Source organism: Haemorhous mexicanus, chromosome 2 (genome assembly GCF_027477595.1).
Source record: "Haemorhous mexicanus isolate bHaeMex1 chromosome 2, bHaeMex1.pri, whole genome shotgun sequence".
NCBI classification, from domain to species: domain Eukaryota; kingdom Metazoa; phylum Chordata; class Aves; order Passeriformes; family Fringillidae; genus Haemorhous; species Haemorhous mexicanus.
Genome location: NC_082342.1, coordinates 94,728,436 through 94,800,524, shown reverse-complemented (window position 1 = coordinate 94,800,524; position 72,089 = coordinate 94,728,436).

Here is a 72,089-nt window from a genome sequence, read left to right as displayed (position 1 = left end):
AATGGTAGCTATAGATAACATTATTCAACTGCACATGGCTGATCTTTATCAGCAAAGTGCATAATTTACAGCCAAGTCTCTTTTGTGTTTATTGGGCTAGTACACAACTTATCACTCAGTCCTAGAGCTTCTACTTTTCCCCTTGTCTTTCCATTTTAAACTTTTAATTACAAAACAGTCCAGGCATGGTGACAAACAGAATGAAATCTGGGGATACTGGAGCAGGCAGAGTGGATAGCAACTGTTAGACACCACTCTTGGAGTTTGGCAATTATCAGTGGCTGTATCAGTGAGGTTTTATGAATATTAAGTTTGAGAAAGCATCAACAAACACCATACAGAAAAACTAGTTGAGGTTTTGTGCACACTTGAGTTAAGCAGAAATGAAATAGCTGAGCCCACGGGGAAACTAATGATTAGAAAATCTAGGAAGACACAGTATAAAAATTCAAATGCCAAGTACATATTTGCCATAATAAATAAACACTCTGATTTCCCAATGGTTTGGAAAGATGCCTTTTGCAGGTCATTTACCTTTATATTAACATCCTTCAGATTTGCTATAGTCATTGTTTGTTTTAAGATTTCCCTGAATGTTTTAGGCATGTTGATATCTCAGTTTAAAATGTTAGTCAGTACCTAATGCTAAGCAGAATATAGTATTTCTTACATAAACTCCAGTGAAAATAGCTTTTATAAAGCATTGGATTTAATAAGCTCTTCTGATTAATATTAAATTACAAGAACAATTAATGAGGGCTTCTCTGCAAAGCAAAATCATGGAATTCCAAATTCACAGCATCTGCCCAAGGCTCTCTCAAATTATACTGGCTTTTCAACCTTCTGTTCCTTTTCTGTTCTCAGTTTCAGACTGGACTCCTTAGGATGTGCTTCTTCATAAATCCCTTTTGAGAGTGGTCTCACAAAATAAAGCTGGAAAAATCATCCAAAGGAGCCATGTTTTCTGGGGAAAAATATCTGGTATCTTGGCTTTCCTTCTTCCTGTCTCATCCTGTCAAGGACTCCTAAAAAGGTTGAAAGGACACAGTGAGCATTTCTGCAAGGTCCATGAGTTCCCCTTTTTGTGACTACATTCTGTCCTGCACTCAGGGAATGGAGAGAACAGATACCTGCTCATTTCCTCCTTTTTTTTTCTTTTGATATATCTGTCTGACCACAGCTCTGTGTGTTCTGTAATAGTCCAAAATCAAGGGAAGAGCAGGTTTCATGAAGCAGCTACCTCATAAGGTCTAGAGATAAATTTGTGTTCCAGTGCAGTAAGAAGAGAACATTATGATTCAGGGATAATGATAAAAATTTCTCCATTTCTTCTGTTGAGGATGGCCAGACAAACGTAAAGTTGAAATAAAACTGGAACTACCATGTCCTTGTTGAAAAGCATTCATTTATGCATTTTATTTCTGCTTTATGTGTTCAACCAGTAAATTATGTGGGGGAGCTTTGTCTTCTCAAATGAAGACATGGGACAGAAGGTTCCCTTCTGTCTGCATGGCATGTTGCTTTCAGACCCATGGGGTCTACCTTTAACTGCTCTTTGCAGCTGGCCTGGTGTATGAGAGAAATTAAAATGGAGAAAGCAGGGCTTCAGAAGTTTTATACACCAGATCCAACCTGGAATATCTTCTCTGACATCATTGAAAGACTGTTTTTCAAGCAATAGAGATCAGAGTTTCCCTTGTCTGTGCTTACCAATGTATAAATGCACAAGAAATACATCTCTGTGGCTCATGTATGTCTGTATGAGAGGAAGATTAGGGGAAGGATGAATGAGGCTGCATTTGCAAACATCCGTGTAAAACAAAATAGCTTTTATTGTAGCCTTGATTTTATTATTTTAACTTCTATATTTATATTTCTATATTTTACTATTTTACTTACTATAAGACAGTGCTCTGTACTTGTGGTAGAGAAAATCTCAAGCTTTAGAAGGCAAATAGCACTGTTTAGGCTTATTTGTTAAAATGAGTCAATTCCTGTCTGAGACAAACCCTTTTTCCTGTGCTTGAACTTGTTAACATTTAGCAGGGAAGGGGAAAATGTCAGCTAGACACTAATAGCCTTCATTAGCAATTAATTATAAGTAATAGTTATGAATCCAAATCAGCATCAGAAACTAATGAATTCATCTGTGTCACAAATGAAAATGACTAATGAATATGGTCTGTACATAGCTAAACAATGCAAAGTAACTACAACTTTACAGCAAAAGAATGCATACTGTAAGATCCTGGGTCTGACCCTGCTCCCACTGAAGTTATTCAAGAGGTTCCTAATTCCCTTCAGGAAGATGAAGTGTGTCAGTGTCTTTTGTCGCTGAAGAAAGGGCCTTTTTTTTATGGCTTTGATACAGTTTTTTGTGGCAGATAAAAGACAAAGAGAGGAGTATTTATTGAGGGAATGCTGCCAAAATGCTGAGGTTAGACTATCAGAAATGTCTAAGAGGTTTAGATGCTGAACTCTAGACACTGCACTTTAGATACCATTAAAGCAGCATTGCAGGGACAAAGAGTGAAACATCCACATGATCAATAAGCTCTCAATGCCTAGGGTACCAATTAAGAGGTACCTGTAAAAGAATAATGCCCACTAGTTGGGAAAACAAGCATTAGTTTTTTACATGGATCTTTCTATAGCTGTATTAATTTGAATTTATTGTTTCCAAGTGACAAATTTTTAAAGAGATAGTATAATAATAGCACAGTCAGTTATTGATGTTTTGGTACTGTGGCACATCTCAGTATATAGAATCAGAAAGAACAAATTTTCTCCTTCTAACATTGTAGCAATTTGCAAGTTAGGTATCATCTTATTCCTGAAGGGATTTTGAGGGAAGCAATGTGGCCTAGGAATTAACATTCTCTTTCTACTTCTGAGGAGGTGAAAATGTCTTTTCTTTCATGTTTTTTCATTTGCCATTTTATGCTGTGCACGCGCAGTTCATAGGCATGCAAAGACTAGTGGCAAATCCCAGTTGTGGCTTAGCATCATATGCCTGGTCTGTTGTTGTGGAGATACCATATGAAAGATCAGTCCTTCTAGGGAACAGATGTACAGCTATCCTCAGTGCTGTCTAACTGCTATGTTTTCACAGGATCAATCTTAGAGACTGCCTTGAAGTTTTATCATGGAGCTGGAAGATGACACAGTGGGAGAAGTGACATTTAGTGCATTTTTAAAGTTGGACTATTCATCTGCCCTCCTCTCATTTAATTGCAAAAGTGCTCTCAGATCTCTGCTCCACCTTGCCCCAGGACCAACAGGAGCAAAGCAGAATAAGTCAGCTTCCATTCACTGATCAATAGTGATTTGCAGTGGCCCCAGAATAGGGCCTGAAGAGCCCATGTTTTTAGCTGAAAACACACAAGAAGCACAGCACTAACTACAGACTGAAATAGAGGTAGGAATGGCAGGTGCTGAGACAGTTTGGTACCTATTCAATCCTTTTTGCTCTGAGATAAATAGCTTTTTTTTTTTTTTTTTATATAATCACTTTTGGCTGACATTACATTTTCAATTCTATTTCAACTTCAGAAGCACTCACTCTGAGTTGGTGGAATTCTAGTCAGGTTCATCTTCATTCCTGCTTTTCCTTTTCTGTTCTCTGGCAGGAACCCCAACCTTGGAAGTCTTGTCTTCTGCAGAGGCAAAAGGGGTCTTCCAGGTATGCAGACTTCAGGCTAACTCCTTTCCCAGTTCTGCTCCTGGATTTTTGGGGTGCTCCCCTAGTCTTGATTTTCATTGGAAATAAAATGGCCCTGAGATGTCCCTATATTAAGGTCAGTCAAATATTAAGGGAAACCAAAAGAAAAGAATGTGGATTTGATTTTAAATAAAAACCCACTGCTGCAAAGAGACAATAAATGTGGAATGGTGGAAACTTTGCAGACAAACTCAGAAAGTTTGTACTGCTGACAAGAATGACATGAAAAAAACATGGCAGTGATAGTACACCCTCTGCTTTAACTGTACAAACACTATATACTTGAACTATGAATAGTGTGAAACTCCTCAGTCTCTTGTAACACAGAAACTCATCAACTCACAAAGTTTCAGTCTGGCCTACCTCCAGAAGTGGCTGATCCCCTGTTAAGCACCATGATGGAGCATCTCTTGTCTTGTCCAGTCAACCTCTCCACCCATTTCCATTTCTTTCCTGTCATCCTTGTATAAAGGGAAAAGCTGCTCTTGAATGTCATTGCAGTGTTACTACAGGATCTTGAGCTTCTACAGAGCAAGTCTCTGCCTCTTTGTCCCATCCTCCACAATTCTGACAGTTAATGCTTCCCAGAAGGTCTTCTGCCCTCTTGTTCTCACTCCTCCTGGTTTTTAGGAGACCTGATCCCCATTGCTCTTTCAAAAATAAACACCCAAACCTCCCCAAACAAACAAAAAAAACCCCAAAAAACAAAACCCCAAACAAAAATAAAAAACAAACAAAAACGTAAACAAAAAAATCCTTCAAAATTTCTTCTGAAGTAGTCATACTCTTTTCTCTTTTTTTGCTCTGCGCCATATTTTGAGTTAATGCTTTAAGGGGATTCTATTAAGCACAGCTGTTTTGTTTTGGTTGGTTGGTTTTTTCCAAAATACTTTCATTTCCATTATTTGTTTAGTTGGCATTTTAATAGCCAGCAATTATTTCTGAGGGAGTCCTAATGTTGAATTTATTGTAAAATGTGTGGTGGTAACAATTAAACACTTTAAGATTGCAAACATACATAATTTTCTATATATTTTACATATTTTATATATACTTTCTATATTTTTTCATTCATATCATATAAATTTATTATTATAACATAAATTCATTTTCTATATATTTTACATCAGGTAACTTCTGCAATTTTCCTTGGGAAAAAAAACAAACAGCATTTTCTGCATCAAGGACACTAATTCAGAATTTTGAAGCAGAAACATGTTTATGAAGGACACAAGACTCTTAAGTAGCCAACCCCTTTCCAAGGCAAATCAGCCTAGTGAAAGCCTAATGCTTACTTTATATATCAAGATAATCCACCAATCACTGTGGATTTTAATTCCATTCTATGTTAGAGATTGTGCATAAATTTCACTCAAATACGGATAAAAAACACCTGACATTGAGAAGAGTGTCTGCTCTTAAATCGGTATGGGAAGGACAGAAGGATCAGGTTCCTTTAAAGACACTGTGAACTCATATGACGTTCAACAAATCCAAGTGCCAGGTCCTTTATGTGGGTCACAACCACCCCACGCAGTGCTACAGGCTGGGGCAGAGCGCCCAGGAAGATGCCTGGTGGGAAAGGACCTGGGGGTGCTGGTGACAGTGGCTGAACATGAGCCAGCAGTGCCCAGGTGGCCAAGAAGGCCAATGGCATCCTGGCCTGGATCAGCAATAGTGTGGCCAGCAGGAGCAGGGCAGGGATTGTCCCCCTGTACTCAGCACCAATGAGGCCACACCTCAAATGTCCTGTGTCCACTTTTGGTCCCTCACTTCAAGAAGGACATTGTGGGACTGGAGCCTTTCCAGAGCAGGACAACAGAGCTGGGGAAGAGTCAGGAGCACAAATCTTAGGAGGAGTGGCTGAGGGAGCTGGGGTTGTTCATCCTGGAGAAAGGGGGGCTCAGAGGGGACATTATTGCTCTCTACAACTTCCTGAAGGGAGCTTTGTAGCCAGGTGGGGGTCGGCCTCTTCTTACAAATGTCAAGCATTAAGACAAGAGGAAATGGCCTCAAGTTACACCAGAGGAGCTTTAGATTGGATATCAGAAAACATTTATTCACTGGGAGGATAGTCAATCACTGGAACGGGCTGCCCAGGGAAGTGGTGCATTCACCACCCCAGGAGTTATTTAAAAGATGTGGATGTGGCACTTGGGGACACGGTGTAAGGCTGGGCTTGGCAGTGCTGGCTAAATGGTTGGATTTGATGATCTTGAAGGTCTTTTCCAACATAAAAAATTATATGATTCCATGGTGTTCTTGAAAGACTAAGTTCCTTTTTCTTGGGCATTCCAGTCACAGGGATTCTTTTACATTTCTCTGGGATCAGTAACATTTAAAAATCTTTAATGTGGCTTTTAGTATGCTGGAGGCATATTAATAACTCATAATATTTTCCTACCCGTCTGTAAGTTTTGAATTGAAGAGGCAGACCTAATTTCCTAAATGTACCAAGAATAGAAAGTTTGGAGGTTTCTTTTTGCCTTCACAAGCTCAACACCTTTTTGTTTCATACAAAATATGAGGAACTAATTTCACAGAATTAACTTGAAATCCTTTTCTGAATAATTCATTCTGGAACATCTGGCTGACTCACAGAGACTTTGTTGCTGCAAGAAACTTCCAAGTAGAAATTGCTCTGATCATATCTGCATTTCCTTTGATTATTAATATGATGGACAGGTTTCACACTGGTTTGTGCAAACATATAGTAGCTGTGCAAATGAAATTTACTCAGAATGTGCCTAATTTTGTGTGAACTACAATACTTCTTCTACTGAAAGTTTGATTTTTGCTGTCATTGAACTCAGAGAGGAAGGAATAATTTTGTTCTTACGACTAAGGCTGCTAGCTTGACTTTCCATTATCCATATTAGGTCATTTGCAAACCTCTTTTTAACATTTACTTGATTTAAAATATTTATTTCTGATCTGATACAGCACAAGTGTTTTGCAATTCCTGTGCAGAAGCAAAATAAATTTATAGTTCAAGTTAATTAGGCAGAGAAAAGTAAGAGATGCTAAAAATACTGTTTGATTCAATTTTATAAGCAAATCAATTTACCATATGAAGAGGTGTCTCCCCAGATCCACGATCTGAAGTTGTGTTATGTAATCTGTAAGGATGCCTACAGAGAAGCACCCAAATCAGCTTTACTACTGACTTTTGAAATCTCACTCATTTCTTGGTGTCATCTCCCAGCTGCAAATCAGTGCATTCTGCAGCAAGAGTGTTTGCTGCTCTCTGATTGACCCCTCTGCCCCAAGTCACACACAACATCCAGCTGTTCATGGCACTGCAGGAGTTACAGCTCCAATTAAAGTCCTATCATGTGACTTATGTGAAGTATGAAGGTGAGAGCTAATATATATCAACACTGTCTTTTTATTTCCTTCATGAATTGTTACTGGCTGCAGTATCAGCTCCTGAGTATCACAGGTTTGTTACAGACTCCATGGGCTAGAACATGGTGCACATAGAGACAGGACTTGTAAACTGGTTAAAGGTGCACTGGTTAAAAGAGCTTTTGTGTCCAGGCACTGGGCAGCTGATGGATGGACTCAAGTGCCCTGTGCAGTATGGGCTGGGCTGCACAAAGTTTTTGGGAACATGAGGGATGCCTAGCAGGAGCTTCTGGTTTCCTCTTACCTTAAGCAATCCACAGGCCAGGCAGCATGCAGGATCTTACACCAAACCTGGCTGTGTCCCACATACTCCTCCCTCCTGACCTCCAAGGCACTGCTAAGCAGAGTGTCCACTCTGCCTGCTCACCACCTTGTGCAAGGGCAGAGGGTGAGAGAGACTGAGCCTGGATATTTCTGCTTTTCACAGCAATCTCCATTACCAAGCTGCTGTAATTAACATCTAGGTTAGGTTTTGACCATTCAGTCAGGTCTAACCTCTGCAGATGCCTTTCCTGGAGTAAGCTCTGCCTGTCAGCCAGAGTGAACAAAGGGAATCTCATGAACAGGCCAGATGACAGGACTAAACTGAGTGCCTGTGGCACAGAGGGAGTGAATTAAATTGACTACAAGAGGGATTATGGAGGCTTGAAAATAAAGACTTTCATTAGAGCTATGACTGTTTCCTTTTTTGTAATTACAAAGTGCAGCAGCTCAATACTGATTCAAACTAAGCAGAACACTCCCACCTTGAAAAACCGAAGCCTTGAAAAGGCCAGACTCTGCCACAGGGATGCTGGGCAAGGTAGGGAGTGGGAGAAGTCTTTAGCAACTGGCCAGGAGGCTGAACAACACATTGGAGGCAGTAGCAGCTGCCTCTTGCTGCTTATTGAGGCAAAAAAAAATTGAATCCAGTCTGTAGCAAATAAATCCTGCCCTTCTGAGTGACTGTGTATTCTTCTGAAACACTAGCTGTAACACGAAAATTAAATTCTCAGCCTAGAAAATAGACACCAGCAAATGTTTTTGTTTGTGAGAAGTTGCATAAATGTTTATAAAAAGAAATAGGTCAGAGGAGATGCAGCCTATAAAACTTCAGAAGCCCTATTACCGAAGTCATTGTGCAAAGAAGCACTACCTAGACTTCAGAAAATGATCATAAAATTGCAAAAATCCTCATTAAACTGAAATACTGTCCCAGTAAAGAGCTTTTTTTATCAGACATGCTTTTAAGAGTGCTGATAAACACTGAAAGGAAGAAGCTGCAGGAAGAAGGGTTTGAAGTAAATGTGATTCAAGTGCTACCTATTACTGTTATAAAATTTGACAAGTTCGAGCAAGAAATGTAAAATGACCCAACTTCACAGCGGCTTGAAAGAGTTATCTTAGACTGAGGCTAACAAGAAATAGCCTCAGCACCATCGATAATACAAAAGGCATTGGGATTATGGAGATGAAATAGTTCTGTGTGATAGGATTTTTTACTAGAAAAAAGATTGTCACAATAGGGTATCATAGAAGGTCAGCACTGTGGCACAAAATCCACATGGGGTGTTGAATAGAGCAGAGCTCTCATTGTCTGCTGCTGGTGAGAAAGGAGCCTGAAGAGAAGCCTGTCCTGGCACAAGCAGTAATGCTGGAGACAACGTACCAAAGGGTGAAATCTATAGTACACTCAGGGAAAACATGTCAGAGAGCCAGCAGCTCCATGTTTAATTCCTGATTGCCCCAAGGCCATGATGGCACTGTCTGAATTAAAAAGACTTTGCATCTTGAATACTTGAATCCATGGAAAGGGAATCTAGCAACATGCTTTACATATTTTTTACCCTGAGATAATCGGTTTCAGAAGTGAGCAGGAGAAGAAAAAAACCTTTTAACTCTTGAGTTAAATAAATTAAAGGTAAGCAGACTGAAATCATGGCAGAAGAGCCCTATGCCAGGCAGAGAGAATAAAGGACATAAATGATGAACACTCATGTGCTAGAGAGAGTCTTGAATAATAAGACTCTCTTTTTTCTTTTTTTTTTTTTTTGGTAAAAACACTGTTGCATTGGCATTAAGGCTATTGTATGTCAGTTTCTTTTCTTTTTTCTTAATCTGATTTTTTGACATGGAAATATTTGCTCTGGTGTGAGACAATTTCTGTATCATTGTACCTATCCCTATTCTAGGGAAAAAAACCTGTTTCTGTTAATGCTGGTGCACACACACTGTCTGTTGCCAACCAAGTCCCTGATCACCACTGCAGATATTCATATTCTTCTTAATTAATTTTAAAGCCTCGAAATCCTATTTTTATCCTCCTTTTTAGTTATATTAGGCATTTTAGGTTGGGCAAACTCAAAGAGAATCCCTAATCAACTCCTGGTGAGGCACCACAGAATTTGTGAATTCTGCTTTGCAGCCAGAGTGGAAGTACAAGAATCCCTAATCACATTAATAAGGGGCTAGAGACAGAGAAAATATTTCTAAAAACAACGACAAAGTCCCTCCTCCAAAGATACTCATGTAAATGTCAGAAGTTTCAAGCAAGCTGTCACAATGATGGATAACACTGCTCAAGTAATTGGAAGTGCTTTCGGCACTACCTAAATAAACATTTTCCAGCACTGATATGTATTGGATAGGCAAAAGTTAAGCAGCTGTGTAAGACAGATCTGACAAGGATCTAGAGTGCAGAGCAGCCTGAATATGCAATCCTCATTATGTTTGATTCTAAGATTTCAGTATGTGATATATTTTGCCTACTGTTTCAATACTGTAGCTCAAAATGTCTCTTCTGCTTCCCCTCATCCTACCAAAAAAAAAAAATCTAATAAATAGGTAATTAGCATCTCTATTGTCATTAACACAAATATGAGTGTTTATTAGGAAGTTCCCCGAGTTTGTTGAAAATAACTTTTGGCATATCACTGCAGCTGTTCTTGTGGGGCAAGGTACACTCCAAGTGTAAATCAGTTTTGGAGAAAGCTGCCGTGGAGTAGAGAACAAGTCAGATCATTCAGTGTCACTTTATACATTGATTTTATATTAATTTTGTCACTTATATTAATTTTTTTTCACTTTATTATATTTATTTTATGTTTATTTTATAGTAATATTTGACAGTACTCAGACCATTACATTATTTTGACAGGTCTATTGAAAAAAATCCCACTTAATTTCAAATTAATTTCATTAGTTATCTTTTCTCCTTCAGTTTTGAAAATATATGGTATCTGAACTATTTTAAAGTGTTATAGAACTTCATTACATTTTTTTCTGATTACTGCCATCTCCTTTACTATTGGGCTGCCAGGAGCACATTGGCACCATTGTAACTCTAGTGGATTTCATTACAGAGTAAGTTCCAACTTTGTGCTACTGCTATGAAAAATACTTGAAAAAACATGCAAATATGAGGAAATGATAGATTTAGAAATCTCAATGAGCTTGCAAGTCAGATTACTTTATTCATTCTTATTCACTAGATCTGATTTATATTATTCACTTAAATGAAATAAACTTCCCTACATTCTTGGCTTCATTATCCCATTTATTCACATCCTCCCATTTGGCATTCTTTTTTGATAGGATAAATCTTTTGAGATTAACTGGATTTTCCAAATTGATGTCCATGTCTCTTACTCATGCAATGATACAAGTGTATAACCCAGCAGCCAGTCCCAGTGGCTCAGGTGTCAAGTGGTCACCTTCAGTGCCCCTTACCTGACATTTGAGAACAGCAATGTGTCATTCTTGTCATTCCCTCATTCCCCCCTTTCCCAAGGCCCTTCTAAAATTTTTCAAATCTGCTTCTAGTCTAGACGAATTAAAAATACTTAGTGTTCTCTGCAAATGTCATCACCTCAGGGTCCTGGTGCTTGGAGAAGAGTCAGCTTATACGTCTATGTTCTTTCGAAGCATCCACTCCTGGCCACTACTGAAACACCAGGTTAAAAATAATTCTTTCCAACAAATGCTGTTATTCTTACAGCCACCCATTGCCACCTCTATCCTTGGTCATCAGTTGTTTCACCAGGTGAAGTAGGTGAGACCCTGAGAGTGTGTACACAAAAGGCTGCTTGGTAATGTAAATGGGGAAGCTGTGCTTCAGCAGCAGCTCCTTGTGTGAGCAAATAGAAAACACAGGACCATCTCACCAAAACTCACAATGAGCTTAGGCCATGCTCAGGAAATCATATTTACTGAATTCAAACTCCAAAAAAACCTGAGAACATGCAAAGGAGTGTTTGAAAATAGGCAGACTACACCAACCATAAAAAAAATGTCAGTCTCACACAGTTCCAGTTTAGGCAATATTTTGGTTACAATATTACCAAGCAGTCTGACTGTTGGAGGAGTATATTCTTTGCAGAGTTGTTCAGATTGTATCTGGAAACAAATTAAGGGGCAAGAAATACTTTAATGATTTGATTTTGAGTGGAGAAACTACATCTGAACTATATGTTATCCATGCAGTTTGGTCTCTGCATTTCCGTCTGTACTATCTGCAGATGATCTTCAGAAAATCGAGGGGATTGCTATATTCTACTAGTTAGGAAGAGGAATTCTGAGATTTTTTAAATTAAAGTGTTCCTCACTCATATATAACTAATGTTAGTTATGTATGAGACCTTTACCCTTCATCGATCTATCATATTAATGACTATGAAAATGATTAACATTCTACAAAGAGCTCTCAACCACTTATTACTCAATTTATTTGTAAAACCTTATGCAATTCATTGCTTGCAATGTAATTGTTCTGTTGAGATTCCAGACCTGAATTATCTGCAGTTGTTACAATAAGGTGATGGAAATACAGTATTCCACACACTTGCCTTCCAGGAAGAGCTGAAAACACTTCATGCTAACAATAATCTTGGCTCACATTAATCATGATAGAAATCAGAAAGAGCACTGTGGTAATGGAAAATGAAGAAACACACTGGATAATTTCCTGCTTAGAGGGTTATTTCTCTAAACTAAGAGTGAGCTTTTTGATGATTTATTAAAAACATATCTTTGAATCTTGAAAAATGGTTAATCAGATTGTTCTGGTGCTAGGCATAAAATACTAATTAATACTTTAGCTAAAGCTGATGCATTTATTTTTTAAAACACTATTTGTGTTGTACATTGTTTTATTGCAGTTGTGATAAATGACATAAAGTTGTACCAATGGCAGCCTTACCTTGCAAACCAAATCTATTATCTGCAACAGTCACATTTTAATAAATCATGCCCTTTATTTTTTTTAAAGCTGCTCTACATATTTATAACTGTCGTTATTCACCTAAATTAGTAATTCTTTCTGACCTCCTGTGAAATGTATGTTTGTGTTTTCCCAGATTTTTTTGTCAGATAGGTGCTTACATCTACGTACAATATCATATTTGTGTAGAAGCTCTCCATAGCAACAAATGAGCTCTTGAGGGTAAGAAAGCAGTAAGTTCAACTTTGATTTACAAAAATGAATCATTTCCTCTTTTTTGATAGTAAATTTGATAAGATTTATGGTTCAGCTGGGTTGTCATTTGCTTCTCCTACAATAGTAATAGAAAATTTAACCTTATTCTTCAGAGAAGTACTGCTGTCTGGAACTCCTATGTGTACCCCAGGTACAGCAGCCTCTGTGCTGGATTTCTTCTTCTTCTTTTCACCCCCTGCCTGGGACAAACTTTGAAAGTTCAGTGATCTGCCGCTGAGGAGTGGCATCTGTCAACTGAGCTGTAGCTGGGAGGTCTTTTTCTGGCAGCACTAGGGCTATTTCTCCTCTTCTAATGTGCACCACTAAATTTTCCTTCCGTGCTGCTCCATTTGGAGGGTGGAAGTTGTCTGGTCAGGTACTCCTCAGAGTACATAATTCCTATCAGTGTGGAGGAGGAAAGGAACTTTGCCCAGGAAGGTCCCTTTCTGATAGCTACAAGGACAACCCCAAATGATGTGCTATTTCTCATTTAAGACTTGTCATTTTTAAAGATCTTTGCTGATGCATTTCAGGATCAATTGTAGTACTTTCTTCATAAGGAAATATAGAGTAGGCATAAAATCTTTATAGTGTGGCAGATTAACTGAAGTTCCTGAATTTCACTGCTGTGTATTTTATTCTGCTGACTGGTGCTCCTTTAGGTATGATCATCTTTGTTTTAATCCCTTCAGGTGTGTCTCTGTGAAGTAGCCATATGCCACACTTTCATACTCTTTCCACTATTGCCATGATCATGTTTTTCACCTTCTTCTTTCAGCCTGAATTTAGACCTATTCACTTTCTCTATTTCTTCATCATCATCCCAAGAATTTTCTGGAAGCAAAATGGATTGTCCTAAAAGACCAACCCAACTAGTGCAAGTGGAAATTATAAGCCTTCAACCTTTTTCTCAGTGGTTTGCTCACTAACTAGTGAGCTTGTATCCATTTTGGATTTCATTTTGAGACAGAGTCATCTTTTTGCTTCAAGTTAAGAAAAGAATAGCCACACTACAGAAACAATGGGAGCAAAAGATCTTGCTTGCACTGAGTGGTTGTCTCTAACTTTCATCCATACTCTCCTTGACAGGTGTGCATTCCTGGTGTCTATTAGTGGTGGGATAACTCACTGGAAGTTCAAATGCTCTGTCTCTGGCAATAGTAGGAACTCAATATATTTGATAATTCTGTCTTTCTGCTCTTGAGTTGAGATTAGCCAAGACATTCTAAAGTTATATGCCCAGCTCACAGACACAAAAGAGCACAGGCAGCATAGCAGGATAAGTCTCATTTCCTTAGAAAAACAGGGTATAGTTATCCATCCCTCTTTCTCTTGTACAAGTTAAATTTCTTTCTCTTACTCCCCCTTGCTATAATATAGAGCAGATAACCTCCTTCTACAGGTCTTTAAACATTCAGTTGTACATGCACCAGAAAACCACAGTGAAGTGCTCACTACTTTTAGTGACAGACTTGTTCAGATGTTATAGAAAAAAGACTACATTAAGCTAGACAGACAGTTCTTTTCAGTTTTTTTGAGATGCTTATAGGATAAATGGTGTTTTCAAATTATTATCCATACCCTTTCTCTGAAAATCCTAAACTTTCTCAGCTGTATATAGCTATGACCCTTCATATGACCTCTCAGAGTTTAAAACCTGTTGTTTTCTTTATGCAATTTTTTATCCTAGCCCATTATTGTTTATAAACATTATTTATCATACCTTTGTTTTCAGGCATATCACTCAATCAAAATCCCCCAGAACATTTTTTCTATATCACAATTCATGAATAACAGTATTTTCCCCTTTTGAAACACCAACACCTGCAAACAATGAAAATAATTTTCCATTATGTGAAAATATATGCTACAGCATTTTGTATTTCAATAAAATTATAGGCAGACAAAGTAGTATTTTTATCATTTTTGTATGATTTTACATAGTAGTTAAACTCAATTTTTTACCATTTTCCCCCAGATCAGGTTCCAGTTCCCTTTCAAATGGTACAGGGCATCTTGACTTCCCAGGACGCAGAGGAGCAGGGTAAGTGGGTGGCTGTGTAATCCTGCTGCTCTCTTGCTAAGACTACAGTGTAGGGAATAGGAAACACAGTGGGATTGTTTCAGTGTGGAAAACCTGCTGGTGAAAGTGTTCTGCCAGACTACAGCAGCAGCACACACAGGACTGAGTCTGTTAGAGGGTGAACTTGGCTTTGTTGTCTCCTCCAGACTTGAAAAATATCACTGCAATGAATGGAGTCTCCCAGGATCCTGGCAGCAAAACCCAGGAGTGGGTGCTGGCCTCTGGGTCAGTTTTATCAGGATTTTCAAACCTTCCTGTATTTTCCACAAAGTTCCCTAAATATGGACATTGTTCTTGCCAGTCTTGTTGGCTTTGGCAATGTTTGACTCTTATGCCTGTTGAAGCATTCCAGGGAGGAACACTAAAACAAGCAAAATGTATGTCATTTCCTGGTATTAAACCAGACCTTTTTTGTATCTCTTTAACACTGTGATAACCTTTGCTTTAACACTGTGATAATCTTTGCTCAATTCTCTTCTTTTTTTTCCTTTTGCAAGAGTAACATTCAGCTATTTCATTGTCAGAAAGTTTATGATAGGAAAAGGCAGTGCTAATGAATTGCTTACAACAAAAATAATGCTACTGAAACCATCAGCAACAAAAATACTTTGTGATTTGAGGCACTTCTCCAAAATTACTGTTAGATTCTCTTTACTGCAGGCCAAGTAAGACAATGTCAGACTTCTCATTTCAAATATCTGATGTAGTTACATGCATTTTCTTCCTCCTGAAGGTTCATCCTTGAGTGAATATTTGTACTTACTGTCCTTCAGAGTGGCTAACACAGAGTTCTAGTTTTGCAGCTTTACATAAAAGTACAGTTAGGATTTAAGATATGCCATAATTGCCAAAGTCTAATAGTATTTTCCCATAAATGTTTGAAATCAAATGCTTCCTGAGCTGGATGTCTAGTACGTGTGTGCCACCATGCTGTTTATATTACTGTGCTCCTGTTAATGAATACAGAAGCATATGTTTTGTTTCAGATAAGAATCAAGTTAATAAATATTTATCTGACTATCCTTCATTCTTAGGCTGAAAATCACTCCAGTAAAGAAAAGAAAAGCAAAGTTAAATTTTGTGCATATGGTGCCACCCTTTGCCGATTCAGCCCCTCCCCTCTTCAGGGCAAGGACAGGAGGTGAAGTTCTGACAATGCTTTGGAGCTCTGGTCTCTGACTTGTATTACTATAGCAAAAATAGAGACATAGATATCAATTCTGCCAAATATAGACATGTAGCTGGTGACCTCATCTGCTGGCCACAGCAGCAGCAATGTCTGGCCATAGACTACAAAGATGGCAAGAATAAAATGTAAAAAGCACATGAGAAATCAAGTGGAAAATCCTAGAGATCACAGAGTGGGGGAATGGTGAGAAAACCAATAAATGTTTCAAGCACACCAGGGGCAAGGGGTCAGTAAGAGATATAGAAATGTTCTTTGAGAAGGAACAAGTAATTTATTGACACAAAAAATATTTTCTAGGCAGCACACTTTCTCCAAAAATTGGTCCTTTTATCTCTCAAGTAGGATGGGGAGAAGTCAGAAACAGTCAACTATATTCTTGCAAGGATGGAAAAGGAGGAAAGTAAAAATTCAAGCTCTGCAAAAGAAGGGATTAAATATACATCTATTCCAAGAAAATCTAGTGTGCAATAAAATATTAAGCATGATAGGAAATTAGTCACATCAGTTGGATGTGAAAGGATTTTTTTATTATGTAAACCATGCACTTGGAGTCTGAAGACCAAGAGCATGAAAAGAAGAAGTACTACCTTTAGTTTCATCATCCAGTGCATTCAGTATTCTATGACTGTGAGCAAACTCTCCTTGCTGGCATTTAGGCCAAGGAAGATCCTATAGCTTCCATTCTACATAGTCAACAGCCTGCTTTTTATGAAATCTTTTTATGATGTTACTGTTCAAATGAAGGATGCTGAGTGATTGACAGATGCTGAGTGATTGGCAGATGCTGAATGCTTTTCTTCCACATTTTATGTCATCTTTAATGCCATCAGATCTGTGTGTATGTGCATGTTGCATTCTTATGTGGGTGCGTGTGTCATGGCATTACTATGAGGAACTGGAAAATTTCTGTTTGGAAACAGGAGATGCTCAGCAGTAACCTGATAGTCTATACCATCAGTGAATATGTAGGACCCCTATTCTGCCTGACCACAGATTTGGATATAGGCTTCCCATCTCCCACATCAGTGTCCTGGGATATTAGTTCTGCTGTTGAAGAACTTTTTAATTCCCAGCTGATGGAGGTTGTATTCAACTTTTATTATATCTGAATAAAAGAGAAAAAGGTCTCCAAAGTTCCCGCTGTCAGCATGCACCAATAGTGTGCCAAAAGGTCCAGGTTCATTCCAGTGTGTTTTAGTATGTGTACACAGTGGCTTCCCTTCAATATTCTCAGAGCCATAACCAAACAGACAATGGATCACTGTTTCTAGCAGAGATGTGAAAGACTGGAGCATCCCAGGGAAGCAGTTCATATCTGCATCTCTCAGCTGCCACGGCCATGTTGTCACACAAGATCAAGCTGAAATACCTCTTGCTTTGCATGGAACCCCTGCTGGAGACCTGAAAGATCTTTTCTAGCAACAGTTTAGGAAAGAAGCTGCATTTTCCAGCCTCTGAACTCAACAGGAGCCATAGTCCCAAGCAGTTTGTTATTCATAGTCATATGTAACCAAGGGTTTCTTTGCAATGTGTGCCTACACCCTACCACTTTTGGCATTTCTAGGACATTTTTGCAGAAAGGTAGGCATCTCATGTTACATCTGCTTCCTCTGCACCTGTCTGTGCATCCTTTGATATCTAGAACTGCCTGAAAATGAAGATTTTTCTCTCCTCTCCCGACACTGCAACAAATCCTGGTGCAGCAATTACTCTTCTGTGTGTCATGAGAGGTGCTCACTCATGTCCAGTGATGAGTTACCTTTGGTACTCAGTGAAAAGTCATTTGTGGTACTTGATACAAGGAACTTTGCACACAAAGAAGAAAGAGGGTAGTGAAAGAAAGAGGGTACTGAAAGCACTCTCAGGGAAAGGCAGCTTTGTCAGGTGGGTGCTAAAAATATTGGAATAGGCAGAACACACACACACAGATTCCCATCTGTGCAGGTACCTCTAGACCAAAGAAAGGTATATGTTATAAATTTGACACACCAAATCCTCACCTAGCATGGTGTGCTTGATAATGGAAAGGAAATATACAATTAATTGTGAATCACTGCAGTCATGTCCCACTTTTGCTTTAACTATTAAAGATTGATAAGTTAATTACCACCTAGTTATCCAGCAGAAAGATTCACAATATAAAATACTAGTGGAAAACAAAGTCAGCATGGTTTCACCTCCTGTCCTTAATGCAAGATAATCAGAGAATTGTAGGCTAAACCATGTGATCAATAATTGCCAAAGTGGAATAAAAATACAGCCAGAAAACATGACTATCTGCTTTGAAAGTTTCCATGAAATCATCTCACACAGAACTGCAAAGAAAAAATATTCAGAGGTTTTTTGAGTAGGAGACAATTTTCCAAAAATACTGCAATTTTACAGTAATTTTGCTCGTGGAATAACAGAAATTTGTCAAAAAATGTTTTTCACAAATTTCACTCCTTACTTCATCTCCACTGATTGCATAAATATGGTCTTTCAAGTACAAAATAGGCACACAGCACCATTACCTGGTGGCCCAGTGCTCTCACAGGGGCCACCACAACCCGGGGGTCACCAGGCAGGCACAGACTCAGCACCCCTGAGCCAGCTTTGCGTTCAAGCCTAATGTTGATACCTACGTTACACTGCCACTCTTGCTGTTTCCCAGCCCTCAGACACTATGTACCAAATAGCTGAGTAATATATTAATATTTTCACCTCTATGGTTGCTGTGATGAGGGAGCTTAAGGTTGGTGCAGATTTGATTGGACCAGACACCCTAGCCCTGTGGTATTTTCTGAGACCCCCGTCAAAGGGAAGAATGATGAATCTGACTCCATGTTCTTAGACGGCTAATTTATATTTTATGATACTATATTATATAGAAGAATACTCTACTAAACTATACTAAAGAAAACAGAAAGGATAGAGACAGAAAGCTAAAAGATAAAAATGAAAACTCGTGACTCCTTCCAGAGTCCCAACACTGCCTGACTGTGATTGGTCATTAAGTCTAAACAATTCACATGTTGGATAACCAATCTCCAGTCACATTCCAAAGCAGCAAAACACAGAAGAAGCAAATCAGATAATTATTGTTTCCTTTTTCTCTGAGGCTTCTCAGCTTCCCAGGAAAAAAATCCTGGGCAAAGAGATTTTTCAGAAAATATGATGGTGACACTAGACCTACCCTGAAGAGGAATGAATTTGTTAGCTCAACTCCTGCACTGGGATAAATGGTTGAATCTCCAGTGATGCCAGAGGGATTCAGCCACTCACACCAGCTAAGGAGCCGGCTTGCTGGGAGCACACCAGCGTGCTCTAACGAGCTGCTTAGTAACAGCAGCTGCACAAAGATCAAGGAAAGAGCCTTCCACGGCCTGGGCAGAGGACTTTGAGCTGAGTTCATCTCAGTGGGAAGTTTTCCTTTGCATATCTTCTGGTACACATAAAAGAGCATAGCTACCTGTTGTTTTGTAGACTGAGCATGAAGAGAACTTTATATTGCCAACGGAAGGTGTGAGCATTATTCCCTTTGAAGTTGAAGGCAGAAGTCTGCAGGAGCAGAAGTATCAGGAGCATCATTAGTAACTTTCCTGTTTCTTCAGCATACAGTTGAAAGGCTTCTGTCATGGCAATTTTAAAACATCTCCTTTGAAATTATTTTAGATACCTTTTTCGCACTTAACCTTACAGTTTTTCATCGGTCTATTTTTTCAGCTCAAACAGTGTAGCATTCCCTTCATTTAAGTTCCTTATATTTATTTCCTAATATTTAAATTTGTAACACTGATGTGGGTTTGGTTTTACAAAGTAAAATCCAAATGTGTGAGAACCATGAGAGTGAGATGACTGGATAGACGGGCAGATAGACAGACACTGAGATTTTCTATCCTTATAGATTAGCAAATCAAAACCTGGTTAACTTGACTTATTTATTTCATACTGCTTGTACCTCCTGGTCAAGGGAGTAACCTTTTTTTCCTATTTGTTTTGAAGGTGATATCACAGAGCAGTCTGAATATCAGAAAAAGAGCTGTACCCTAGTAAATGCCAGCTGAGTAAAATATTAAGCCATTTTGCACAAAACAAAGTAAAAATGTTGATAGCTTTAAAACACAGTGGAACTGATGAAGATGTAGGATTCTGAGTGCAGATAAACTTTCTGGACTCAGGCCAATTTGTGTATTAGTAGGAAATGAAAGCAACCAAGAAGCACTCTGACTCTGTTCACTGCAAAGAAAAACTTCTGGTTTCAGGTATTCTCATGATAAGAAAAGACAGACACATGCTTTTGAAACCACCAGGTTGTCATCTCAAGTATGGGGGAGGGTGTGTGGGGAACAGGAGACATTCTTGTAACCAGTGGTGCTTTCATTAAACACATGTTGTACATTCCAAATGGCTTCAATTACCTGTATGTCAGCAGTAATAAAGTAATTCTTTAGCACTTAATACAAGAAGTTCTTTGTAATTTTTAATCAGAACTGATTTCTGGAAAATACTTAATAGATAGGACATGTTAATGTACAAAATCATGCACCTCCCTGTGAATTATTTTAGTCCAGGGGTGGGTAGGAACAGAAATTTGCAAGAAAGCCCTGCTCTTCCATACCTGCCTCTCAACAACTCTGGCTTTTTTCCTGGCTTCTCTGCAGTCTGTGAGCAGTGGGTGATGCTGAAGGAGACAGGAGAGAGATCAAAACTTGTTCCACCTTGCTGATGCTGTGGCAGAGCGCATTTCAGCCAAGGTAAAATCTGGGCTGACCTGTTGCTGCTCTCAGTTGCACCTGCACAGAGAAGGGATCTGGTCTCAGCCTCTCACATATACATACACATAAAACTTCATGGAATGGCAGTGGGGAGCACCTTGCTCTCATTAAAAATCCCCCTTCTTACTGATTTTTCAATGATCAGCAAAACACTCCTTCTTCTTCTAAGAAAGAAGTTTGCCTTCCTGCAGGAACATCTTCCATCACAAGAGAATATTTGATTTCATCTCCACCCTAGGCCTAACAAGAAAATAAAGAAGTAATGACAGAACGACTAAAAAGTACTAGGTCATGCAGCAAGGGTGTCTGTTGACCACAGAAATTAGGACTGAATGGCAGACATTTGCCACTTCAGCAGAGCTCTGCCAGAAAAATAGACCAAACAGCCTGTATTTCATAACAACATCAGTAATAAAAGTCATGGCAGGGAATTCTCCTTCCAGCTGGGCAGAGGCAGACCTAAGCTCCCCGAAGCCATGGCAATGCCTCCACCAATACAGCTGGCTTTGAGTGTGCTCTAGAAGAAGCAGGAAAGCAAACAGAGCAGAGGTTGCCTCTGATGATCAGGAAAGGGCATGTAGGGCAAGGGCTGGATTGCAATACTTCTGCCTAGAGGAACCTTTCCCATGTGTAACCAGGACAGGAAAACCAGCATGGAAAATTAGGCACAGTGACATTAGGGGTCCATCACAAACTGACTCCTCTATCCCAGCTTCAGCCTAAGAAACTGCTTCCCCATGGCTGTGTGGCCCCATGCAGGAGTCCCCCTCTTCCTGGGCTCAGAATGGACTGTGAATGCAGGGGTCCAATGTGGTTTTTAATGAAAAGTATAAAAGGTTTTTTTTTTTTTTTTTTTAATTTACTACAGCATTTTGTTTTTCTAAATTGATAGTTCGGTAGGTTTCATGTTAGAAAAGATGAGGGGAAAAATCCTAAATGAGTAATGCAGTTTTTAATACAAGCATCTGGTCCTGCAGACATGCTGAGTGGGAGTAGGAGGATTTTTCCATTTTAAATAAAGCAATGATTATAAAAACATGACAGAAGTGTGTCTTCATATGGGAAAGCCTGTCACCTTTATTATTTCTGCTGGCAGCAGTGACTAGATGTACTTTCTGAAACATAAGCTCACTCACAGACACAGCATTGAAGTATTTCTCTCACGAAATGCAAGTAGAAAGCCAGAGGTAGATGCTGATGGTATTGGGAGAGGCCGTAAAAATAATCACTCATTTCCACCTTTATTGTTTGTCATAGCAACACACCTTGGGCCAGGCCCTTCTTTCACAGAGGAAGGCTGTGATCTTTCAGACCAAAGAAGATTACTTCTTTTTATGGATAAGTACTTAGCTAAAGCCTTCAATAGGCCATGTTTTGTGCCTTTGAAAGTGATCCTTTTATTTAATATTTTTTGCAGCCAGAGTTCCTTGCTGATATTTCACTACTGAAGGTGTGTGAGAAAGACTCCACTTTTTTCACTCCATTTCCCTTTCAATAATTATGGATAAAAGTCCTCACTCTGGTCTGCTGGAAAGAAGAAAACTTTTCAAGTGAGGGTAAACAACACAAAACCCAAAGAAAAACCAAACAAACAAAACCAGGAAAAAACACATCAAATCTCAGAAATGATTGCTGAGAAATTGCAGGGGTAGTGAAGGAGGCAGAGAAATGATAATATTCCCAAAAAGAAAACAGCTGGGGAAGGAGGAGAGGCATGATTCCACCTATGCCATAGTCCTACAAGATATCCAGGGTGCAGAGCACACAGTAATGCTACTGTCCAATCTGGCTCAGTTTGACCAATGAATTTGTGATAACTTCACCCAAGAGCAAGAATTAGCTTATGGTAGCTCAGATCATCAGGTATCAGTGCAAAAAGGGGTCACACTGGTCTTCTGCAGCTCCCTTCTTTTTGCCTATAGAGGTTTGGGGCACATCAAAAGAGGCATTACTATGTGCAGGTCTGGGACAGCCCACCCTGCAAGGCAGGTGCTGAGCCCCAGGACATCCTGTGCTGTGCCAGGGATGAGGAGGCTGCCAAGCTGCTCAGGGATGCAGGATGGCACCCACCTAGGTAGCATCCAGCACACAGGGCTCCAGGCATGGGAAAGGCACAACCTCTGCATGTCTGCAATACAAAACAGAAGAGGGTTTCCAAGAAAGGCCTGGGAAGCAGTTTGCCCTTCTCACTGATGGCAGAAATAGTCTGCAAGTATGGGTGGTCTCAGGCTGAGAAGATAACTGGCCTGATTCTGTCACTTCTGGGCAAGCATTCTGACCCAGGGGGATATACAAGATGGAAGAGGTGGAAGCTTCTAATTTCCCTGTTATGTTTAGGGGGAAAGTAACAGCCATAGCCACAGTTTGCACAGAAGCTGGTTGAATGGTGAAGGTGGAAACAAGAGGAGACCCATGTGTTTGATACATCCCAGGAGACACAGGCTTGAGGAGTGAAGATCAGAGGAGGTTCAGGGTCAATGTTTTGGGGCAGTTGCCTTAATTTCACCTACACTTTTTGGGTGCCCATCTCTTTTATCTCTTTTTAGGTTTGCTTCTGCCTGGCTCTGCCTGCATTCCTGCATTCCCACACCTGTGGAGCAGAGGAAAGAGAATGCCAAGGGCAATTCTGATGGTTGGCATTAGCAGAAGAGGGATAGGACTTACTGAGTCATAGTAAAAAAAGAAAGATATTTAAATGTAAAGGTTCTATGAAATCACTGAAATGAGTAATCAGTTCTGAGGCCAACCCACTCACCAGACAAACGCCAACTCACAAGCATGGAGATGGACAGCCAGGCAGATAGAGCCTGTGCATTTCCAATGCAAAAAACTAACTCCCACCCTTCAGAGAAGAGTCTAGCAGCCAGTTACACCACTAACTGAGTTTTGTGGTGCTCTGAACCCCTCTAGGGTATGAGGGCTGGTTGGTGCAAGTTACTGCCCAGGAAGACACAGCATCTCAGAATTGTGAGGATGCATGCAAGAGGTGAGCAGAAAGAAGCTCCTTTGGTGTGGAAGGAAGAAGGATTGAAAATAAAGTTTAAAATCAATATTTAAAGCAAAACAGATGCTGGAGGTCCTGAAGGGCAATCCATGGGTTTTTCTTGAGGAAATGTGTTTTGAGAAGAATTTTATAGGAATTAATTATGGTCTTGCATGCATCTTGGTGGGAGAAATCCCTAAGCAAAACAACTTGGGTGCAGGCTAAGCTGCAAATTATGTTCATTCAGACCCATGTTTTGAGAAACAAATGGGAATTTTGGGTGCCAGTTTTTGTCCTACTCTCTTTTCCGGCTGGTATCAGGCATACATTGAACATTCATTCTCCAAAAGCAAAAAAATCCAACAGTCTCTTGGTGGATACTAAAACTCACTGATCACTTATAGAAACACAGGTATAATGTGGCTGTGAGGGAATGCAGTGTGAAAAAAGACTCAGTTTTTATTTCTTTTAGGGTTATCTCTGCATCCATTAGGAATCATCTGGAATTACCAAAACTCACTCAGGTCACAGAGAAGACATAATAAAATCACATTTTCTGTGTGTCATCATATTTTGCTTTCAAGTTAGCCTGGTTTTGGTCACATTACGATTGGATAAAGTATAGTTATTTTAATGATAATAGATAATATACCTAATTCAGTAGCACAATCTTCCTGTGCAGGGTGTCCTTTTACCTTTGTAATTTCTTCTGTCACCATCACTTCCATTACTCCTACTGCAAATCACACACTTTTCTAAGAATCTGTATAACAGTAAGATGTCTGTGGATATTACCATGAGACTGACAAAAGCAAATATGGAAAGACACTATAATGTCTCAGTATGAGAAAGGCTTCCTACAATTCCATATTCTTGCAAGTCTCTGGTACTCAGAATGATAGAATTGATCACAGAGCCCAACCATTAACGCTTGCCTAGCCCATCACTAAACCATATCCCTAAATGTTAAATATACATCACTTTTAAATACTGCCAGGGATGGTGACTCCACCACTCCCCTGGGCAGCCTGTTCTAGCACTTAACAACCCTTGCAGTGAAGAATGCTATCACAATTTCCAATCTAAACCTTTCCTGGCACATCCTAGGGCCATTTCCTCTTACCACTTGTTACCTGGGAGAAGAGACTGACCCTCACCTGTCTATCACTTCCTTTCAGGCATTTGTAGAGAGAAATAAGGTCCCCCCTGAGCCTCCTTTTCTCCAGCCTAAACAATCCCAGATCTCTCAGCTGCTCCTCACAGGACTTGTGCTCCAGACCTTTCCCAGCTCTGCTGCCCTTCTCTGGACTTGCTACAGCCCCCAATGTCTTTCTTGTAGTGACAGGCCCAGAACTGATGCATCTGAAAGGAAAAAAAAAAAAAGCTATATGTTTTTCAACATCTTAATTGATAAGCAAAAGGTATGTTGTCTTGTGGGGTTTTTTTTAAATCCATCTGCATGCAGGAGTGAACTCCTGTACAAAGTACTTTCCTTTGAACAGAGCACAAAGAAGTGGCACCATCCAACAAGGCCTTACCTCAAATCCAGGTTGTACAGCCATGCAAACTCAGTCCTCCTGGAATTAATAAGGAGCTAGTGACAGTCTTGAGTGGAATATGAATTTTCAGTGTATTCACTTCCCTGAGTATTCCTGCACTTTACTCACTAAAGATGTCCTTACACTTTCAGCCCAAAGTGTGACCTGCAGCCTTCTGTTAACAGTTTTCTAATATAACTGTTCACACATTATTTTCAGCTGCAGAAACAGGTACTTCTTCATGCTGAACTGTCAAGGAATAAACTCAAAGTTAACTTAAAATACAGGGATGATTTGGAAAGGTTCTCTCCGAATACAATATCTCCTTAAATTAAAAATAAATAGGATTGTTCATGCACAGAAATTGCATGGCATTGTTTTCCCAGTGAACACTTTATTCCAAAATAAATCACAATATTTTGAAACATTCAGCCCATCCTAAAATACTTCCTGAAAAAAACCCACTAGAATAAAAGCATCACATTCTGGGATGCAGGAAGAGTAATTTGGGGTTAAACCTGACAGTATTAATGTGGCTGCATCAGAAGCATCATTTTGGAAGGGCAAAAGAGTCTTCTCTCAGAAATTATATCTACAGGTTGCTACTCTATATGTATGAATTAGTTTTGAGCTGGAACATCCTCAGATAAACTAGGAAGCTGGGCAAATATTATTTTGAACTCATTTGGCCCAATTTGCTTCTTGTGGGCTCTGACATCATAATCATCAGTGAGGCACCAAGGGCACCACACTCAGATTTGCTCAGAGTTAAGGGACCACTTTCAGAAGACTGAAATTTAATGCAATAGAGATGAAGACCTCAGAGGATTACAAGAGCTGAATACCTAGAAACAAAAAACCCCAAACCAATGTGGTCTTAAGGTTTGTTTAAATTGACTTTAACGACTCTTCCTTTCAAACCAATAAGCCTGAAGCAGCAGTTGCTAATTAGCGTGTCAGTGTCTTAGCTGATTGTCTTTCCCTGGGACCACAGTGCAAATAACCTGTGACTTTTCTTGCACCAGGAGAATGGGTTTACCAAGTCTAATTAGGCCACTGAACAGCTGATTGTGCCAAAGAGCCCAGCACAGCCTGCTTGTTTTATAAATATCATGGATGGGTTTCTAACATTCTCCCTATTAGTGCTTTTCTTTGGGAAAGTAGTTCCACCACAAGGAGACAAACACAGAAAGAAGTGGGAAGTGCCAATATCCGAGCAGTATATGGTTTGGGAACAGGCCTCTTCTCTATGTGTTATTTAATGAATGAATCAATTTGCTTTCCTCTTCAGAGGAAAAATTAAAAAAGGATTTCATCCCACTTAATCAATATTAGTCAATAGTAGTCTTCCTTGGTGAAGCTAAAAGACAGTTAACATTCACACACCTCCCACTATAATTTTATCTCTATACAGATAAAATAAATTATCTGTAATGATCGACTTTCCTCCCCCATTTGAACTACCATAGCCTACCTTTGGCAGAAATGAGCTAATTCAAGCAACTAAATTGCTATCAGGAAAATAAAATTATGATCTCAACAGCTGAGGACAATGTTTGCAGGATGACCTGTCTGGTACATGCCGTCTGAGATTAGAAGGGCCACATATTTTTATGGAGTTTGCTTGGTCAGGTGTTGGTACTGGGAATGGTGGCATCTGTGAGGTTGTTTGACACTTCCCCCATGTCCAGTGGAGCCAGTGCCAGCTGGCTCCAAGACAGACCCACAGCTGGCCAAGGCCAAGCCCAGTACCAGCAGTGATATCACCTCGGGGCTAACAAATGTGAGAGGGAAAGTTACAGCACAGCAGCAACTGCAGATAGAGACAGGAGTGAGAACATGTGAGAGCACCAACCCTGCAGACACCAAGGTCAATGAGGAAGAAGGGGATGAGGTGCTCCAGGTGCTGGACCAGTGATTCCCCTGCAGCCCATGGTGCAGATGCTGGTGAAGCAGCAGTGCCCCTGCTGCCCTTGAAAGCCCATGGTGGAGCAGAGATCCATTTGCAGTGCATGGAGGGCCCCCTAACAGAGCAGGATGCCTGAAGGAAGCTGTGACCCCATGGGAAACCCATACTGAGGCAGCTTCTGGCAGGACCTGTGGAGAGAGGAGACCACTGGAGCAGGTTTGCTGGCAGGATGTGTCACCCCATGGGGGAGCTGCACTGGAGCAGTTTCAGGAGGACTGCACCCTGTCCTCCCAAAACTCATGCTGGAAGAAGAAATGCAGCCCATGGGAAACACCCACATTGGAGAAGTTTGCGGAGGACACTCTCCCATGGGAGGGAGAAGCAGCTAGAGAAATATGGGAGTGAAGTTAGTCCAGGAAGAAGGGAGGGGTGAGAGGGAAGTATTTTAAGAATTGGTTTTACTTCTCATTATCCTACACTGATTTAATTGGTAGCAAGTTTAATTAATTTCCCAAAGCTGAGACATTTTGCCCATGACAATATCAATAAAAAGTGATATCTCCCTGTTCTTGTCTCAATCCATGAGATGTTAATTCTATTTTCTCTCCCTTCTGCAGCTGAAGAGGGGAGAACATCTTTGGTGGGCACCTGTTTTCCACGAGGGTCAACCTACCAATAAAGTTCTTTAAGGAACTGTATTTCAATAAATACCTTTTTTTTCTTTCTGTAACATCAGCAAGGCTCTTCCTAACTGTGGGCCCTAATCCATCTACTTTGTGCAAAGTGCCAAAAAAGGCATGACAGAAGAGACTGGAAGACATAATAATTCAGATTCTTTGGCTGTCACACCTGTACTGCAGACCAGAAATAGATGTTTTGATATTTCATTGGTGTGGATAAAGACTGCCTAATCTCCTTTCACTGTGTGCAACTGTTTATACACCTTCTGCTGACATTTCAGTGGTACTCTTTTTACTCTGCAGTCCCAAATGTCCAGATCTGTGAAAAGCACATTATCTCATTCTGAAGTGAAGTTTAACTTTGAGAAAAAAGGCACTCTAGAATATAAACCAATAAATACATAGAAGAAACACAGAAAAATCCAACTATTGAGTTTTCTTTTTGTATCCCATCAATGCATTTTTCTCTGCTAAAAGTATATTTCTGCTACTCATTTTACCAGTTTCTCTGCTCAGCTTTCAGGTGTGATTTCTATTTCTTCTACAGAATATTTTATTGATCTGACATTAAACATGACATCATAATTTAGAGCAGAGCTCAAGTGTACTGACATCCTCAGTGATCACTATGCCACATCCTCCTCACTGTCCTACTTCCCTGCCCCTTCCCTCTCCCACCATGTACACAGCTTTTTAAGAGCTAGGGATTGATGTCACCCTCTGTTGGCATTTGCAGAGTAAAGTACTCAGGAATATAAGGTTTTTCTGCAGTGCCTTTGTCTCATCCTTATGGATCCAATCCGTGTGGTTTGCTACAATCCAGCTAAGTCTTTGTGCTAATCCCCCTTACAAGCATTAGCAGTATCCAATATAATGAGATCATTTCTCTAAGTGAGGTTTGGGGTCTTCACAGAAAAGCCAGTGATGGAGCACGTGGGGAATCTCTGTACAAATGAGATCTTTCTTTGATGGGCACCACCTCTGATCCCAGAGAAACACTGTGGGCCTCCTGATTATTCTTCCCAATCATATCTATATCCAACAGGGCAAGCTCAATTCTTACCTTTACATTATAAGTTCTCTGCTATAATTAATTTTTTTTGTTGCACTCCTGCCTGATTTCCTTTCTAACTACATATTTCAGAAAGAGGAAGAAAAATGATCCTTGAATTGCAGCTACTTTGCTGGCTTTATGAAGATACATGGTACAGCCAGGAAAACAATTTCTCCAAATTTGAACAGCCTTCTCTGAAACCATAGATATCAAGCAGATGCTGTTCAAAATAAAATAATAAAATTTTAGCAAGGGTCAAAACCCCTACCTCCTTTAAATAATATAAATTAATTATTTAGTGCTCGACTACATCCTTTCATCCTATTCCTGTTTGCTCCTAGGAATGGAGAGGAAGCAACTTGCAAAAAAGGCTACTGAATTTCCTGTCAAGGGTAAAATGGCTTTGTTTTCATGTCCTGGGGGCTGTTCATGATGATATTGCACATTGCATGTCTGTCAGTGACACTACAATTGTTGGGATTCCAGTAAGGCTTGACATTCTCTAAATGCCCTAAAAAATGCTCCAAAACTGCTCTAATCTTACATCTGCCCAACCTGCAGAATGACTTTGGAAGTACTTCAAAGACATTTAAATTAATTAAGTGGCTTGGGGAACTTTGAGGAAATTAAACAGTGAAATCAACAAATATTTGTCTGAGCTACAGACCCAGGACCAGACCAGTCTTGGCTATTTTGGCTCACAAAGTTTTGAGAGCCAGACAAAGTAGATCTCTTCCACCTAGCATGGAATACACTACTTGGGCCTTAATCCAACAGATTCACAAATTTAAACCTTTTTTAACACGGTCTCCTTCCTAGGGATCTGTATATAGGGTTTCATTTTGTGGCTCTTGACTTGCTCTTCACCTTTTTCTGTTTTCCTCTTATCCCTTGCTTGGGGAGGGATATGATCAGCAATGACATCTTAAACCCAGATTATTCACAGATGTTGGGTGTCTTTATCTCAGGGACAGAAGTGCTTGTGCAGGCCTGGCTGGAGCAGCTACTGCCTTCAACTCTTGTTGCTGCTACTGTTCTCCCAGTGGACATTGCTCTGATGATTCACAGACTGTTTTGTTGCAAAATCACTCAGTGGGTGATCCTCTGGGTTTGGGATCCTTTGGTTTCAGCAGGGGCCAGGAAATCTCCATCAGCTGGCAACCCTTTGAGTTCCATCAAGAGTATGATCCCATTGTCATTGAGCACTTGTGAACAAGTAGACCGGTGACAAGCACTCTTTACATAGGTGACTTATATGATTTAACTTGGTCTACCCACACTTGCCTGACTCACAACAAAAAAAAAAAAAATTACTCCAAACTGAGATTATTCTATTCTCACAGTGAAAGGCTCTTTGAACTTGTTCAAACCCTCATCCTTTGCTTCATTTATGAGTGTATCTGCACCATTTATCAGCATTAAACCTGGAACAGGGGACAAAGCTGCAACTTGTGTTTCAACTACATGTGCTTTAATATCTAATCTTTTACAAATACATGTGCTTGAATATCTAATCTTTTACAAATAGCTGCTTGTTCCTTTGAGAAAAACAATGCTATGTCCTGCTTTCATGCCAAAATGGAATAGTTGAGACAAATGTTACGTTAAACATTTGTCAAACCGGGGTATCACAGAGGAGGACTGCCAGCTTGTGTGGGCTCTTTTACTTTGAAGTTTCTTCAGGATGGCAAGCTTACAGCCCCAAGCAGATGAGGTTACTACACCTGTGCTAGGTCAGACAGATAAATCTACTCTACTCATATGTTGTTGGCCACTGTTTTTGGTCTTTTGCCTAAAAAAGAAGTTTAGTTTATTCTTGCACTCCAGAGACAAGTTTCTTTCTGTTGCTTTCACAGTGTTAAAATCAATATTCTTAGAGTATTTTCTCCCCTTATAAAATTTTAGGTGTACAATTAGGAAAACGTGCTATTCCAATTTTCTGTTGTCCAGCTCCTTGGCTACTAGGTGATAGGGACAAAATCTGAGTTTAGACTAACCAGATTAACAGGGTTCATTTTCATCTCTCAAGACAATGTCTTTTTATTTCTTATTTCTTTCTTCCTTTTACTGTCTTACATAGATTGTGGGAGAGAATGAGAAGGAAATTTAATGTGTTGGGTTTGTCAGCTGGAGTAATTAATCATAACTCTGTAAAGCCTGAAGGACTCACTCCAGTTTGCACCAACAGTGCAGCCAGTTTGCTAGAACAGTTTTCTGATTGTTACCCTGTTTTTCCAGCATAACTGTTACACCTTTGTTTTTATAATAGTTTGCTATTTTCTTCTGGTAACATCCATTGTTCATTACACACTCTTGAATACAAGCAGAGGAATGGGGTTTTTTGTCAAAAAACCCCTACTAAGCAGGTGCCAGTACATATAATTCAGAAACTCTGTAATTACTTTTAAATAAAAAGTTATCACTAACTAGTGCATACAAAACTATAATTTCCAAATAACTTCAATTGTATGTTATAAAAAAGATGAGGAATTAACCTGTTGAGACTTTATTCTAGCCAGTGCTCAGGGCTTTGGAAACAGGTGGTTTAAGTTGTGTAAAGTAAGACTGATGTCATCTGTACAGCAGCAATAAAAAGTTTTTGTGGGTTTGTTATTGACTGGCACTTACAATGTTTTTTGTTTTAATTATTGGTTGTAACCCCAAACTTCAGACCAGTGTAGAAATGACTATTGATATGCAAAGGCATTTGCTGTCAGGAGATAAACATAATACTCAAACATGGAATAACTCTTCCTCACCTGTAGACTTTGGATAAGTTTCAGCCTAAAATTCCTAAAGGCTGACACCACTGATGGAGGCCTAATGCTGTACCTCAGTGCAGGTATTTGTCTGGCCATTTCCTCTGTCATGACAGAACTTGCCTTAAACTGGAGATGTGAGGAAGGCATGGGTATTGCAAGTCAGAGAAAAGATCTGCTCAGTAATTTCCTCCTGTTTGAAATCTCCAGTTATTTCACCTATAAGAGACAGCAATCAGATTTTCAAATGGATCACTAGGAGAATGCAGAACAATAATTTTAGTTTTAACTTTAATTTAATTTTAAAATTTTATTTTAATGTAGTTTTAGTTTATAGAATGATTGCTTTCTCTCTGGAGCTCATAAAATATTTCAGTTAATATTGTCCAATGCCCACACTGCAAGCTTTACATGACACAACTTGCTGTGATTGATCTGACCCAAGAAGACACTAAGACAAGGTGAGGAGTAAAGTACAGTCCCAAATAATGCTAATCCAGAACAGACCCCTGCCCAGTGCAGAGCAGCAGGATGGGCCCATGTCCAGGCTGCACAGCCCCATCCCATGGAGCCAGCTCTAAAGTTAATCTCCCAGGAAATTCCGCTCCCTGTCACAGGAGCCATTCCCTCCTGTGCCCCCTGATCCTGCCCCCAGGTTTCAGCTGGTGTTAATTTGGCAGCACAAGCCCAGGAAGAATGGGAGAAACAGCCTCCAAGGAGTAATATTTGAAGAACATGGCTGTTGTCACTGAGGGTACACCAAAAGGAGCTGAGTCTGAACTCACCTGAGCAAAATGCAAAGGGTGGTTCTGAGGCTGGGGCTGAGGCTGACCCAGTAGAGCAGGAGAGGAACAAAGGAACTGGCCAAAGAGAATCAGCTCCACAGAAATGAGTGCATTAGAGTAGGGCCTTTCCCTGAGGTCCTCAAAGACTCTAACATCTCTCCACTGACAATGCAGCTAACTGAAGCACTTTCATCAGAGGACTTTTTCACCAGAAGCTTATAGATAAGTAATTTGCATTAATTAAGCCAATGAATCCTACACAGTGACGCTATGGGAAGTGACCTGCATCATTCTAATACTGTTACAAAAAATAGACTATTCTGGCAACATAGCTGAAACTGTGAAATTTTAAGAACTTTACTTCTTTTTGATCTTCTCAGACTTCCTCAGAAAACCTCCCTCTGGAGCAGCAAAGCAGAACAAGGATAAGCAGAGCTCTGCCTTGCCCCTCCATTCCCTACTTTTTCCTCCCTGTAGTTTTGGGAACCGTGATGGGAAAAGGAATCAGATGAGAAGATAGTCTAGCATCTCCTTTCTATTCCTTTCTTACAAGGGCCAGGGAAAAAGCTTTTGCAATGTCTGGACAGGGTCAGGTACTCATTGCAATATTTCAGCATTGAATCATAGTGGAGAGAATTATACTCTGCTTGGAAGCATAGAAGAACATTCAGCTCATTTCTCACTGAGATAACAGAATTGGAAACCAAAGTTTTAGATTTGTAAAAATAACAAATTCTTTTGGAAAGGAAAGGCAGGTCAGGTCAGATCAGGATGCTCCAAATCAGTGCTCAGAAGACTGGGTAAGTTGAGAAAATTGGTGATGATATAATAAAAATTGGTAACTTCAGAGCAACTCGGGTCTGAAAGTACTAGGTTTGTACTGCTAAGTGTCAGAAGAGAAGCAGCCAAAGAATTTCCATGGCCCAGAATGAATAAAAGCATTGCTTTACTGAATTGATGGGCTGATGAATATTATCTGCCTCTTTTGAACTTTATCTGATGCTTTGCCAGTAAATTTGCAAAATTTCTGCACAAACTGAAGACCCTGTCACTGAATGCAGATCAGTGTAACAGCACAGCATGAAGAAGCATCGTGGCTATAGGACAAAAACACTACAATGAATGTGTGTGAGAACTTTCACAATCAGTGTGCTCTCCAGGGATGTAATATTTCTTGAAGAAACCACTTCCAGTGCTGAGTTGGGATGACAGCAGTGTGTACCTTTCTTTTCAGCAGCAGCTGAAACTCAGCTCCAGCCTGGTCTGAAGGGAAAGGCAGAGCTGCCTTGTGACCCCATGGCCACATTTCCTGCCTTGAAACAATTGGCATTCATAGAGGAGAAACAACCCCCTTACCCTTTCACCTCCTTTTGGGCCATCTCTCCCCCTGCCACTGGCAAGTCACATAAGTAAATTCACACCTGAGTTTCACACTTGAAGATTACTAAGCAAACAACACAAATGGCCAGACATATTGAAAAAATCTTCTAGAAGTGGAAACACATAGTCATTAATAATACTCTGAACATCAGACAATTAAAATATAGTCAGCCCCATGATTTCTGAAATCCACCCTTGGAACTGCTGTTGTTCACACAGCTCCCAAACCTGCACTGAAGGGATCACACAGAGAGTTGGTACTACTTGTTATTTAGGCATCTGAGGTGTACTTCTGTAGGAGCAACCTGAGTAGTAAATCTGAGTGAAACTCAAATGAGAGTTTAGATGAATATTATTTGCATTGCATTGACATTAGCCTCCGCAGTGGTGCTGTTAGTGCAGTGGGACATTCTCCCAGTATAAATGTGTGTTGTTCTAGGTGTTGTTTGATGACTTCTCAGACTGATGAGCAGCTTTTTGTTTTTATGATAAGCTCAGAAATATAACCTGAAAGCAACAAAAAAGTGGATGGCAACAAAGATGCAATTATTATGAACATGAAAATTGGTAGTTATCATGGGCCAGGTATTGTCAGGCAATAAAGAGTAAAGACATGCCACAAGTGACTGATAGATATGGAGGAAAAGGGAGGATTGCTGACAAGGAAAATGTGGTTAAACCAAGAATGCCTGTCATAGTAGTATTTACATGCATATAGGTGGAGAAAACTGTCCCTAAAAAAATAGCAGCACCCTATGACACTATTCATTTCTTCCTCAGATGCAAGTTTCTTTTACATCTGAAAAAGAAAATTTTACTCTTAAAAGAGCTGGGAAAATAGTTTCTTCATTTACAGAAAGCAATTTGAAAGATTTGGGAATAGTTCCAAACATAGCTGATGCAATTTCTTTTTCTGTTTTAGTTAACATAGTTTCATTGATCTGAATATATCTTTAACAGAAGTAATTGAGGGGGCAAGGAAATAAAACTGTCTACCATAGTTTAGTTTTCTGTCAAAATCTATATACCTGCTGTACTCTTGGTTTCAAAATGTAGGTGCATTGCCACTGGCTCACTACTCATTGAGAAGATTCTGCTTTATTGAGAGCCCAATGTTCGTGACTTGTCCTCTCACTGTTGTGGAGACAAAAATACACGGGCTTGATTTAAACAGGATGGCTGGTTTCAGCTTCAGTAGTGATACCAGGACTGACTAAAGACAGTGCAAGAGCAATTTAAACCAAGTGCTTTCTGTAGGCATGATCCTACAGCCGTTCACCTATGAGTAATCTTTAAAGGTAATTTGCCTGTATGAATGAAGATTCGGCACATCATTCAGTGAAAGCTGTGGGATTAGGTTCTCTGTTCCCTGTGCTGTAAAATGTGGCAAAATGGTCCCTTTTCTACAATTGGAATGAGTCTGCCTTTTACTAGGTTAAATGACTGAAGCAGGACGATCGCAAATTGAGTATCACAAAAATTAGAAATTGCATAATGTGGAGCTGTAATGCAAGTACCAATGTAATTCTGATGTTATAATTGTGCATATTAAAGCATCAAATCCAGTTTCCCCAAAAGCTCCAGGGTGCTTCACAGCCTCAGCACAAACCCAGTGTGCCTATCTTAGCCCAGATCCTCAGTCCTGCAGCAGGCTCGTGTGCTTACCCTATCAGAAAGCAGACTACTCAGTGAAAATGAGAGAAGGAGGGGAACAGGGCTAGCCATCTGTATTTTTCAGCTGAGGAGCTGGCATCTGCATTTGCAGCTTCAGAGCAGAGGCCATCCTGGCAGGGCCAGCTGCCAGGTGGATACAGCGCTCAGAGCAAACTTTGGTTGATCAGAAGCCCTTGGCAGTGAGACTTTGAGAGCAAGTCCCACAACCAAAGCCCTGCTAACAGAGACAAGTCCTGTTTTGGCATGGGCCAGTTGGAAGTGGCTGATGTGCTGTGGTCTGGAAGCCCTTGCTAGAGGAAATAGCTCATTTTTTATCCCCAAGAGGCTTTTGTGCACTATGGAGATCCAGGCATTATTTCCTTCAACTTGCCAGTTGTTATTATGACCAACATCTTGTTCTTGTTTTCTATGAACCAGAGGGAATGTGTCTCATTTAGCCCAAGACCCTTGGGACGGGTGGGGGGCAGTTCTGCTCTGAGAATGGTGCACAGTTTGCAATACAGCTATGGCTGTAAGGAGTAGTTTTCCCATTTTCAGGACTTGATAGCCTCTGCTGGTTCACACAGGTTACTTCATACTTATCTGGGTCTTTTCCTAAAAAAATAGTGTGGTGAATCTGAGGGCAGTGGGTGTCCTCTTAACCTTGCCAGTGAATCAGAAGGCCTGCTGATCACAGAGGGTCTTCTCCTGGCTAAAGGACTTGGTTTGCAGTGATCTTTTCCCCAGATGAAAGGCCTTTTTTTTTGTTGATTTTTTTTTTTTTTCTAAATCAGAAAACTCTCCTGGACTCCCAGAAGTATTAGAGGTTCTGACTGCTACAGTTTGTCACAGCAGTTCCTGAGTGCTCAAAGAACATTTCAGAAAAGCAAGAAAAGGGTTAAAACCTCTGCATGGTCTTACAATGCTTAGATGCTTACAGATATATGCTTTAGTGGCTAAGTTACAGCTTGCTTCTCTTGTTTGGCTGCTGCCTTGTAAGATCTTTATGGCTGACTCTAGGTGGTGTGGGAAGAGTAGCACCTCTACGATGCAATAAAATGTAAATTGCCCTTATGTGTGTCTGTTGTGATAGACACAGGACATGCTGAAGTGCCCTAACTCTGCTCTCGGTGGCACTGAACCCTGTGAGACTGCTGCTTCAGCAGAATCACCTGTGGGCTGCAGCAGGACACACAAAATCAGGTTCACTCCCGTGTCACATCTTCTTGCTTTTCTTTAACATTCAGAGGCAGCTTCCCTCTTTTACAATTCTTTCCTTGCTGAAAGGCAAACGAGTGCACAGGTTCTCTCCTCAGCCTTTTAGTATCACTTCAATCTCTATGGGTGCAGGACAGATTTTCCCCTCCAATAAGGGAAGGGATTAAGAAACTCAGATTTGGCAGAGTAATGGAAAGAGATTAGAGAATTCAAGTAATTGGTATAGGGATGACAGCTCAGTTCTTGTAGCACATGAAAGCACTTTGGAAAGAATTTGAGAGGTCAAAACATAAAATTACTTTCTACCATATTGCTAGTTTTTCCTGGCTGCTGTAAAAAAAAGCACACCAGAGGACCATTTTCCCCTTCTACTTCAAAAATTATTGTTTTTCTCATTACAAAACCACCACATAAAATTTTGTGGTATGCCATATCTGATTCTACTCTCTCTAGCATTTCTGAAAAGAGATCACTAACTACAAGTGCAATATCTTTTTGAAGTTGCACTGCCATGGAATGCCTTGAGCGGGGAGAAAGGCACAGTCCAGGTGTTGGAAAGTATTTTGGAATAGGAAATGTTCAACTTACTTAATTTCACCAGGCATTCAGAAACAAGTATTCTTCCTTTTTAACACAACAGTGCTGCAAAGAACAATTTTAAATTGATTTGACATTGTTATACTGTACTAGTCTTCCAAAATCCGTGCTGAATTAAGTGCTTTCAGCGTATGACTTCTCATGGTCCCTTGTAGCTCAGTTTTCTATGCTTCTCCAACCACAGCAATTTCCCCATGTTTCTCTAGAGAGATTTCCTTCTATATTTCCATAGCATAGCCTACAATTACTTCAAAGTGCAGTAAAATCAAATAAGCATGGAAGCCTGTGCAAAGATCAAAGAAGACCTTATTAACAGTTGTTTTGTATGCGGTTAAATCTTGCAAGAATACAATTCCAGAAAGTCAGTGTTATAAAAAAATATGTCTCCAGTGCAAGCCACTATTCCCAAAGCTGGGTGCTTGATCTGTGTGAAGGTTAAGGGGCTGCCCCTTGTGTGCTGGAGTTCAGAAGCAGTCACATGCAGGAGACAGACACAGGGCTAAATGTGAGTCTTCTTTTGCACCACTACCACTGCAGCAAGTGAGATTGTGTTACACTGACAGTCACCAATATAACAGCACAGGAACTGAACCCCCTCTTATTACAAGCTGATGTGGAGAGCTGCATAGAGGAAACCATTTGCAGTACACAGTTACATGTTTTTATTGGCCCAAATAAAGCACAGGAAACATAGTAAATATTTTCAAGTGCCACCTCCTGGCATTTCATTTATTATTTACATAAATACAGCTATTTTCCATTTCATAGAGCAGATGAAGTGCTCTAGAAATTGCATAAATCTCATCAGCTGTCTGGCCAACAGTTGAGCAGAATTCAAAGCTAGATGTTACCACATTTTGTGCTCAGCACAGATTTTGCACCTTTCTCCCGGGCACTTCAGAGACCTGCAAACGTGAATGAAGTCTGTAAATCCAAGTGAAGTAGATGCAATCAGTGGAAGAAAATTCCCAATGCATGTAGAACTCACCAAGAACAGTAGTAACCAATTCTTGATTCCACTGCAGACCTCATGATAAATATTTTGCAAATACTCCAGCTCCTGGAGCCAAGAGATTGCAGGAGAATAGAAGTTCTATTCAGGAATAAAATTGGTTATGTGTGCAGTTCTGGAAGGCAGTGGTGAGAACCTGAAAAAGAGGACCCCCACCAGCCTAGAAAGCAAAGAAACAAGAGGTACTTTCAGAAACATTTTCTTAATCTCAGTGGCTGTTGAAGTGAAGAGTTGGTTAATTAATTTGCATATTGGGGCTTGGCAGCATTGCAAGAGCTGAATGATGAGGCCAGCATCTGACAGGAACTCTGTGATGCAGCTGGCAGGAAATCCCAGGCTTTCTCACTCCTAACTCCTGCCTGAAAATTGCTTCACTGATCAGTACATCTGATTTTTACTGATGATACATACTAAATATGGGACTGGAGCCCCTGATTTGTTTTGCTTAGTTTTTCCTGTTTTGGTTTTAATGTTGCTGTCACTTAATGTGAAATCCCTCTATATGGCTCTTTTCCATGGAGGGTTGAAATGTCTAGAATGTTGTGAGAAAGAATTTTATAGACTTTGAGAAAAAACAAAATTAATTTAATGATGTGAGAAAATGATTCAATATAACCACGAGTTTTTAGGACAAATTATTGGCCTTCTACAAAAATTCCATCCAAGATTTATATTGCCTGCAAAACCCACTAATGATATTGAGGCAATGGTCTTATGAACCAGGCTAAAAGAAATTATAAGTCTAAATGAGCACATTTGAGCATGAGCCTGCCATTTTCCCCAGACAGAAACAAGATTTATTGTGAGAGTTATGAAACTTTGGACCCTATTATACATTAAAGAATACTATTTATGACCACGCAGCTAGTTCTGAATTATTAAGCTTATTCTAAACATTTTTTTGCAAGATTTATGCCTCGGTCATTTTACAGCTTTCAGGGATGAAACTTGCTATTCATGACCACAGCACAGAAAAGAAATACTTCAAATTTTTGTTTTAAATACAGTCAGTCACACTTCAAAACTAGAGAGGTGAAATAATGTTAATTATTATTTTAGGATATCCTCACAACTATTAAAAGATGTTGTGACCGTACTTAGCTTTAAAAATTACTTAAATTAGAAGGTGAGATGGTATGGACAAATGACTCTTAAACTTTGTCATGCAGAAGGGTCCAGTGATGACTCTGAGGTGTCAAAAACATTTTGCTGTCTTGGCAGGACAATGCATGAAAGAAAATAGCAGAATATTCCCTACATGCCATCTGTATATGGCCCAGTGTGTGGAGTCACTGATGGTATCCCTGCCACACTGACAAAGAGAACCTCAGTACACCAGCAGGGAGAAGGTTAGACTGAGCTTCATTTATTTAAGTTGGTCAAAGATTTTTTTTTATTTTTTTTTTTAATACAGAGTAGTGTCACCATAATTTTTAACATAGGCATAATTGTGTTTGGACAAAATACTTTAAAAATTGTGTGAGATGTGCCTGCCTTCAATAACAGGGAACTAGAACCAGTTATTTGGAAGTGTGGTTCCCACCTTTCATCAGATATTTCATGTGTCTGTATGTCTGCACCAGTAATTAAAAATAACCAAGCTTAAAAGCCTGCACAGTTCCCCATTCGCTGTTGCAAAATCATAACCAGCTTTCTTTTGGAAAGAAACTACAGCCAAATGAAAGTGATGTTGGTCTCAAATCATATTAACTTGTAGAGCCTTGTGCACAAAAGGACCACTCACACAGTTGTTCCTATGAGGCATAACACAGAGTTTGGCCCTTTTTAGGAAACTCATTACTTAACAATACATTGTTGTGTTTGATTGAATTGGCTCAGATAAGCCTGGCAAGGCTGCAAGAAAAATCTGTGTTGTCATGCCAAATGTTTTTCAACCTGTGTGCGCCTGTGCTGAGGTCTGATAAGGTTATCCATGGTGCATATGCTTGTCATCAAAAGGTTACACCCTTGTACTGTCCATACAGGCCTCAGGGTGGTTGAATTTAAAGCTGAAAAAGCCCACCTGAAAAGGAAATTCTGCCCTAGCACGTGGCTAGATCAGGCAGCCCTTGCCCTATTCCGCTTATATGCCTGTGACTGGTTACACTGTCTCTCAAAAAGAGTGGACAGCACCCCTTTCAAATTCATCTCCTGCCTATTTTATGCAGCACTTATGGAGACAGACGTGGGTTTGCACATTTCAGGTGATGGAAGAAACTTCCTTGTATCTCATATGTAGGCTTTAGTCACTGCACCAGAAAAGAGGGCCTTGCCTTTCTCAAAGGTGTTTAGAAATGAGCCTGGACCTGCTGCTGTTCCTGGACATTAGGTACAGGCTGAAAATGCTGCATTCCTGGAAGTGTATGAGGCCAGTTTGGATGGGGCTTCGAGCACCTTGGTCTAGTGGAAGGTGTCCATGCCCATAGGAACCAGATTATATTTAAGAATCCTTCCAACACAAACCGTCCTCTGATTCTATATGACAGCTGGCCATATCTGACCACAGGTCTTAAAGAGAAGGCTTTGCTTTTGGGTAGGGACAATACATCCAGCTCACCAGTCTTTTGTCCAAACATGCACTGGCATTCATATACAGGCATCTGCTTGATTTTGCTGACTTTTTGCAAGCTCGTCCCAGTCTGGGGACTTCTGGGCTGTGGATGGTTTTCAGTGCTGCCATATGAGGTCTTAGTTTAGATGCCATTGCAGGTTTTTTGATTCTCTTGCCAAAGTAGGGAACGCTGGAACGTTTTCCCTACCCAAAGCATAGGTACACTGGAAAATTAGGGATATTGAGCTCTCTGTCAGTCCTGATTAAACCTAATTTGAACACAAGTTTTTCATAGTCTTAAATTAGTTAAATTACTTTTTTTTTTTTTTTTTAGATAGTAACAGCAGTATAATTCTTACTGTGTACACAATTATGTCAGGCTAAAAAGTGCTTCATATACACAGTGCTTCCTTTGTATATGTACAAAGGAAGGGGTACTGGCAATTTTGTTAATACTGAGCAACTGTACTTTATATTAGACTTATCTAAACAATAAATTCCTAACATCTTTTATAGACTTCTGAGTTGCCACTGGTCAGGTTTTGTGTCTGGCTCTCTGATGTGGAGGTGTAGTGGGCTGCAAACCAGCATAGCAGGCTGTTGCATTTTTAAGGACAAGTGCACATTTCTGTTTCTAGAATAGGGCTCTGAAGTCATACATGCTTGCAAAAGGTCGTTTGCTAACCTGGTATTCGTCAGCATCTGTTTTACACTGGTTTCTTCCTTTGGCTTTAAAATGTTCCATTTTTAGGCAGCTCCATTTCATATGCTGTTGTCCCCATGAATCTTCTTTCCACCATTTTGTCTTTACTTTATACAGATGTAGAAGTGCAGGAAGTGTCCTGGGTCATCCTGATTTCTCTTTTTCCCATTCTCTATTTCTTTCATCCTGTTCTCATTATCTAGATAGCTTTTAATTTGATACCTGGCAGATTTCCATGTTGTGAGACGCCTTCCCCAACTAATTTCTTTACACCCAACTTCAACTTCTCATTGCCTCTCTCTTGGCAAAATGCCTCTCTGATATCAAGAAGAAAACAAAATCTATGAATCTGTAGTATCAGTTCTTACCTGAAAGGTTTTGTTTGCAAGTCTGAGGACTCAATTTTTTTTTTCCTGGTTTTATATCCTGCTGAAAAAAAAAATTAAGAGACAGCTGGCTGTTTAAGAACAGATGCTCTTAGTGTCTAGCAAGAAGAGCTTTCCTTCCTTGGCTGGGCAAGTTCCTTTTCCTCTGAAGGACTGAAACAGCACTGATTCAAGAAGCCCATTTCTGTAAAAAGATCAAGGTCCTTTGTGAGTTACTATCTCCAAAATCAGGTGATGAAGAGGAAGCCATCTCTGAGTCACATGCTGGGTACGCACATGACATGGTTTATGATGCCATCTCTGCTCAATCTGCATAACCACACATGGCTCAAAAGTATCTTTCTTGGCTTACCTTCAGTTTTTTGGCTGAACACAAGTCTATTTGCCCTTCCTGTTTAGACAACTGCAACCTGTTTGCCCAGGAAGAAAATTGCTTTGGTAGCCTTATCAGTGCTTGTGGCAAAAAGCTGTGGAGAGCAATGTGTCTGCTCTGCTGCAACCTCCTATAACATCCCTGTATATACTTCTGCTGTAATTCCTCACAAGTGAAAAAAATGGGGTGGAGACCAAGACCCTCCTCTCTTCATCAATGCTGGCATTCAGATATAGAGAGAAGTTTCATGCCTCCCCCGAGTGAGAGCTGAGCTCCCAATTTGTGTCAGTCATGTTCCCCGTGTTTATACATGAGAGTAGCAGCAGTTGCTACTCTTTGAGCTCCCACAGATTTGGTAAAAATGCCTTCAGAAGTAGCTCCCTCTGCACCTTCCCCCCACTGCTGGATGTTGCTTAGAGCCACAATCCAGCCCTTAGACTGCAAATGGCTTAGAGCAGGGATTGTGTTTTTCTTTTATGTTAAACAAGAGCAACCCACACTGAGTGTGCTCATTAAAAAATCATGTTGTTCGACACCGTTCCCTTGGGCTATGGTTAGAGCTTTGCAGTTTAACATGCAAGAGACAGGTTGGATTCTCAGGCCAGCCAGGCTTAGAAAGGGATGAGTGGATGGCAAAACAGCATGTTGGAAGAATAAACCCCATGCCCACGGTGGGGCAGCAAGTCTTCAATAGGAGATGTTCATAACAATGTGATTGCTTAAATTGATTTAGAAAAACTCTCAACAGGTGTTAAAGAATGGCTGTTTCTTTCAACCCAAAAGATAAGTTCTTGGCCATGCTGCCTTGAAAATCACATTAAAAACCAAGTTAAATAGTACCTTGTGCCATTATTAGAAGGTGCCTTTCCACTCCTTCCCTATCAAGGAAGCTTACCCTTCTCTAAAGACCACATGCATAAATAGATAAATAACTTGGGAAAGAGGAAAAATTACTAAGAAGTTAATCATGTTATACATTGTATTAACATCATAAATGACCCTAATAATTTTGCTGTGGGTGAAGGGCAAAAGGGAATTAGGAGAGAAAAAAGATGTTATATCTATAGCAGTTCAAGGATTCCATAAAATAGATGTACCACCTGAGCTGAACACAGAATGATGTTCTGAGGAAAACACTGAGACTTCAATTTTTTTTTTCATCCTAAATATCAGGAGTTTTAAGTGAAGAGAACAGGATTCCACACACACAGTTTCTGCTTCAGATGTTTTGACCAGTTTCAGCCACTCTGGGCAAACTCTTTCATGCAAGGTCATCCTACAACCCTCTTGTTTTGGCTGCCCCCACAATGCTCCTGCTCCAATGAAGTTGCATTGGGCTGTGTGCAGTAGAGATATCTCCAAAGAGAATTAAGGCACAAAGGAGGGAGAAGTGAAACCTCCTCCATTCTGATGGAGGCTGCAAAACCAATTGCATTAATACTCCCTCTATTCCTTAGTGCATCATTTGAAGATGAAATTTGTTAAGCAGCTATCTCTGCATCATTATCATCATGAAGCAATTCAATAGTTAGAGCCTCAACACTCTACCAGCGTGAACCTAGGGAGGCAGAACAAAAACTTCACTCTTAAAATTGCAATTGTGCTGTTCACTGCTGGGATAAAAAAAGATCAAAACTTCTAAGAAGTTGGCAGAGACATAGACATCACAGAAAAGTGTTGTCTCTGTTAGGTTCAGGGTACAAGACTAAAAGAATATAAGTAACAGAAGAGTTGAGTCTCACTTCTCTGCCTTGGTGGGCATATTACCAACAATCTATGAGACATTCAGAGATGATCCTCAAAAATATTCTATCCAGCTAATTTTCAAAAATAAAGACATTTCCCTACATTCTTCCCACTCATACAGGTACATGTGCCAGAGAATTTGGGGAAAGAAGCCAAAGGTATTGAAAGAACACCTAAAGTGAATCCTATTGGAACTCACTCAGGGTGAATCCTACTGAAATCATCCCTTGAGGACATCATAACAAAATGGGCTAAGAAACTCCAACCCTGGAAACACATTGGCATCTAACTTGATCGACTTGTGAGATTTTTTTTCCTCTTTGTTGCTTTTGCATTGATATTGTTGTACATTAAAGTCCAGATCAGACATTAATGGGCTGATGAACTGCATTCACAGCAAGCTGTTGCCTTTAAAGTACTTTCTCTTTTCCTTCTCCTCTGCAAGGTGGACACAAACCCTGCGTCCACCTGTAGGCTTGATCTTGCAGGAAAGGAATTAGAAACACTTTTGTCGGAAGGCAGAGAAAGAAAAAGGTGAACAAAGGTTTCATTATTATCCTTTTGAACCTGAACAACTGCACAAAGGACAGAGTGGGTTGTCCTGGGGTCAGTATTGACAGAACCTACAAGCTTTGCTGTGTCCATCAGGGAACATTTGCCTGCAGAAATCTTGCTGCTGGACAAGAATGATGGACTAAGCTAAACCTCTCTACTTTGTGCTGGAAATCAGGCATGTTACCAGCACACTGGTAACATCCTCATGCCTGGACAATTGTGACAGCTGGGGCATGCAAAACATATTGTCCTAAGGAAACATCCCATGTTCCTGAAGCACTCTGTATCACCAACACCAGTGGTGACCTGACTTTGGGAGCAGGAGAAGAGAGCTCCTTCCTGAGTCCAAACAGGGGATCCCACCTTTTCCCTCCTGGGAAATCTCAGACACATTTTGAAACAATTCTTTGCTTTTGACTGTGAAGAAAAACATTTGGATTTAAATTCACCATCAGTTAAGCCTGCCATGACACCACCTGGAGATCGTTTGTAATCACTATGTTTAGTGGGTTAGTGCACACCCCTTCCAACAGTTGGAGAAGAACTGATGTTGACTACCAAGAAAAGAGTGTCTTGATTTATAGCAATACTAAGAAAAGTGTTTAATTGTTTACAAAGCTGTTAAACTGCTTTTCTCAATGTAGATGAACTCAGCAATTAAAAATTGGAGATAATTATCAGGAACCTGTTTTAGAGATACACTACATTGCTCTTCTGGAAGCAGAAAAGTTGCCTACTAGTGCATGCCAGGACAGTAGGGGGGTGTCCTTTCCATGGAGTTTCCTTTCCCAAGTGTTATTTTATGCCTCAAATGCTAAAAGATGTTTTGCTGCTGCTCCATGGGAGAAAGGTAGCCTGTAGAGCAGAGTATGCAGGCAGAAGTGGACCAGTATTTTCCAGCTGGAACTAGGTTGTTGCTATAGTAACACTCAAATGATAGACAGATTTTCTGAATGTGCTGTGGTCTACTGTGATAAGAGCACTTCCAGGATTCCTACCAAATTGCTCCAAACTTGCTGGAGTGCAATACATGAAATGCCACATTTTTGAAATAGCACAAGCAAACAAAAACCAGCACAACAACTAAATAACTTTTTCCCCCTAGCTTTCAAAAAAACCCTGCATTTAACACATGGCATTTATATTCCTAGACAATATCTTCCTGACAATCTCTTTTTAGTGCACTGGCATTCCAAATGACAGACCACACTCTAACTTTAACACCACCTACAGATAGATTTAATACGCAGCATGCAAAGTCTTGTGTGCACACGTCACTAACTCCTTTGGAGTTTTATTTTAGGGTGAATGCAGCCTGTGCACTGGTGAGAATCCCATTGAGTCAGTGGAGCCTGGCAAGAGCGCACCACTCTGTTCAGGCAGGGCTATATTTTGCAGCACAGAGACCTTAGAGATTAGCACATGGCCGAACAAATATTACATTCATAAACCATCCAAAGAGAAGTTTCCCAGGGGCCACTTCCATAAAGTATAAAACATACCACCCTTGGTCGTGTCCCCCTTGCACACACTGTGCATGTGGTTTTCATTCAAAGCAGTTTCCTCCTCTGCTCTTCTTGCTCTGCTCCAAGGGAGGAGGGTTTAGGATTTTGGATTTCCAGGGAGAAATCTTTCTCTGAGCACAGCCGGGGCTCATGAGCATTGCAGAGACATTTTGGCTGTGTCTCTTCATCATCCATTAGCTCTCAGTGGGAGTGCTACTGCACAGTCTGCAGCCTGCAGCTGACAGAGTGTATTTAATATCCCTTTGCCCCAGTACCCAATCCCCCCAGCATTTCCTCTCCCGAGCAAGCTGCTGCCAATTATATTGGTGAAATCTTCTACTGAACTTAGCCTGGTTTTTGTAAAGGCAATTTCATCCCCATTGAAATGTCCAAGACAGAGGTTTTGACCTGTTTGTGTGTATGAAATACAGTGTATACTTAGATTACCCTCACTACCCTTAGATTGTAACCTAGCTATTACTAGTGCCTTTATCCTCACAAAAGATGTGGGACATATGAATGTTTTAACAGTAGCTTTGATGTAAAGGTAGCTCTTAACTTGGAGACCTTTGCACAAAATGTTAAATGAGAAGCCTTGAGTTGGAAACCCAATTTCCCTCATTTCAGGGCTTAGATCTTATGCACACAGTCCTTCTGCTATCAAACATTTCTAGATAAAAAAGAGGATAGCTTTCCAACACCTGTATGACAAAATCTCATTGATTTCAAGAGGAATTACATGTGCTGAAGGGTGTCAGAAGCAGTAAATCACACGCATGCCTAGAAATGATAACAGATATATAATTTAGGAATGGATGAATGGAACAGCTTGGAGTTTGATTAAATAGTTATATGTATTTGCTTGTTGTTTTGGGGAGGGGTGGGAGTTCAGTTGTCTTATTTCTTAAGATTGTTTTGGAACTTTTTTTTTCTTGCTTACTTTGTTTATACAACTTTGATAATGTCCTACAACAGGGCTTAACTAAAAAAAAAAAGATTAATTGCCTTTATGATTCACAAGGCACTCTGGATAATTAATTACTCAGCATTTATGGTTTGGCATGTGGTCATCAATCATTCAAAAATTCATGTTTGTAAACATATCCTCTGCAGCTGGTCTTCTTATGTCAGACTTCAAAATGACTAGTGGAGATATGACAGAGCTATAAATGTCTTCCTTTAAAATTTACTGGTTGTGCTCCAGTTTATTTCTTGTGGGAAAAATTAAGCAACAGATGTGTCAGGGCAGGAGCTCTAAGGAAGCTAAAGCATCTTTAAATGGTTCTCAAATGTATTTTCTTTTTCTCTTTTTGTTATTAGATGTTGGAATCTTTAACTGCTGTTTGTTATGGCTTCCGTCTGTGAGCATTAGCTCAGATTGTAAGGTGACTTGACTTGAAAGACTTGAAGAAGTCTGAAATGAGACCTGTGGCAGAACCAGAGGAAAAGCTAACCAACAGTTAGTATTTACTCAGCTCTGCCCAGCAGGGGGAGGCAGTATAAGAACCACAAATCCTGAAAGAATGGGCTTGGTTTTTTTATCAGAAGGATCAGCAGCTCCATGGCTTACAAAAAGAATTCTTAATACTCTCCATGGCAAGATTTAAGACTGTCTGGTGCTTAGATAGCAGAAATCACAACCATCTGAGCTAGAATTTTTTATTGGGGTTGAAGTTGATGTATGAGACGTGGCCCACAACCAGCTGATTCTCCCATCACACAGCCCTGATCATCACCACCCAGGGCTGCTCAATGCCCTGAAAGGGGCAGAAATTCTGTGGGGGAAATAAAATGCCTTCTTATAAAGTTAAGGATCATGTGATCTTTGAGACAGACTCACCTTCAAATTGCTTGAGTTATGTCATTTCTTCATTTCCTAAGTTGCAAACACTTCCATTTCAAGCTGTGCACTTTTTACCAAGTAATTGACAGCCACTATATGCATATGTGTATGCAAATACTGAGAGTGTATGCAGCATCTATTTTTAGAAGTGATACAGGAAAAGGCAACTGAACACCATTTCTATTTAAATTATAGTGTCAGTTCATTGCTTTTTTAAAGAGTAACTTGTGCTCTTAATATCAGATGCCAGCTACTATGCCATCAGGGAAACTTTGATCTGCCTTAAGTGTAGGCTTCAGCTTTAGTACAGACCTGTTGAAGGACATTTATTTAGAATTAGAAGGACCTTCCTGGTTGCCATGAGACATCTCTACAGTCTATGCTGAAAGGGCTGACTTCTTCTGAGAGGCCAGGACGAGGGCTTTTAAAGAAGAGTAGGTGCAACTTTAGTGACTGCAGAGACTTCATATGCAAATCAATGTAAATCTTATGCTTGTTTACTTTGACCTACTGTGTCAGAGAGATTTCTGTACTGCAGTTGTCATACCCTCATGCATATCAGTCCCAGGGTTTGTGGCCCTACCTCCATGTCTTTCCTCCTAATATTCTACCCTGTCATTAAGGTAAGCCATGAACCCCCCAGAAGCAGTATGTGCTATCCAAGCTTGTTTTGGGGCGTGGAAGAAAAGGAGTCTTTAGTATAAATAGTTTTTCAGTTCAATAATGTATTAAAAGGTAAGCAAACTTGCTTGTTTGCTGCCTGTAACACTTGGACATACTCAGAGGTGACAGTGTTAGCACCTGTCTTGCATCATCTGAACCCCCAGTCTCTCACTGTTGTATGTACAATCCACACCACTCTGGGGGGCAGAAGGAGACAAGAGGGGTTTAAGGCTTAGAGTGAAACAAATTCCAGATACTGAAGAGTTACCTGCAGCCTGCAAACAAGAAGGGCCACACTCCCTAAGGCTGGGTTCATAGAGTCCTATGTTAAAACAGCCTACAATGTGCATAGTAGAAGCAGGGAAATTATCTATATTTGTCTTTGCTTGCCTCAGATCCTGGTGTGCCATGTTGTTACTGGTTCATTTTTGCTGCAGCTTAGGGAAGAGGAAGGCAGCTGGAAGATTGCCCTGCACAGGGGTGGCTCTGACAGCTCCAAAATCTGGTTGGTAGTGTCAGTTCTTCACTGGTGAACAGGTTAAGCAAACAGCAGGCTCTGAGGAGCTTTGGGAAGCCCCGTGCAAGGAAACACTTGAACTCATAAGAACAAGAAAGAAACCCTTGAGTACCACTGTAGGGCATTTTTTACGTATGTGGAATGGAGAAGTGGGTAGCTTGCGCTGACAGGACTCAAAGGCTTGGATGCTTGGCAGCAGTACTGAGGCACACAGAAAGAATCCAGGGGGAATAAATCAATAGCACTGCATTATGTGTTATGAACAATCCGCAGGGAGGTTTAACACAGCTATCTCAATGAATGCGGTGAGCGCGTTTCAGCATAAATTACCCAGTCAATTCCTTCTCTTGCTGATGCACATAATAAGGATGGGGATTTTGCATGGCTAAATATAGAAGGAATGTGGGGCAGAGATATGTTGTACACCTTGACTAGAGCTTGCAGTTTACACAAGTCTCTGTGTGTCAGAGAGAGTACCGCTCAGAATACCATGGTCTTGCCTGCCATTTAGGGCTGGCCTGTGTTAGAGAGGCTTTATCCTGAAATTTTCACCAGCACAGAAAGATACAGGCCCTTTTCTGAGTGTTTTACATCTGTTTCTGGAAGCTGCAGTTTATGTAGTTTAAAAGTACCGTCTGTACCAGAGAAACTCATTTTGCAGCTGGAAGCAGAATAAGCTCTGCCACTAGAAGCACCTTTAACTGGTATGATTACATGGGTCTCAGGAAAGTAAGAATGGCTCCTTTACTAGTGCAGCTAAAGCAGCAAGACTTGCTAGCCTAAACAAATCTTTAGATGAACTTTTCCCACTCCAGCTGTTTTCATCCATAACACTCCCAGAGTTCTCAGGTCCTTCATTGCACCATGGAGTGCAGTGAGGGAGATGGAATTGAAAACCACATCTGCTTTCTTTCTGAGTACCAGACTAGGGGAGTGGGCATGGTATGCAACAATGGTTTATTTTCAACCAGCTTGATTACAGTGGTGAACCCTGATTAATCTGCATGTGTGAATAATGCCTTTGCGTTCTGCCTGGAAATATGTTTGTTCTGTAAGCATGGCCTGAGCTTGCCAGCCCTCCTTCAGCACTCAGCTCCCAGATCACTGCACACACTCTCTTGCTGCCTTATAGCCACTGGAAAATTGTCTGCCCACGTTCTGAAGGACACTGTTTCAGCTAGAGCCTTGCCAAGTGCCCAGCACCTCTGCATATAGAGAACAGACAGAAGAGAATTTACTTTAAATGAAGCAAGCTTAATTACAAAAGAATAACTTTTCTTGGGTAGAATAATGACTTTCTCATGGCTTTTTCTGCTTCCAGGATTCTTTTTGCTTAATTTATTTTTACTTTGTTTTTTAAATATGGGTGTGGTGCCTGAGGGCTTGGCTTGGGACTGGCGAATGCTGCATGCATGTGCCCAGCCCACATTCTGACACATCCTTCACTTTCTCAGAGCCTGAGTCTGAGGGTTTGTGTTCTGGGAACCTCCCTACTCAGTGGGAGGTTTTCAAAATTGAGATATTCAATATAGTGATAGAACAAGGGGAGAGATTTATCTCATCCTGAAATAAATGCCAATTAGCTGGTTAGCTGAATCCCTTTCAGATGCCAGTGAGCATACAGAGACAGAGAAGGAGGTAAGTACATGGTCAAATCAAACTGAATACAACAGCTATAGACATTTTTATTGACTCTCATCAGGGACTGCATTAATTAGCTAGGATTACCATAATTTTGTGGATGCCAGAGATTCAAAATTGCTGCAAAAGTCAAGAAACCAACATCTGATGTGCACACATATTTAAGATACCTGAGAAAAGATAAGAGGCTCCAGGACTGAGAAGCTCAGTTATAGGGACATGAACATTGTTTCTAAAGATTTTCAAGCATATATCTCACAGATCTTTTTCCCAAAAGTGTCAGAGACCTGGTCCTAACAGTAGAATCATAGAATCATAGTATCATAGAACAGTTTGAGCTGGAAAGAACCTTTAAATCTCCTTTATTCTCATCCCCTGGCAATGAGCAGGGACATCTTCAACTCAATCAGGTTGCTCAGTTCCCCATCCAAACTGTTCTTCAATGTTTCCACGAATGGGGCATCTACCATATCTCTGGGAAATCTGCTTCAGTGTTTTACCACCCTCACTGTAAAATTCTTCCTTATTTCTGATCTAAATAATCTCATCTAAATCATAGCTAAATAATCAATGATCAACTGATTTGTGAGTCCTCCGGTGCTTAAATGAGTAGTAAAGTTTTGAGAATTTGGGGGAAGAGGAGAAGGGGCTGTGCTGGAATATTTGGAGATCAAGTCCAAATCTGAAGTACTCTGCATGATGTCCTGGAAGTCTCAGGACAGACCCTCCAGAGTGAAAGGAGGTGATGTGTCTTCCTTTTCTTAATTTCATTAATTACTACAAGTTTTGTTTCATTATAATGAATTCTCAGCTCCTGTATGAAAGTCTATTTGTACATACATACTCATTTTCTGGTCCAGCTCTTTTGAATACATTAGGAATTGTATCCAGACACATTATTATATGGACAGGGATTATATCTCTGAGGACTCTGAAAGTAATCAGAAACAGGAGATTAAATGAGTGGAGAGAACCCACTCCCAGCTGACTGCACACAACACACCCTGAAATCCTGTTCCATATGGAATATGTATGTGTTCCTTATGGAACATATGTGGTGCCACTGAATTTGCTGCAAGTACAGACTAGTTCCATAGAAATACCTACTCTCTGATATTTAATCTTGCACATTCAGTAGTTTGTGCTCTAAAAGCAGGGGAAAAAATTCATGCCCTTCTTTGACCTGACCTTTAAGCACTGAAACTTGTACATGGCCCACATCCAGGCTTAACCCCTTCAGATATTTCACTAAAAATAGTGAAATATCAAAGCAAGGCTAGCTTCTATTGTGAAAAATACAAAATATACACAGACGGTCTCCTTGTTGTTCCTTTGGGCAGAGACAGGAAAAAAACTCATCAGCTGTTCTAGGGGGTAGAGTAAGGTGCTTGCAAGGGATCAAATTCTCTTGTATAAGAACACTGCTGATTTTCTGCCTAGATATTACTTCCCTGTCTCCTGTGTGCTGCTTGTCTGTTACAAAGGAATAGAGATGCTCAAATGCCCTGAAGAATGACAGGAATGAAGATCGTGGAACAGATAAAGTTAACTCCTATTCTTTGATCCAGCTTTGAATAAAGACCCACCTAGAGGACTGCTGCACCGTGGCTGCATTCTTTGCCCACCAACAGGGATGCAAAAAACATGTGAGTTTTCAGAGATGTCAGAATGGGCATCCTTTCTTCAGATTAATGTGTTCATTTTATTTTGGGGACAAATGCAAATAAAGCACCTAAAATAATTACACTGCAAGTGTAATTCATAGCTCTGCCTCTAAAATCATGTGACCATGGATGAAATAGGATGCTTCTGATTTCAAAACATATTTTATCTTATGAAGATCAAACCCTTATATTTTGGCTTAGTGTATATAGTACCATAAATTGGTAAACATGTTTTATAGACAAAAAAAAAAAAAAAAAATTGATTCTATTGGAGAAAGTAACATGGGGGGGCCTTGAATGTCTTCTGTCACCACAGCTGCTCTGTTTCAATACAACCCAAGTGGAAAATGCCTCACAAAAGTACCTGCATCACCTCCATCTCTTACATCTCTGTGGTACTGCCAGGGATATGGCAAGTCACAGCTGCTGCCATAGACCTGCCAATTCCTTATGTGATACCCAACAGCTGTTGGAAGCTGTGTGTTAAAACTCATGCTGGGATTTGAATTTCTATATACTCTTCCTCAGGAAGTGAAAACTGTGAAGCAATCTCTATGTCCCCTAACTCCCAGCCTGTACTTCCTTATTAAGAGGGATTCCACTTTGGCTGAGAATATGCACTACACCATGCTGTTATTCCTTAATTTCTTAATTTTTTTTTTTTTTCCCAAAACTACATTTTGGCATGTGATCACTGCCTCCATCTGCCTACTACACATGCATGTGCTTTCAGTTACAAAGCACTTTGATTTATGTCTTATGTAAAAATGCAAAGCTTCGGGAATGCATCTCAGGAGGGCTGCATCTTTCTCAGGACTGGCAGCATCTGTATTCCTCTGCCTCTGCCAAACACCATACAGAGGGCTCAGTTCCAACACCATTAGTGCTGCTGAAGCTGATTTCTGGCTACTGCTACGTTTTTCAAGAGCTGCTGAGGGCTGTATCTCCAGCTGGAGAGCTGAGAACCCAGAGACAAGATGCAGAGAGGAGCAAACAAGGAAGCTGCAGGTAGAATATTGCTCACCTGTCTAAGCAAGTCTTTGCCAGACAGGGTCCAAAAAACTGCAGGAAATTCAGAAAAGGGCAACAAAAAATATTTAAAGGACTTGAGGGATTCATTTCCAGAGAAGATTAAAGAAATAAAAGTTTAGCTCAGTATCACTAACTGACTTAGGGGGAATAGAATAACTCCATAAAAGCCTCTGCAGGTGCAAAGAAATAGAGAAACCTTGTTTAAAATGATTTAAGGAATAACGAGTAACAGAAGAGTGGCATTGACTAAAGGAAATGTAGACAAAACTCCTGGAAGCTTTTTGTAACATTGTTGTAACCAAGAGATGGATCACTGAATTCTAGAATCCAATGGAAGTTCTCTCGCTTTGATAATTTGAAAAACAGACTGGACAAAGTTGCCAGTACTAATTGGGAATGAACAAGATAAATATCATAGGGAAAAATATGTACTTTTTTTTTTTAAGAGTCAGGAGGTGCACCTAAGAAGGTGCACCTAAGAAGGTGCCCCTGTGCAGCAGAGGTGCAAAGGAGACTTTAATGGCTCCCTCAGTGTATGGCACCAGGAGCTGAGCAGTTTGACTCAGATAGCCTCTGGTTGATCCACATATGCGTGGCCATGAGACAAAACCTTTCAGACTTGTTGGTCATATACCAATAAGCTGCTTTACCCAAGCAGATTTCTGGTGCTGGATTTAATGCCAGTCCCAGTGGTTCACATTTCAGACAGGAACTACGTAGGAGGATGAATCCCATCCTGTCTACCACCCACTCGGACCCTTTTTTTTTTTCCTCATGTGGTGCTGAAGTAACCCTGATGAGCAGAAGAACTGCACTGAACAGATCTGGTGCAGAAAGATGCAAAAAATGAAAAGTGCCCTCTGTTGTGGTGAAGAAGTCCAAGCTGCAATAAATAGAACTTGAGTCATCGTTTGAGGATACAGGCTGGGGAGGTTCAGCTCTGCTGAAAAGGAGCTGGGGGTTCTAGTGAGAAGCAGACCAAACACGAGCCAGAGTCTGTCCTTACAACAAGCCATACCTGAGCCTGTACCATCAAGAGTACAACCAGCAGATCAAAGAAAGTGATTACCTCATCGTGATAGATGTAATGGTACTTTTTAGGCCACACATAGAAAGAACACTGTGCCCCAGTTTGAGAGAAGCGTTGCAAAACTGGAGAGGACCCAGAGAAAGATCATGAAGATGATGAGAGGATTGTAGAAGATGGCATGAAGAAATCTTGAAGAAATTGGCTTTGCTTGTTCTGGAGAACGAAAGGCTCCAGGGGGATGTAGTCACAGTCTTTCAACACCTGAAATGCAGCTCAGAGTTGATGAATGTCCTTACAGTGATGCATAGAGTTTCATCAAGAGAAATCTGTCTGGATAGAAGAAATAATTTTTCATTGTGAAACAATTAAAACACTGGCTGAGGTTGTCCTGAAGTGGTAGAATCTCCCTCATAGCAAACATTCAACACAGAGGTCCCTTCCAGATGAGACTTGCCAAGCTCACTTAGGTTACATGACAAACATAGAAGACTTCTGTCATATAAAGATGATTCTCACTCTCTTCTATAAAGCATATCCCTGCATTTCTTTCCTGCAGTTCCTTAATTAGCTTTCTTTTTTAGGTTCCCTGAGAAAAGACCTTAGTTAACTTGTTCCTTTCCATAGGAAAGGTGAATTTTTCTTTCTAAGATCCAAAGGAATAGCTTTCCAGCATGATATCAAGCCACATCCCTTTGATTTCATTGTGGCCAATTTATTTGATCAGATAACTCCATATGCATTTTGCCTTAAAAGAGATTATAATATAAGAGCACATTTCTATCCCAAATCAGTTACTTCAAAAATGTTACTTCAACCATCTCTTTTAAATAATAGCACAAGAAAATTATCCAAAAAGCTTTAAGCTAATAGTTATTTGTAATGTTTAGTTTCAGTTTTCACATTTTGTCTTTATTAAATACTTTTCAAGCATACCTTCATCTTTCTTCGTAAGATAGGAAAACTTTCTTTTGAAGCAACAAATTTCTATAAGTGATTTCAGCTACTTTGGTGTGAATCAGATCTGGCAAAGCTGACCCTCTTCTGTGAACTTTTCAATTCAATCAGACAATACTATTTTTCAATGTTGGACCAAGCTGCTTTTCTGGCATATTTCCAAGGCATTGAACTTTGGATACTGAGCAGAGTAATCCACAGAAGCTCAGTATATGTTAGAAAATGTAAGAGTTATTTCTTTAAATGCTCCTGTGGAGCCCTTGCTGGCCAGGAGCTCTGCATCCAAGGTGTGAGCCTCTGCTTATAAAGGAGGGCTGTGCCCTTTGAAAGAATGGAAGTGTGGGTGGTGAAAGAGGCAATGTACCCACTCCAAGTTGAACACTAATGAAGTTACCTAGCCTCCGAGGAAGAGAGCGGATGTTCCATCTTCCTCTGTCAAGCCAACATTTCTATGGGCTTTTAAATCCCATACTTAATGCTGATATGCATCTTTGTAAATGTGATATTTTTCCTCCTGAGCCAAGCATATTTATTAATCCCATGAGCTGCATTTTAAGTAGCTAGAGATTAGAATGTTTTAAAACAAACCAATGTGTTTTAGTGAGCTACTGAATAAATGGAATCTAGAATAGGCCTTACTTATAAAAAGTAGCTGTATTAACTATGCAACCTTATTAATTAAATTGGACTTGCATATATATAAATAAGGTGAAATTTGCTCCAACATTTTTAATTCTAATTTTGTCATGGTCATAAACGTCAGGGGAGGGAAAAGAAAAGAAAAGAAAAAAAGAAAAAAGAAAAGAAAAGAAAAGAAAAGAAAAGAAAAGAAAAGAAAAGAAAAGAAAAGAAAAGAAAAGAAAAGAAAAGAAAAGAAAAGAAAAGAAAAGAAAAGAAAAGAAAAGAAAAGAAAAGAAAAGAAAAGAAAAGAAAAGAAAAGAGTCTAATGAAAAACTGGAGAAATAACCTACTAATCTAGGGAAAAAAAGAATCAAACACAATTTCCATAGGCTTATAAGCACACATGTATCATGGGGATTAGTGAGAAACTTAATTGTCAATGTACTGCCTTTGAGAGCTTTGCCAGATCTCATATCTTTGACGGTTCTGATTTTCTTCTAGCTGGTGTCCCTGCCTGAGTTTCTAATGCAGCTAATTCCTTGACTAAATCAAAAGAAGAAAGCTTAATTTTAATGCCCTAGAGTCTTTGCAAGTGACTTTCACACTGGAACAAACTTGAAACTATTTTAATATGGGAGAAAAGCAATTAACTTTGTCAGTAACTTTTTCACTTGCATGTTTGGTATTATTTCAGCTGTGATTTTAAATGAGTTCTCTGCACCTCACCTTGCTTCTTACTTGATTTGCCAATGAAATCTGATCTCAATGTTAGTCACATCACAGTCTTGCATGAAACTAAGCTGAAGACAGGCATTACTCCTAGCTGAACCTACATAATTTTGATGAAATGTGATACTCAGCCACTTCACTACTCCCTTGGTCAATAAACTACAATCTTTTTTGAGGTTGCAGATAAATTGAATGACTTTGAGAAAAACTAGTTGGTTTCAACATAGTATTTGTGTTTTACTGCAAATCTGTGTGCTTTGGGGCTCCACAGTTTGTCATGCTTTAATCAGGTAGGCTCCATCCAGCCATAAACAGCGATGCCATTTCCCTGTTGGTGTGGTGTGTACTCCTGTGTGCTCCTGCAAGTCTGTGCTGTGTGCACACCGAAGCTCCCTGGGTGCTAATGAGAAGGAAATGCAATTCCTCACACTTCCCAGACTTCAGAGTGTGTCTTCATCTCTGCTGCTGGCAGCTGGTGAGGAACATGGTTCTGCATCATGCCTTGGAAAAGCAGGCTGTCAGGACACAGCTAGGAGGCTTGAGTCATTACAGTCAAAGATTATGAGACACTTCAAGCTAGAGCCTCTGGCACAGCAGAAGGGTGCTTATGGTAACATCAACTTTAGACGTGAAAAAATTGTAGAATGTTTTGGCCTGGGTTGGGAGGGACCTTAAAGATCATCTACTTTCAGTCCCCCTGCCATGGGCAGGGATACCTTGCACTATACCGGGTTGTGTAGAGCTCCATCCAAACCGGCCTTGAATGCTTTTAGGGCTACCACAAGTGCTCTGGGCAACCTGTTCCAGCGCCTCACCAACCTCAGAGCCAAGAATTTCCTACCAGTATCTAATACAAACCTTTCAATTTAAGTCACTCCCCCTTGTCCTGTCACTACACGTCCTTGCAAATGATCTCTCTCCATCTTTCTTTTAGGCTCCCTTCAGGTACTGGAAGGCTGCAGTTTGGTCACCCCAAAGCCTTCTCCTTTCCAGATGGAACAATCCCAATTTTCTTAGCCTTTCCTCATAAGTTGGACAGAGGTGTGCCATCCCTCTAATCATCTTCATAGCCCTCCTCTGGACTTGCTCCAACAGGTTGATGTCCTTCTATGTTGGGATCCTATAGCTGGATGCAGTGTTCCATGTGGGGTCTCACCAGAGCAGAGCTGAGCAGAGGAGAGCAGCAGGGCAGAATCACCTCCCTCACCCTGCTGGTCACACTGCTTTGGATGCAGCCCAGAAAATTGCTTTTCTGAGCTGTGAGAAAAGCACTGCAGCTGCACTGCACTGAAAAGCACTGCACTGTCAGCTCATGTTCAACCTCTCATCCACTATCTGAAATGTCATGCTCAGAGAAAATCATGACTGTGCTAAAAGTACATTTTCCCCCAAGTTTTGTGTTTTCCATTTGCCTTCAGTTTTCAGGGTCCTGAAGGCAGAGCAGCCTCCCCCTTTTCAAGAGGCTCTTGCTAGCTGCAGAAGCTAAGTCTTATTTTTGTGAAGCTGGAAGTGAGCGGTGCTTGGAGAAAAGTGAAACTCTCTTGATGCAGCCACATGTCATGCCTCCTAAGTGCATCCCATGCCTCATGTTCCAGCAGCCCAATGCCGCCAGTTATTTCCTGGGTGGCACATCTCTCCTGCCAAAGCTCAATGCTGACATCAGAGGCTGTCCTGAGGCACTTCATTATCCCTGTGTCCTGCCACCTACAGCAACCCACTCTCTGCTCTGATTAGCAAATTTCAGTTGTCCATGCCCACACCACAGAGACTTGTTGTATCTTCTCCACTGCTCATTCTCACTTGGCTAGCAGACAGAGCCTGATTCTTCATCCTCGTGCCTTCTTGGTTTGTGATCTCCTTCCATTCCCTGAAATCTCTAGGCTGTCTCTCACATAACTGCTGAATAGAATCATTACCTTTCCTTGGCCACACGTCCTTTCTCAGATTTTTTTCTCAGGAAAGAATGGCTGTTTGGGAGAAAGCTGATTGACTGCTGCAGATCCTGTTTCTCATAACACTCACAGCCCAGGGCAGGAGGCACACAATGAACCCTTTGCCACCCAGTAGCTTTTGGGCTGCACTCATGCCAAGTCTCAGTCCTGAGTTAGCAATGGTCCACATGCAGTATTTCTTTTGGTTGTTTCTTAAGTGTGGCTGTCAGTCATGAACATGGGAAGACAATTAAGTTCTCAACTCAAAAAGAGGCAGTACATTGAGGTCTGTACTCCATCGTACTTCTCTAGGCAGCATTTCTCTCATAATAGATGAACAGCTTGTTTATAATTAATCTGAGCCCAGGGACATCCCTTAGCTTTGTTTTCTTCCTATTCAAGCAGCAGCAAGGCAAGAACAGGCAAGGGTTTTGTGGAAAATGTGCTAAAGAGTATCAAATTCAAGCAGCACAAACACAGCTTGGGTGATGAAGGGGATATTTTAACTGAACAGAGCCCCTAAGAATCAGAGACACCTCTAGAGGGAGATCCTTTTGGTGAGGGACATTCACTGGACCATGGCCCCATTTAAATGTTGGAGGTCACCTTAAGGAGATGTGGAAGCATCCCAGCAGCTGCAGGAGCTGGAGAGGATGTCCTGCAGCTAGACTATAACGTTTCCTTTTCTTTCTGTGCATCTTTCTAGAAATGCAGCAACTCCACCACTGTTTTTTGAAGCACAGAACTCAAGTCTGTCTTTCCTTTTCCTTCCTTTTCTCTGGTGATCAGGGTGATTTTAAGACATTTGGCAAACTACTGATGCTCCATTTTCCAATGAAACAATAAGCAATAAAACAACTTTACTAGACCATTCTTGCAATTCTCAGCATGTCCCTCAAGACTTGGGCAGTAACTGTGTGCTTCCATACTAAACAGTAGGGACCACTTTGAACTCTGGTCATGTAAGGCATCAGCTGAGAGGGATGTTCTCTAGGCATCATTGTTAGCCAGTGTTTCTGGTGAGGGCTCTCTAGGGATCAGTGTTAGCCAGTGTTTCTGGAATGTGCTGCACAGCAATGGGAGGATATTCAGGCCTCCTGCAAGTTTGAAACAAGAGCCAAGAGGGAATATCATTTTCCAAGGCTGGGAGAGCACCATTTCAAAGTAAAGGCTAAATAACCGATGCTCCCATCTAGTGGTGAAACTGTAGCCAATGGCTTAGATGTCAGACATCAACTTGAGCCTGCCAGGAGACATGGAATTGGAAGGGCCATGCCACAGGACAGCCCTCCTCTGTAGGGCTCTGCAATCCGTGGGAGACTCCCGAAACCATTTAAAAGCTCATGAGAAACCAACTAATAAACTAATTTAAAACTACAGGATTAGTAACAACAAATGAAATGATAACATCAGGATGAAGGGTGGTTTGAAAGCAAGGGAAGCATTCTCAGCAGCATTCTCAAAATTTCTTCAGTAACCTTCAGTGAGATGCAGGCACCCTCATTATCTTGGCATTGGTTCCTAAAGCATGAAGGCTGCTATCAAAATGCTACCCAAAGATAGTAACTAGCAACACATTATGGTTGGGTTGCTACTACAAGATTACCATGTAATTAATATGCTAATGTTCTGCTGAACACTGTTGAACTTACAATTATTGGCCAGAAGAATACCATACTTTTGTTTGTTTCATTCTTTTTAGTTTACACCTGAAAGCTTACAGTCAGCTTACAGTGAGCAATTACCATAGGCTCAATTTATTGGAAATCACCCTGTGACACTATTGTAAATAATTTCATGAGGTCTGCTCAGTTTTTCTAATGTGCTTATTTCCATTTGATATGCTTGCAAGCTGATCAGATCAGCAGGGAAAGGGTGCTGTTCTTCTCACTGGATTTTTTTTTAAAGCACAGCTGATGCCTACAGGGTATCTCCAGGAGCAAAATTCACTAATGATGCTGAGACTGTACTTTGTCAAGAGAATAGTAAAAAGGGTTTTAGCATATTCTCTTGTTATACTGTAATTGTTACTGCTCTGTTTTGACTTCACTGCCCTTCTTTACTATACCTGCATATGGTAAAGCAAACAGGAAAATAATTCTAACACTGGCCTTGTATACACACACATTCCAACATATTTTGGAGCATTTTGCACTTCCATAATTCCCATTGTAGAGAGTCCTAATTTCCAAATCTCAGTACAGTGCAACATATGATAGGGCTTCACACAAAGCAAAGGACAGGACACTCCTTGAAAGGACAGAATATTCTGGAGTGCACCCTCAATGTAGCTGAAGGACAGAAAGGCAGCTCTTCTGACAAGCAGTGGGACTCCAAGCAACAGACAAAGATTGGCTTGCATTTCACTGCAGGTCACAATAAAGAAGGAACCACACATTTTCTGTTTAACCTGAGTAGGAAGAAGAGACAGCAACACGGATAGAGCTTGGCTAGATTTTAGCTGAATATCTAAACTGTTCTCTCCAAAAAGCTAATCCAGTATTGGCAAGCCATGAATTTAATGACTTGGAACAAGATCCAAAGGGAGCCCACAGAGTGGTTTATGACACGTTTGCTAATGAAGGATTCTGTGTTTATTTATAGGGATGAAATTGATCCAATACTAAGTAAAATATGAGAAAAAATCAGTACGAATTCATTTAGGTTGACTGAAACCAAACAAAAAGTACTGCTAAAACTATTGGGATGATGAAAGTGCTGATAAAATCCATTCCAAATCAAAACATAGCTGTCAGTGTTTGCATCCTATGTGGAGGTTTTACACCTGCAAATGAAGGAAAAGTCTGTGGCAAATGAGTGAGAAGCCACAAACACAGTGGGTGGCTGTCACAAGAAATTATGCTGCCAGAGTAAAAGAAAAATCACTCTTCAAAATGAGAGCAATATATGGGTAGCAAATAGACCAAAGATGCTGCCTTAATGAAGAAGAAAGTTAAGGAAAGTAAGGATCACATCAGAACTAATGTCACCTTGTCAGTAAGAGACCAGAGATTATTCCTAAGATGAATGCCACTGCAAAGCCCAAGCAAAATTCCAGTACACCAGTCAAAATGATGCTTGTAAAAGTCCATAAGCAGTCACAGCTCTCAAACCTTGCAAAATTGTCAGGCAGAGATTTTTTTATAGAGGACAGAATTGCTAATCATCATTTCAAGTGTGTCCACAAGCACACTGCATACTCAAGCACATATGGATCCGACATTCAGGTTGTGTAAATCTGCCACTCCTGTACTCAGATCCTGAGAACTTCAGTCCAGGATACAACATGACACAAATCTGCATCATGTTCCAGACACCTAAGAGAGGAACAAATGCATCATCAGAGTAAAATATTTTCATTCTGTTCTTTCAGCTTAGGATAACCCTAAAAAATTGGTAGAAAGATATGCTACTGTTCTTGTGTATTTGACTTTAAAAGATTAGAGGTTGCAAGTTATCTTGCCAAGCTTTTACCTTATTTTTCAGAAGTATTGGTAACAGTCAGATCTGTTAACGATTGCATTTCAATGGGATGCTGGCAGGAATCCACCTTCATCAAATGAAGTAAATAATAAAAATTCAGATGGATGCATCCGAGAGATGACTTGTGGCTCTGTTACTGCAGGTAGGGCAGTGAGCAGTTTATGTATGCAGCTCTTCCAGCTCTACAATAATAACGTATGCACAGATTGAAAAAAGAGATGTATGCAATTGTGTTTGGCTGAGAGGGTTTCCATCAATACATGTGTGGGAGGAATGTGATTGTGGAATCTCATCATACGTTACCCATGCTGGCTCTATTGCAAACCCATCTGAAAAACACAATCTATAAATATTTTTATTCCTATTTGAATAATGTGCTTTATCATTAAATACCAGGTCTCTAAAAGACATACTCTGAGCAGTTTTATGTTTACACTAATTGAACTTACCTTATTGCAATTTTACCTCTGTTAGGAATGGAGATAAAGTAAGGGATCTAGAGGGTGATGCAATAAATATATTTTGATTCCTTTTAGCACAACATTAGTATTGCTGCTGACTGAGAATCACCAGTAAATAAAGTGACCTTGAAACTACCAATTGTGTGAAGCATTAACAAGAGGGAAGACATGACAAAAATGACAGAGCATTTTCACTCCTCCTGCATTCCTCTGTGGAAGAGGAAGTACAGAAAGCCATAGCATCTGTGCTAGGGAAACATCTATGAGCATTAATTAATTATAATGCTAGTCCTCTGTGTGCTGGATGCAGTGTCACTGTCTCACAAACAGCTTACTCGTTCCACTATCATCAGCTCAATTATTTGAGATGCCTCTTGGCAGGTGCATATGACGTGCTCTTTCCAAAGCTTCTTTGTGATGAAATATTCTCAATGGCCTAATGTATATTCCTGTATGCCACAGACTGTTAAAAGCCCAGTCACATCCTTAGCTCAAAAACCCCTCAACAACATTCAAGCTGATAATCTAGCAAGAGCCAGTCACAATGACATTAAAATTTGTGACTTATCTATTGAGGCCAAACAAACCACTCAAAAGCATACCACAGCCTGAGTGGGCTGACGTCTATCCTTGCCTCATCCTCTGGCACGAAGAAGTGTGAGGAGTAAGAGAGTGGGAGCACTTGGAAAAGAGCAGAGCAGCGTGACTTGGAGCCTCCTCTCTAGCCAGTCTGGATGTGGGAGAGAGCCCACACTTGGCACATACTGGCAGGCTCTGAGACAGCACCACCAGCTTGAAGCAGACTCCAGCAACTACTGAGATCAACAGGAGAACATCACACCATGCTTGGAGTCCTATTTTCTCTTGTGTGTCAGAAGGAAATCTCTATGCTTTAAGGGTCTCCCATAGTTCAGGTAAGATCTTTAGCTCTTGGAGAGATTTCTCTGTGACTGTCCTGTTGCTGCCAAACATAAGACTTAAAGCAAGGGGCTCAGCAGGCACCTAAATCAAACCATGACTGACAATATACATGTCAATCCAGTCAATCCACAATTGCTGGTGTAGCAACTCCATCCTTGGGACCTCAGTTCAAGCTTATTATTTGCTAAAATAGAAACACTCCTCATACCTAGTGTAAAAAAAAAAAAAAACCAACAAAAAAACCCCATCATCATAAGTGCTGGCCCTTTGGGTGCATGATATGTTTTCAAGCACCAGGTTTTACAGCTGACTTCCACTACGGTGGGTGGCAGTACACAGAATTGGAAGATGGAGAAGATGGAGCCCCCTTCATGTGCTTCATGCTCATTCCTCATTAAAATCCTTCTCTTCCCCATCCTCTGCTAGAGGCCATTCTGCTCCCACTGTACAAAATCATAAGAAAACCTTAAATGAGAAGTCTGGCTACAGATATTCAGGAAATTCCCTGCCAAAGGTTGTGCTATTTATCCACAGTGCACTGTATATGCTTTACAGATGTGGAATATAATTAATGGATAATATTACCTGTCTCCACTTTTAAAGCTGTTGTTTCAAGATGATGTCACATACAGACAATACTGGCTAAATTAAACTCCCATGGCAGTAGGGAGGGGAGAAATTTAGGGCTATGCTACACAAGCCCAGATCTCATTACTTCATTTTGCAATAGAAATGACGTACAAGTAGGCTAGCTTGTCTTATTTGCAGTTACTTTGTACTCTGATTTTCCTGTATTATGGGGCAGTCAGACCAAAAACATGTTGTTGTTAGAGCCACGTACAATTTGTTCTTTCTGCTTTGAGAATGCTTTGTTTATAACGCTATTTGTCGGAGAGACAGAGGACAAATAGGAGAGGCCCGTTCCATATTGCTAAAACTAAATTCAGATATGATAGAAGTGGTACCACAGTCCTTCCAATTTCATCGTGCCTCTGCTTTTGATCCTACCTCTGTGAAAAATAACAGCAAATCCCCATTGATCCCAAGGTTAGAGAGCAGGGCTTGACTTCAAAACATCTGCTGAACAGCTCTCTGGTGAGTGCTGACATTTTTGACTCCCAAACCCTTCATTAGGGTTTGCTGGCTTGTTTCATACTTAATAAACTTGCTGTGCAGTCATGATGTTCCTGCTGCTATGGGAGACAGCCCATGGATGTTATACACCCCCATGAATTCCCATCAGGAGGTGTAGATGTTCCACTATAATGCAGGTATATTTACAACTACTTCCATCCTGTTTGACATTCACTAGACTTTTCTGTTTGCAATCCAACCAGATTTACATGCTCCTACATTGCTGAAACATCAGTGTGCTCCTGCATCATCTCTGGCACCAGGCACATTTCCTTGGTCTTCACACAGATATCAGGATTTCTCAGAACACAGAGTTTTTCAAACTCCTCCTGCTGTAGTTTTTCTTTGGATTTATGATTTCATTCTTCTGGGACTAGGTGATAATTGGAGCAAAAGTTCTTTCTGTCTGGGGTTAAGAAAAACAGTGGCTCTTTGCCTTGGCAAATACAAGAAGGATATAGATCTTATAGGGCTATAAGCTCAAACTCACGTCCACCATACTTTTCCTTACCATGCTGAAAGTTTCTTTATCATAACATCAAAGCCTTGCCAAGCCTTGCCTTGCCTTCCATCTTTCAGCTCTCATTTCTGTGGTTCTTTCCTTTTTCTCAAAATTGCTATTGAATGATTGCAACCTTAGCTAGACTTCCCACTGACTTGACTGGTTCAGACTTTTGTAGCAGATTTAGGTAATTGTCTGGTTATTTAAGATACAGCCACTTACTAGTCCAAGAGGATTTCCTTGTAATGGAGAAACACAGATGTTCTGCAGTTTCCTCTTAATAGGTGAATGTCCCTGCTTCTTTAGTTTTCCTCTGGTGGGCAGATGGGCCAAATGTTCCAGGAGCTGCAATCTGACACAGACATGTATTCATGGTTCCTGATGAGAAACAGAAAAAACTTTGTATAGAGGCCTCAAATTGACACCATTGTTTGTTGCAAATTTCCCAGATGTTAGATTCAAATGTTTTCATGATGCAGGGGAAAACAGCACTTTCCCTGCAGTCAGAGGAGCTCAAGGCTTTCCAATTATGGTCACACACTCAGACTTATTAGCACAAAATTTAATTTGAGTTAATCAGACTGAGGTGGGTAGAGCGCGAAATTAACTTGACTTCCATTTTGCATCATGCAGCAAACCAGCTTGGTGAAATCACTGTAGAAATCTGAGCTGTGAATGATGGATGAGCTGAAAAAAACCCCAGAGAATAAACAGAGTTGTGCAATCACCAGTGCACTAAAAGGGACACAATATTCAATTCACTTGTTTGGAGAAATGCTTTACGTCCCTGGCAAATCAAAGGGTGTGTGCCCTCAGCTGCACCCATGTTTTGCCTCCGAAGCCAAGAACAGAGTCTGGACCTAAAAAACCTGTCTTCAGCATCCCCTCTGTTCTGAGAGCTGTATGTGCTCTGTCAGTCAATCTTGTCAGAATTTTCCAAACCGTTATTTTTGCCAGGAAGTGACAATTTAATGAAAATAGAAACACATCAGTTTCAATGAAATTCCCATTTGCAGTTCAAGACCCTTATTCAAAATCCAGAGGGAAAGAGAAGCATTCACTGGGGGTAAGCCAGAAGCCACAAGTTGTCCAAGTGGAAGGAATATGGGTTTCAAGTGTCTGCTCCTTGTGAGGAAGAGTAAGAATATACACCTGAAATCTTCCACACTTCAGAAAAGTACAGTGATGACTGGCTCTTCTGGAAGCATGCATTCCCTTGAACCTATTCAAAAAGCTTCTCTTTCACTTTGATTAAGAACAAAGCCCTGACATTTTCCTTTGATTTTTTTCTCTTTTTTCAAACCAAAATTCCATTTTCCAGCAAAGGGTAACTTTAATTTTCCTTTTCCAGCTCCCTGCCACCTTTTCTGTGAGGCTGGAATAAATGTTTGGGAGATGGAAGAGGGCCCATACACTGGAACCATAAGTGCCTCTATCTGAGCCTTATAAACAACTGGAAAAATAAAACAATACTTCTCAAGCATTGATCTCCAACATTTTCAGTAAGATTTTAGCAAGTTGACCCACCTCTTGCTGTCTTGGTTTTGGAACAGAGATATTTCTGTGTTGGAGCAAACTGAAAATTTGAGAAAAGTATCAGCCCAGCAAGAAAGCTGCAGAAAATTTTAGAACATCAAAAGGGTAGGTTTGGAGGGGAGGACCAAGAGAAAAGGCTTCTATTTCCTTCAACAAGAGCATAGAAAATAAAAATATTTAAGTTCAATTCTGTGCAGAAGAACTGGCTGAGACAGGGACTGAAGCAATGTCAGATGGCCAAAGGAATCAGGAACAGGGACATGATCTTACAGCCATGGTGACAGGTGGCTGGATGCCACCTAGCTTCTGACAGCAGGACAAAGCTCCTCCTGTTTATACTTGGTGCTGTCTACAGGAGGAGAATATTCCCTACCCTAAATGGCCATAATATTTTTTTTCCAGGAAAGTACTAAATTTTATCACCAAATGGGAAACAGCGCTTACTGTTTACTATCTTTAAACTGTGAAATATGCTGGAAAATAAAGACTTTAATTAAAGTTGTCTTTTCAATGCCTATTCCTTGCAGAAAAGTGACAACATTTCAAAACTCAGCTTTTCTCATATGCCTCTATTTGCTTTCTCATTTTTCATACAATATCTTCTATTTAACCAATTTCAGCAACATATTTAATATCATTGCAAAAGTAACTGCGATACAAGTTAAGAGCCAGTAAAGTCAAGAGCCCAGTAAAGTAGGATAAAATTCTATGGTATATTTGGTGTATCCAAAAACGTGGGGAATACAAGATCAATTAGCCTAAAAGTTGTTTCCCCATATTGACGTCAGAAACTCCTGCCTTTGTTATTTAAACAAACCAGATAATGTTTGCACTGTAAAGTTCTGAACTCAAAATACCAAAGCAAGGTAAGAACAGGTTTTGCCAACTCTTCCTATTAACAGTGAAGGTTAAAAGTTGCTGACTCACTTTGTGACACTAATTGGCTAAACCTCCCCGTACTTTAATTGTGGTTTTAACTGTCTTAAGAAATGTATCTGCATATTTAATGTATGATACATAGCTTGTACGTATGCAAACCACCATTAAACCACAGCACTCTTCAGATTTCTTTACTTGTCTTAAAGCATTAGGAAAGTATGCACGATGAGAGCAGCTTTGCTACACTGATCTATCTGCACTCCCTCGCAGCAGAGACAATGCCAGGGGTTTTTTTTTTAGGCTGTATACAGCAGAAACCAAGGCATCATTTCCCAGGCCAGATGCAAAGTTACATGAAACAGAGTAGTAACAAACTAGCAATAACCAGCCTGGAGCAAAGAACAGCCAGCAACCAAGTTACTCCTGGGAAAGAGCCCTTGCATTTTAAATAAAGAATAAAATGATGACCCATTTTTAAAGCATAAAGTCATTCCTGTAAGAAAACTAACTTTCTTCAGCAGTTCCTACCCAGGCAAAACCAGTGTATGGGACTTCTGCACATTGCCCTGGAACTACAAATGCTGTTGGCCAGACAACACTAGGAGGGGACACTTGCAGGGGGAGCAGGCACCAAGGATGAATTCATGAGTGCCTTCTGATCAAGTGGCATCAGGACTTTTTTGACTTTTTGGTTATGTCTGATAAACCCTTAATTTAAGGAGATGAAGGCTGGTTGTGGTGATCAGGACAGATGGAAGGATCTTCTAGATCCCTTCAGGTACAAATGCCCCAAATCAGGCCTCCACAGTGGTGAGTAGGAGGTCAGAGAAGGGGAAGAGCAGGCAGAACAGGAGAGGTCTAATCCTGCATGCAGGTGCACACTTAGCTGTGCTGCCTGGACTGCAGGGATAACTCCTGGCCTTGCATGCTGCCCTGCCTAGCTCTGACAGGCTGGGCTGCCTCTGAGCCAGTGTCTGCTGCCCTGGCCAGGCTGGGCAGAGCAGCCTCTCTGCCTGCAAAAGTTTTGGGAAGTGAATATGCATCTGTTTCCCTACTGATAACACCATCCAGGCAAATATGTATTTCTTCTTTGGAAGGAGGTATTCCGCTGTACATTGAGAAAACTCTGATTCCAAACACAATTTTTTTTCTCCATTCTCCCATCTTGATGATTCAGCAGATAAGGCACATTACTTTTTCTTCAAAAACCTGTTACATAAACCTATGTTTATTTCAGTTAACCTTTTCACCCAAAGAGCCAGCTCACTGCAGCTCATCAGTAGTGCCTCCATACATCACGACCACTCACAGTGCAGGCAGAGATTAATTCAATGCAATTTTGTGTATAAAATTTGCTCCAAAACTCATCTGTCTCCAGATATTTATTTACCTATACAGAATATCCAGGGTTTGAATTCCAGCACTGACTGATTTTTAATAAAAATTCCCCAAACACTACAAATTATTTTAGCATCTTCATCTTCCACTAGAAGTTGACAAGGAGTCAAGGCACATAGTACTCAATGAGTGCTGCCAGTAGTAATAAATAACAGTGGGAAAAATGGACAGAAAGTTCCTGTGCTTCAGCAGAAAATTGGATGAGAACATTGTTCAAGTTCATCAAAGCAGTCAGGTTTTAGGAACATTTTACTGCCCATGTCTTTAGGATGCTGCTAGTCTTTTGCTTGTGTAGAATTTGTGACCTTGTTAACATGACAAACCGAGATTTATGACATTTGTGATTTTATCTGTGTGACTATGCCTATAATGCTTGTTCAGTGCCATGAAAACACTGGCTGGAGGATGACTGCTGAGGTCAGTGGGACAGAGCACCAGAGGCAACAGCAGGGAGCTCCTGGCCCTGAAGATTTTGAAGTCCCAATCCTGCTACTCACTTGTTTTACAAATGCAGCTGAAGTCCAGCCTTTTTCACAGCTTGGGGATAACTTCTGCAATAATGTGACAACTAGCAAAAAAAAAACCCCAAGCTGAAGGTAGCTCTGGTACCTTTGTCTTTTCATTTCAGCTCTTTACTCTTTCTTATGAAACTCACCTGATGAGAGGTCAGAGAGGTGACTTGCATGTACAATGGAGTAAATGGACAGGTGACCTAGTGTTGTTAAAAGTTCATGGAAGTCCATGTAAGGCAAATATGAGGGAGAGGAAAGCAAAGAATAGGCTCTGACTCCACTTATTTGGCTTCCACATCTGAGCCAGCACCTCCTTCCAAAGAAGAAATACATATTTGCCTGGATGGTGTTATCAGTAGGGAAACAGATGCATATTCACTTCCCAAAACTTTTGCAGGCAGAGAGGCTGCTCTGCCCAGCCTGGCCAGGGCAGCAGACACTGGCTCAGAGGCAGCCCAGCCTGTCAGAGCTAGGCAGGGCAGCATGCAAGGCCAGGAGTTATCCCTGCAGTCCAGGCAGCACAGCTAAGTGTGCATCTGCATGAAGGATAAGAATTAGTTATTAATACATGTCAGGTCTGCAGTAAATTAGCACTTTCCTTCAAGACCATGAAAACTGGAAAGAAATTGTGTCCATTATATCTTTGAGTCCCAGGGCTGCTTCAGAGATGGTGTAGCTCACACTTGGTGGGCAGACTCTGGCTTTGTAATCCATTCTGTTTCCTACTGCACCTTGCCCAGACACCAAGAACATCAGCTAGCAACTGGGCTGGCTCTTCAGACACACATGCAACAGGATACACGCAGAATTCTTCCTGACATCATCTATGCCATGCTGGCAAATGCTATTTCTTCTCTTCTTTTTTCCCCTGCCAGCTCCGTGCAAGCAAAAAGAGTCCTTGGAAGAACTTTGTGCACACACAGAGCAAGGATGTAACTTTGTGCAGACATCCATCAGCAAGGATGTAACAAGCCTTGTGAGCACAGCCAAATGTGCACACACCTCTGAAACTAAACCACCTCGCCACTGAGTCAGGGAGAATTTTGTCACGATGTTCCTGAAGGGCAGAGAAACAGCTTGCTTGGGAGAGGAGGCAATTCTGCCAATCATCTGCCATGAGATGATATGAGAAAAAGAAACGAGGCCACTCTCTCTCCTAAGGGAGAGCTGTTAATTGAGGTCTGTAGGTTCCAATCCTAAATCCACATATGCAACTGAACAACTGCCATGCTGAAATGCATCTAATGTGTGCAGAAACCAACAACAGTATCTTCAGCTTTATAAAAATATGCTTGAGGACTAGAAACAAAATGCAGGTCTGCACTAACAAAAATCATGGAGAGTGATAACAGCAGGTCCCTCCTGGTGCAGCAGGATACAAAGGCCAGGCCAAAAGAGCCTTACCCAGAGGCCACTGCTGGAGATTCACCACCCCATTGCTAAAGGGACCAGTCTGAAGCATGTTTCTTCCTTCCCATCCCAAGAAGGGAAAGCACACTTCCCCAAGATGTTTGAGGGTTTGCAGAAAGGCAGTGGGAACCCATCTAACAAGTCTCCTTTGAAAGTGATAACAGAATAATAACTCAGGGAACCATGAGAAGTGGGAGGTGCACAATCTGTGGACACCCAAAGCTTACTCATTCATGTAACCTTAATAGCAGTTATTTGTGCAAAACCAAAAAAGTTCTAAAGTAAAATTGCAATTACTTGGGTGAAACTCAGTTTTGGTAGAGTCAAGAGAAAAATTCTCTTTTCCATCAGAAGAGTCATATTAGCTAAGAATATATTCTGAAAAGGTAAATAAGCTTGTGCCTGGGCTTTAAGGTTCTTTGTGTACTATACCTGCCAGTTTAAATGATGAGTACAAAGATCTGTTATAAAACTTTTTCCAGGAGAGGCAAAAGCTTTCTCTGTGCCACTGTTTTTAATATACTGTGACTCTTGCTCATAGTAAATTAGGTTATTTATCCCTTTTATTTATATGCACTGCTCTAACACAGTAACAAACCAAAGTGATAGATACATCTATACCAGTCACCAAACTCAATAACAAAGCAACAGCAACTGTATGTAACTTTACCTTATTGCTATCAATTTATAAAAAATACAAATTCTTCAAGCTGCAAACGTGGGAAAGTAAATTCTTTACCATTCTGGACTTCCAGCTATTACTATGTCCTCTGATCTAAAATCCTTCCCCAGGAAGCTCCCACATCATGGAGACCTGATGTTGATCTCACAGCCCTTATCCCAATTCACTTTCTGGCTTCCAGAGAAGCTGTTCTTTATTACTCTGCTGAAATTGAAGGCAGAATCAGGCCAATGATTGGAAATACACAGAACTCAGAGTTCTTCCATTTTGGAGTTCAGAGTCTAGGCCAAAAGCAGAATGTCAAAGGCTGAAGCAAACCTTACTGGATTGCAGAATAACTCTTTCTGCCTTCTGTAGATAAATTTTACATTTAGATGCATAGGGGAGACTCCCACTGCAGTCAATAAAAATTATGCTCATCCAGCGTTATTTATCACCAATCCAACTACCCATTCTGTAAGTGCTTTGCTGAAAAAAGGGAGTCTTCAGGCAACAAGCATTCCTGATACTGTGTTTAAACTATCTCAGATTCCCACATAGAATCTCTTA